The following is a 66,417-nucleotide window of genomic DNA, read 5'->3' as shown; positions in this document are numbered from 1 at the left end:
ATGATGTTCTCCGCAGGCACGTCCTCAACCTCAGAGTCCCATTTTGGCCACATTTCACTAATGTCCTTCTCAACAAAGTTCATCACGCGGGTCTGCAGTAAATAGAAGAAGAATCGAGTTAGATATTTGAAACAAAATACTAAATAGACGACTTAATTATAAGTCGTCAACTAAGTCGTCCAGCTGGACGACCTTCCAGACGACTTATTATAAGTCGTCTACTAAGTCGTCCAGCTGTCGTCCAGCTGGACAACCTTCCAGACGACTTATAATAAGTCGTCTACTAAGTCGTCCAGCTGGAAGACCTTCCAGACGACTTATAATAAGTCGTCTACTAAGTCGTCCAGCTGGAAGACCTTCCAGACGACTTATAATAAGTCGTCTACTAAGTCGTCCAGCTGGAAGACTTTCCAGACAACTTAATTAAGTGAAGATGGAAAGGTACCTGACTCAAGATAGCAGCTTTCATGAATCTGCGGCCTCTGCTGCCCTCGTAAGCCAGAATCGGTGGAGACGGACTGTTTGCTCTGGGTAGACCAATACTAGCACCCAATCCCGGAATAGCTGTGTACGCCCAGACCTGAAGAACTTGTATAAACCCATCCACGGTGTAACAGCCAGTAATATCTTTGTTCCACAAAGAGTCCATCAGCACCTTAAACGCGACTCTCCCCCATGGATAATTCTCAAACCGTTCTAAATCCATCACTAGCCTTGCCAGAGTAGCTCGTGTAGCGGTTGAGAACTTTCTCCCTTCAATGAATCCAGTGAAGATGGAAAGGTACGCGAGTCGCTTGCGATCTTCCCTGGACCAATCCCCGCATCTCTTCAGTGCTGCTATTATCTGATCAGTAGTTGGCCCAGCTTCCAGATGAACTCCCATCATCCCCCAGAAAGAAACCATCTCTGGGGTAACTTCACATTCTGGTGTCTCAAGGTCCTCGATGTACTCGCAGTTTAGACCAGTGATGTTTTCAACTCTAACAGTGAAAACCTCGCAGGTTCTGGACCAACAAGACACCACATCTCGTACTTCTTCTTAATGTCCAGCTTTAAACAGAGCAAGTAGTGAACCAGCCTTGAAGCCCAACCAAATCCCTGCTCCTTGAACTTGATGAAAACTCCCAATCTCGACTCCTTGAGCTCTTCAAATTCAGCATCAGTGAGAGCTTCCCTAAGAGCAGTATGCAACTTAGTGTTATCCGTATGATACGAAATGCTATTGTGGGGTTCTGGCTCTTTCCCTAATGTGTATAACCTACGGGGGAGTTCTGGAATATCCATCTTTTTGTCTGCAAAATAATCAAAGACAACAATAGAAGTCAGAACACAAGCTAAATCAATCACGCCTTAATTGTTACTCCAGACGACTTAAATATAAGTCGTCTAGAAAGTCGTCCAACTGGACGACTTAGTTGACGACTTATATTTAAGTCGTCTGGAAAGTCTTCCAAATGGACGTACTAAGTCGTCCAGGTTGAAGACTTTCCAGACGACTTACTTACAAGTCTTCCAGTAGAAAAATTTCAAGCGGACCTGATTAGTCGCAGAAGGAGTTGGAGTACTCGTCATTGTGGTTATAGATCTGAAAAATAAACGTGAAACGGTGAGAATGAGTAAATTGAAAGAGACAACGTTTTATGTTCATCTTTTCCACGAGTTTGATGACTTACCGGCGTTAGGGTTTACAGAGAAACGACGCTACGGTTTACAGAGAAGAAGCGGCGGCGCTAGGGTTTAGAAGAAGCGGCGGTGCTAGCTAGTGTTTAGAGGAAGCGGCGGTGAGAACGTTGGTGAGCACGGTGGCGAGGGCGACGGTTTGTTCGGAAATAGTGGAAGCGGGGGCGCTAGGGTTTAGAGGAATCGGCGGCGCTAGGGTTAGAAGAAGCTGCGGCGACAACGGTGAGAATGAAGTGAGATAGATAACCGACGTTGAGAACGATGGTTGTTCGGAAATAGTGGGAATTCGAATCGCCTTTGATATCGCCGGTGAGAGAGAACTGTTAGGGTTTCTGAATTTCGCGGAAAATGAAAAAAAAAAAAATCACCTTATATATTGGGTAAATAATCCGGTTAGCTTTAAAAGTACATTGGTAAACTTTAAGGTTTGGTCCGGTTTAGACGACTTATTCTGGCTGATAATGTACATCAGACGACCTAATATTTAGTCGTCTGGGAACAGAAGACTAAATATTAAGTCGTCCAATACCCTAAAATGAACCCCTAAACTAAAATGACTAAATTAACTTACTAACCACGTTATAAAATCAAATTATACTTCAATAGTGTTTACTATACACAGAAATGAACACACCTAGGTAATTTTAAAAATTTTCAAAAACGGTTTTAATGCTTTCCAAAATCTAACCCTAAGAACACATACAATACTACAACATATGTTGATGAAACATAAACTAAAGAATATCATGACTCACTACTTTCACTCATCTGGGCTGAAAACAATTGAAATTTGTTATATATTAATTTATATCTCTTAAGACATATGTTAATTACATAATTCCAATTTTTCACTTATCAAAATATTTTTTACAAAATTTTTAAATTATGTTTAAGAATAACTGTCCAGACGACTTAACTTAAAGTCGTCTGGACGACTTATTTTCAAGTCGTCTGTTTACAGACGACTTGCGAGGGGTAGAAACGTAAAAAAAAATCCGTTTTTTTGTTTGTTCACAAGGATATAGTTGTAATTTCAATAGCCTTTTAGGTTACTTTTGCTTTTGACCCAAGTTGGGGTACTCTTTTGGGTTTGACTCCAAGTTTTGAGTCACAATTGGTAATTCTCCCTAAAAAAATTAACAAATTATAAACATGATAAATTACATTTAAAATCGTGAAGTAAATACTCTTGGGATTCAAATTATGCAACAAGTGTAATTTATTATAAAAATAACTAATTGAAATATTTAAAAGATGGGCTATATGAGCTAATAATAGTGATCTTACAACATTAAAATACTTATTATATTGTCATAAATTGGTATGTACTAAATATGATATCAACTTGCCCAAGTAATATATATTCAATATAAGGTAAGGTATTAAAAACGAATTAACTAAAGCTAAATTATTTAAACCAAGTAATAAATATGGTACCAAACTGTGCAAATAATCTGCAATGAAAATAAGGTAAGTTATTAATAAAAAATCAACAAATTACAAACATGGTAAATTACATTTAAAATCGTGAAGTAAATATTCTTGGGATTCAAATTATGCAACAAGTCTAGTTTATTATTAAAAAAATTAACAAATTGAAAATATTTAAAAGATGAGCTATATGGGCTAATAATTGTTATCTTACAACATTAAGATACATATTATATTGTCATAAATTGGTCTATAGTAGATATGATATCAACTTGCTCAAATAATCCGTTTTCTATATAAGGTAAGTTATTAAAACCGAATTAGCTAAAGGTAAATTAGTTAAACAAAGCAATAAATATGATACCAAGTTGCGCAAATAATCCGCAATCAAAATAGGGTAAGTTATTAATAAAAAAATTAACAAATTACAAACATGGTAAAATACATTTAAAATCGTGAATAAATACTCTTGTGATTCAAATTATGAAACCAGTGTAATTTGTTATAAAAAATTAACTGATTGAAAATATTTTTAAAATGGGCTATATGGGCTAATAATAGTGATTTTACAACATTAATATACTTATATATTGTCATAAATTGGTCTGTAGTAAATATGATATCAACTTGTCCAAATAATCTGTATTCAATATAAGGTAAGTTATTAAAACCGAATCAACTAAAGGTAAATTATTTAAACAAATCAATAAATATGATACCAATGTGCAGAAGTGATGGAGAGCGGAAACTATAAAAACCTCTTTAGGGTTTGAGAATACTCTTCTCAGTGGTTTATAAAAACCTCTTCTGGAAAACTCCTGTTATTAAATCATCAAAAAACTCAATACAACCATATAATCTAAAAGACTATATATAAGAAAACAATAAAACCCTAAAATATTAAGATAATTATCAAATAATTTATTAAATAAATAATAAGATAAATAGACATATTCCAAATATTTATCTGCATCATTCTCTCCGGGTTGGAGAAGATTCGTCCTCGAATCTTGATCATAGTCTTCGAATCCATAACGTTTTCCAAGAAAAACTCTTCCTCGAATCTTCAATAGCATGTTTTGCATGATTTTTGCACGGATCTGATTATAACTTGAATCTTCACAAATCCATTTTTGCACAAAATGTACCCGCTGTGGATTATGCACGAAATCTTCGTCAACACGATTTCGCCCTATTTTTGCACGGTTCCGATTTCCAAAGGAGCCCTCTTTGAAGACAAAGTCAATAACTTGAACATCATCTTCATACGCGTCGTAGATCGAATCAACATAGATCTCTCGATAGATCTCATAGTTCTCTTCTCTCTCAACAAAAGGACTTTCGTCCCGGATAGGATATATGCTTATACTCACCATGACATCCAGAATCGTTCTTCGATTGAAAAATCAAAGTGCTGTCTCTGATACCAACTGATGTAGCGGAAGCTTCTAGGGATAGAACTAGATCTGTTTATAACACGAATACACGAATCTAGGGTTTGTGAATACTCTTCACAGTGCTTAATTAAAAGCTCTTAGGGGTTGTGAATACTCTTCACAGTGGTTTATAAAAACCTCTTTAGGGTTTGAGAATACTCTTCTCAGTGGTTTATAAAAACCTCTTCTGGAAAACTCCTGTTATTAAATCATCAAAAAACTCAATACAACCATAGAATCTAAAAGACTATATATAAGAAAACAATAAAACCCTAAAACATTAAGATAATTATCAAATAATTTATTAAATAAATAATAAGATAAATAGAAATATTCCAAATATTTATCTGCATCAAGAAGTAATCCGCAATGAAAATAAGGTAAGTTATTCATAAAAAAATTAACAAATTACAAACATAGTAAATTACATTTAAAATCGTGAAGTAATACTCTTGAAATTCAAATTATGCAACAAGTGTAATTTACAGCATGTTTGATTATCTTTCCTTCTAAACCATCACACAAGGACTGTTCAAATAATCCGAAATCAAAATAAGGTAAGTTATTAATTAACAAAATTAACAAATTAGAAACATGGTAAATTATATTTAAAATCATGAAGTAAATTACAGCAAGTTCAAATAAACCACAATATGGGCTAATAATAGTGATCTTACAACATTAAGATACTTATTATATTGTTATAAATTTGTCTGCAGTAAATATGATATCAACTTGCCCAAGTAATCTTTATTCAATATAAGGTAAGTTATTAAAACCGAATTAACTAAAGGTAAATTATTTAAACAAATCAATAAATATGATATCAAATTGCGCAAGTAATCCGCAATGAAAATAAGGTAAGTTATTAATAAAAAAATTAACAAATTATAAACATGGTAAATTACATTTAAAATGGTGAAGTGAATACTCTTGGAATTCAAATTATGCAACAAGTGTAATTTATTATAAAAAAAATTAACTAATTGAAAATATTTAAAAGATGGGCTATATAAGCTAATAATAGTGATCTTACAACATTAAAATACCTATTATATTGTCATAAACTGGGTTGCAGATTCGTATTCAATATTAGGTAAATTATTAAAACCGAATTAACTAAAGGTAAATTAGTTAAACAAAACAATAAATATGATACACCAAGTTGCGCAAGTAATATTACGCAATGAAAATAAGGTAAGTTATTAATAAAAAAAAATAACAAATTACAAATATGGTAAAATTACATTTAAAACCTTGAAGTAAATACTCTTGAGATTCAAATTATGCAACCTGTGTAATTTATTCTAAAAAAAATAACTAATTGAAAATATTTAAAAGAAGGGTTATATGGGCTAATAATATTGATCTTACAACATTAAGATACATATTATATTGTCATAAATTGGTCTGCATTAAATATGATATCAACTTGACCAAATAACCTGTATTCAATACTCCCTCTGTTTTTTAAAGATAGATGTTTTAGAAAAATAAATTGTTTCACAAAGATGTATTTTTTATGTTTCCTATACAAAAATTGTAATTTCAATAAAATTGATTGAATTTATTGAAAGACTATTGGTTAAAATGCATTGGAATTTGATAATTTCTAAAAATGATGTATAGTTAATGTGTTTTCTTAATATGTGTGAAAACACCAAAACATACATCTAAAAAAAACAGAGGGAGTATAAAGTAAGTTATTAAAACCGAATTAATTAAAGGTAAATTATTTAAACAAAGCAATAAATATGATATCAATGTGCGCAAGTAATCCGCAATGACAATATAATAGATATCTTAATGTTGTAAGATCACTATTATTAGGCCATATAGTCCATCTTTTAATTATTTTCCATTAGTTAATTTTTAATAATAAATTACACTGGTTGCATAATGTGAATCCAAGAGTATTTATTTCACGATTTCAAATGTAATTTACCATGTTTGTAATTTCTGTTCAATAAAATTTAGAAATTTATAAATCTTTCAAATTATGTTAACCCATCCACTTACTTACAAAATTAAATACATTTTTGCAGGTTTCTAATGGAAGTTGTTTTTTTATCGAGAATTGTACTTTATACTTTATATAATTTATGGATAATATTTTCAATTTTATTATATTTTCTTTTAATATGTCTACATAAATTTTACGAAAAAAATATGCATAAAATATTTTCACCTAAAATAAAGAATTACAACACATATACAATACAATTCTAATTAGTGATAATATAACATATGTTACTTCTAAAACTATACACTATTAATTTCAGATTTGGAAAATAAAATATCTTCTTTAACACACAAATTATTTTGGGATGTTGCAATTATACATACACACAATAACTACCTTTTGATACCGAAGTTACTTTGTTCCATCTCGTCTATGTAAAATATTGAGTACCAGCATTTTTCCGTGTCTGATGCTTTATCACAAAGACGGTGGTCTTATGATATAAAATCCGTTACTTCTAAAACTTTGTACTATTTAGTTCATAATTTGAATATGTTTATGTCCGCACAGGGTGTGGACCGGTCACCTGGTAATGGCTGAAACACAAAACAGTCTTCTTTTGTTCATCACAAAACAGTCTATGTCTATTTTAATAAAATCAATCTAAGTTTTCCTCAATCAAATTGACTTGATGGCCCATTACCACAAATATTAAGAGAGACTTACCTAAAACCCAATGATTGTAACAAAGATAAGAACAAACTTTTAATTATACACATGTAACACTATGTACACACTTCCACCGCTCAAAATGTTCAACACATGTCCTTTGAGCACTTCCCGGTGGTTTTCTCCGGCCTCCATCATCTTCTCCGGAGTTCTACCCAACTCCAACAGTCTCTCTTATTTTAAACTTCAAGAATCACCGGTGATTTAAGAAATTCAGTGCTAAAGACTTCATTTTAACATCTGGTTTGAAGTTTATTTTTTGAAAGAATCATCTGGTTTGAAGTTTAAACTTGTTGTTAATCCTCCTTTAACAACTCTTACTCGATCTTCTTACACCGCCACCACTACTAATAGGAATTTGATCCCGTCTCCAACAATCTCGTCCGAAGACTTTGATGCTCGCAGTAAACGTACAAAGCAAGCCGAAGAAGAAGGGAAATGATTTATATCGACCAAGGTCGAGAAAGCTAATCGGGATAACCAAAAAATAAAGAAATTATATAAACAAAACAAAAGGTCTGATCTTTAGAAATCACTTAGGATTTCACTCTGTTACGAAAAGAAAAAGCTTCGTTTTCTCTTTATGTGAATTACAGAGGCGAGAGAGAAAGCCGATGAAATTAAATTATTAAAATATCATTAATGAAGGAAGAGTGTAATCAAGCAACGTGTTCTTCATTCTGAAAACAGCTTGGCCGCCGGAGTTCTTCCCCACCGTGAATTTTTCCGATTTCACTTCTGCTCTTTCTTCCGCAAACAGAGATTTGGAACCTCACGAACACTTCTCTAAACTCCAATACCAATTCAAGCATAGCATCTCTTCAGTCGCCAACCTCTTTCAGCTTCAATCTTCAACAGCTATCCCAAGGAACACATCCACGTCTCCGGCTTAATCTTGACTCAGAGATCTTACACCGCCCACTAAGGATTGCGGTAAAGCAGATGTGACATTACCCAAACGAAGACAGAAGATTTAATTGAAGAGATGCCGGTCTGAGTGAAGCAACAGAGAGCTACGCCATGTTTTCCGATTATAGATCGGAACCTTTATTACATTGATTCTAAATCAGAGAATAGAAAATATAATATGAAGAATTTTTCAGATTTAGGTTGGAAACACAGCAAAATATTGTCAAGCGAAGAAACAAAATTGAAAGTTTATTTACAAACAGAAAAAGGAAAGGAGATTAACTCGATATACCCCACGCCCTCTCAAAAATATTCACATTATCCCTTTCATATTCTTACTAACCCTTTTATCCCTCATTTTTCCTTGCAATTACCTTACTCTCCTTTCATTTATTCTCCTTTATTCTCTAATTAAATACCAACCATATTTCAACTACCTACATGGCCCACAAAGAAACCTTAACCAATCAGATTTTTTGTGCCCCACATGTCTCCTTTTTCATCGTACTCTCTTCTCCTCCATTAGCGATTTTTGAAGCTCCAAAACCGGTAATTCAGGTTTGTTTTCGATGGTTTTTTTTGGTGAAATTTACATTTAAATAACGTGTATATGATGGGTAACGTTGACACTGTAAGATTTGATGAAAATTTGAGAATTTTAAAACGATTTTCTAAAACTATTTTTATGGATTTCGGGTATATTTTATATCCGTTTTTGAGCAAATTTTCGCTGAAATATCAACTGTATATCTTGTCTAGTGTAAAAACAAGAAGATCTGATGAAAATTTGTGAGATTAAAAACAATTTTGAAAACTAGGTCTATGGATTTTGGGTATATTTTATGTCTGTTTTGATATTTTTTTGTGTGTAATTTCATTAAGATGAATTACACATAATGGGTAATGTAACATCCTAACAATTTCGTCCTTAAAAGATGATTAGTTAGTTGAAGAATAGATTCTGGGTACTATTAAGATAACTAAGTTTACTAAGACAAAATAGTTTTACTTGTATTACTAGGATTACTATGTTGACAAGTTCGACTAGTATTACTGGTATTACTATGTATAGTACTGAAATGAATTAGTATTAGTAAATAAGATAATACGGTGTCAGAATCAATTTTAAGCTTCTTAATAATTATACTTCTATTTTATTTCAGGAAAAATGCAGAATCCGCATTGCACAATTATATGTTTTGATTATAGAGGATATTATATGAAGGATGGGGCTGAAATAAAATGGGTCTGGGGAGATGGTGATGGAGAAGATGAAATTCACACGATTGTGTTGAAGAAATCAGTGGAGGAGGTCACTTACTCTGGTTTGGTTGGTGGTATTTGCAGAAAGATAAAGGTAGATGAATCTAAGATGAAAGTGAAGATTGGTTACTTCCCGATGCTATTGTATTCGTACAAGCCATCATATATCCGGAATGATGAAGACGTTTTTGGTTATCTACTGCGTAAATCACGAGATGTGTAGAAATGTTCTACATGTGGAGTTCAGCAATAAAGAAGTGCAACTTTCAGAAGAGGATGATGAAACAGATGATGTCTATGTTGGTCTATCTGATAGAGAGGCTACTGATAGAGAGACTACTAATTTTGAGGCTGGTAATGAAGATGGTACTAAGAATGATAGAACTGGTAATGAAGGTGTTGGTGGTGTGCTCACTTTTGACGAAGACATTGAGATGCATGATGGTGTGTATCAGCCACGGGATGATGGTATGGATTTGGTTTTAGGTCAAGAATTTATAACCAAGGAGGCAGCAAAGGTTCATATTCAGACTGCTTCATATCATAAATGTTTTGAGTTTGATATAATTAAGTCAGATACTAAAAGATATGTGGTTAAATGCCGAGGAGCCAAAGAAGAAGACTGCAAGTGGTTTGTGCGAATTGCAAAGTTAAAGAATTCAGATCTTTGGACAGTTAGAAGCTTCATCAACCAGCATACATGTTCTGATGTTACTACAAGAACACTGCTTGATAGAGAAGCTACTGATAGAGAGACTACTGATAGATAGGCAACTGATATCGAGGCTGGTGATAAAGATGATACTGAGAATGATGCAACTGATAATGAAGGTACTGGTGGTGTGCTAACTCTTCAAGAAGGAATTGAGGTGCATGCTGCTGTGTATGAGCCACGGGATGATGTTATTGATTTGGAATTAGGTCAAGAATTTAGAACCAAGGAGAGGAAGCAAAAGTTCATATTCAGACGGCCGCACATCAGAATTGTTTTGAGTTTGATATCATTAAGTCGGATGCTAAGAGATTTGTGATTAAATGCCGAGGAGCCAAAGAAGGATGTAAGTGGTTTGTACGAGTTGCAAATTTGCATAATTCAGATCTTTGGACGGTTAGAAGTTACATCAAGCAGCATACATGTTCTGTTGTTACTACAAAAACACTGCGTAATAGAAGAAAAGGCACAGCACATATCTGTGCATCTGTTTTGGCTAAAGATTATCCTGGTATATTTGACACACTAGTTCCCAAAGTTCTGATCGATTTGATTCATCGCAAGGTTAGTGTGGAAGTATCATACACAACGGCATGGAGAGCAAAAAGAGAAGCTGCTAATGCAGTTTGAGGAAGTCCAGAAGAGAGTTTTACTTTATTGAACTTATCTACACATGCTAAATGAGAAAAATATTGGCACAAGAAGTAGTGTGGTAGTGGATGAGGAAAACAAATTCAAGTACCTGTTTTTTACCCTTGGAGCTAGCATAGAAGGGTTTTGGGCGATGCGGAAAGTCCTCATTGTGGATGGAACACACCTCAAGAATGATCATGGTGGAGTTCTCCTTGTCGCGACTGCTCAGGATCCCGATCATCACCACTACCCAATTGCGTTTGGTGTAGCAGACGGCGAGAATGATGAAAGCTGGACATGGTTTATGGAGCAGTTGAAATTAGCGATAACTGATGTCCCCGGATTGGTGTTTCTTTCAGATAGAAACAGAAGCTTGATCAAGGCAGTACATCTAGTATTCCCTGAGGCCGAACATGGGTATTGTATATGGCATTTGTCTCAGAATGTTAAAGGCCACGTCCAGAACAACAAAGATACTTGTGCGTTCAAGTTTAGAGAATGCGCATACGCTTATACAGTGGCTGAGTTCAAGTACCTTTATGATGATTTTCGCAGGAAGTATCCAAGCGCAGCGGTCTATCTTGACAAGAGTGTTGAAGAGAAGAAATGGGCTAGATGTTACTTTGAAGAAGATAGGTACAATGTCGACACCACCAATTCAGTAGAATCTTTTAATGGTGTTATTAAGAATGCGAGAATGTACATCAATGATACGAGCCAGCATAATTTCCTCACCCAAAGTTGGAACCAGCACACTATTAATATCCTGAAAATAAACAATAAATAACAGCAGTTAATTTTTTTGTTCTACTAGCTTCTACTATAAGTCTATAAATGCATACATGTACCTTTGTTTCTCCAAGCGCATCATATATATCTTCCAAAGGATAACCCGTCAGACTGGTTTTTATAAATCGGCTCTTGCACATCCTTGGACAGTCTTCACTAGGGTTCTCTGAAGTGATTCTGAACTTTTTCCCAAGAGCGGGAATACACTCGAAAGCAAGAACCTAGTATATCCAATGTCACAGTGTCAGATATTCAATTATATAGCAATAAAAAATTCACAAAACTACATGATTTACCTCTAAAGGGATTATGAAACCAGAAAGCCGCATGTCTCATTCACTTCACCCTTCAGATGGTTCATCACATGCTTAATCTCCTTTATTGCATCCTCAAATGTAAGACGGCCTCATGGAAATGATATGCAAGCTTCCAAATACTCCACTATCCTTAATATGAAGGAGTCTAAAGGTCTTGCATCGTTTGGCTTCCCTCTGATAACCCAACCAAGGAAATACAAGACTGTCATCTTCAATCTATCTGGACACGGCCCCATAGACAACATCTTCTGCTCCACATCACTGATGGTGATCTTATTTACGTCATGGAAGTAATAATCCACAAACTTATGACTCCCGAGCTTCTCATAGTTCCTCGGATACTCCCTGCAGTCTAAGCCAGAGATGAGGGCATGCTCCCTCATAGAATAGCGGATGGGTACACCATTAACCGCAAACCATGCAACATCATCTTCTGGAGTACAAATCGTGCGCAGGAGTAGCATCCACATCCCTTGGAGCTTCAAGTTTGGTTCATCTGGCATGTGGAAGAAATGTCGAAATTGAGGATGGCTTCTGAACCATTCAGCCTCAGGCCTAAGCTTCTCCTTGATCTTATTTACTGTCTTGGTCACAAAGCACTTTGTTTGTATCTTGCAAGTCTGAGCAAACTCACTGCTTTTGAAGAGAACTCAAGGGGTTGCATTGGTTGCATTTCCTGCAATTAAAATACATATATACATGTTACTAATAGAAGAAGTACTATTAATTACTAACAATGACAATGATTACAAAATACATTTACCTCAAACGATGGAGCAGACATGTCTTCACTTTCAGACCCAGATGAAACTGAGAGCGAGTGTATACTCGGTTCTCTCACTGGTGTACTCTTCTTCTTATTTTTCTTCTGCGCTACTCGCTCTTTTGCATTTGAGACCGGTGGTTTTCTGATTCTAAGAGATTGACAACGCGGACGCCTTTCATTGGAGACTTTCCTTTGATTTCCCTTCATAACTTCCCTGTACAAGACATTACAACAAACATCAATTAAGTTTCATCAACAACACAACACAACACAACAACACAACTCAATTAAGTTTCATCAACAACACGATTCATCTTCTTTTAAACTCAAACCACAAAACAACACAACACAACTCAAACCGCAAAACTCAAACCCGGAAACACACAAAAAACATCACTTTCCTTTTAGATCCCAACTTATCGAAACTCAATCACTCCCTTTAAACTCAAACCGCAAAACAACACAACAACACAATTCGTTTGCGGTATATCCAATTCAAACAGCAAACAACACAATACAACAACAACCTAGTAACACAATTCAAACAGAAAACAACACAAGACAGACCTTTAATTTCGACGAACAACGAACACAACTCAAAGCGCTTCTCGACTTGGAGCTCTCGACTTTGCTCCGGGTTTTAAATCACAAAGAGAGAGGGAATTGAGACGGAGTGAGACACGACAAATGAGAGGGAGAGTTTGATAGATTCTCCGTTTAGATAGAAACGGATTCGATCCAAGGTTCTCGTTTTAGGGTTTCGAGAGAGAGAGAGAGACGAGATACGGAGGGGACGAGGAGTTAGATCAAGAATGGGAGAAATGAGAGAAGTTAGATGGAGGAGAGAAGATTACTAGCAAAACGACATCGTTTAGGTTTAGGGTGGGTCGGGTTTTTGGGTTAGCTTAGGATGGGTCGGATCTTTAGGTTGGATTGAGTAAATATCAAAATTATTAGAGGGGTAGTTAGTAATTAGCCACTTTTTCATTAAAAATAATAATATTATAATAAGGGGAGATTGAAGCATTTTATTGAGGGGTATGGGGTATATCGAGTTAATCTCCAAAAGGAAAACAGATTCATCCTTCTCAGAGATGATAGTTTGATAAGAAAGATGAAATCGAGGAAATCTCTCTCTAGAAGAGGGGAGAGAGCCAAAAGAAATAAATGATTTAAAAGTATTACAACGTCTGTGCTTTATGTCTAGTGGCATGGGTTGGTAATTATTAGGAAAAACTTAGGACTAAGTACTATTTGTACTTCAATTTTAATAGATTAGATGAAAAAGAAATTTATTGTTAAAGTGGGGTATATTAGAATTTTGGAATAGGTTAGTAGGGTATAATAGAATATTGTACACTTTTTTTTGGTGCAACGAAATTCAAATTAAAAGCCCAAAGGCCTAATAAGTTGTTTTACATAAAAGAGAGATGAGCTTTCGCAAGCCTATCAGCTGGCCTGTTTGACAGACGGGGAATGAAAACGAAAAGCCAAAATGAAAACGGAGAAGATGGAGATTTAGCCAGAGAGAAGATGTCAGATAAGACTCCATGGAGCTCGGTCGTCGATTTCCTCTGGTTGATTGCTCCTATGAGCTCTTGTGAATCTGATCTTATGCAGATATTGGTGATGCTGAGTGAAGCCGCGTGGAGGAGTGCTCCTCTGATCGCTAGGGCTTCCGCCATGCAAGGTGAAGAAACATGTTGCAGGGAGATACCATTGTGGTATAATTCCGCCGATGGGTCGCCTGATGGGTTATCGAAGAATATCCAAGCTAGCCCCGCCGATCCATGCTTCCACGCCGCATCTGTGTTACAGAAAACCGTAGAGGAAGGTGGGGGTCTTGATCGTAGAAGTTGTGTCTGTGGTGGCAACTTTGTGGCAGCAACGTTAGTGGTGGAGGGGAGATCGATTTGTGCCTGTTCCCATTCTCTTTGGGCCCTTATGGCTGCAGAGAGGATATCGCTTGGAGGAGTGGATCGATTCTCGAAGATGCGTATGTTCCATGCAATCCAAAGGCTCCATGCGATCCAGGGAAAGGGGTTACCCTTTATTCCAACTGGGGGAGGTACAATCCAGGAGTATGACTCTCGTAGGCTGGGAAGGACCGATGATGATTGAAGCGTCAGTGGCGAGGAGCCCCAATTCGCTAACTCCCAAGTCTCCTGCGCAATAGAGTAGTGGAGGAATATATGATCTGTAGTCTCCAGAGAGCCACAGTGGGAGCACGTTGTGTTGTGTAAGAGACCTCTTATTTGGAGATTTGTCCCTGTTGGCAGCGCGCTTTTCAGCATCTTCCAGAGGAAGTATTTCAACTTTGGGAGGAGGGGCGGGTTCCAGATCAGTTTCTTCCTCTCAGTGTCGTTATTTGGGTGAGCGTGTGCAGCAATAAGGCCAATCTGTTGGTCTTTGGGATTGCAGAGTGAGTAATAGCCAGATTTCACAGTGTACACGCCAGATTTCTGAAGTGGCCAGATGTAGGAGTCCTGTGCATCGAGAATGCTTGGTTGAATCGATCGGATGAGGGGAGCAAGCTCTGGAAGTAAGTTGTTAATCTTAGTCATGTTCCATTCCTTCGTTTCTCTCGATAAGATGTCTGACACCATTAAATCTATGTCCATCAGGAAGACAGGGCCAATGGGTTTCACAAGAGCTTCCGGTTGAATCCAGGAGTCATTCCACAAGCTTATCGATTCCCCGTTTCCAATCGTCTTTCCCAGGTATTGCAATAGGAGATCTCTTCCTTTAAGAATGCCTCTCCACCCGTGGGAGATGCAGGAAGTTGCTGAGACTTTTAGAAATGATGTTTTGTGGCAATACTTACCCAAAATGATCCTTGAAAACATGCAGTTGGGAGCAGTCAACAATCTCCAAGCAATTTTGGCAAGAAGGGCATGGTTGAAAGCTTGGATCTCACGAAAACCCAGACCTCCCATGCTTTCGGCTTAGTGAGATCATCCCAGGAGACCCAGCATATCTTCCTCTCTCCTGGCGTGGAGTCCCACCAGAATCTGGCAAGAACCGACTGGATTCTATTGCATAGGCTTACTGGTAGGAGAAAACATGACATAGCAAAATTAGGGATTGCTGATAACACTGACTGTAGCATAACTGCTTTTCCTGCCGTTGATAGGAACTGTGTTGTCCAGCTGATTGCTCTCTGGTGCATACGGTCTACTATGGAGGAGAATAGGTCTTTTTTCTTCCGGCCAAAATGTTCTGGTAAGTCTAAATACTTGCCTAAACCCCCTTCCCTTTTCAATACCCAAGATGAGTTTGACTTGTGCTTTTATTTCAGGAGGTGTCTTGCTGGAGAAGGAGATAGAAGATTTGGGGACATTGATCTTTTTCTCCGACGCGTTCTCGTAGTCCTGTAGGATCTTAACCAGTGAAGAGCAGTTGTGTTCGTCGGAGTTGGTGAAGAACATGGTGTCATCAGCAAATAAAAGGTGATTTATCATTGGGCTATGTCTTGAAATTTGTATACCTGGCAGATTACCACTGATCTGAGCCTTTTTGCAGAACCCTGATAACACCTCCGCGCAAATGATGAAGATATAAGGAGAGAGGGGGTCACCCTGGCGTATTCCCCTCTCCGGGCAGACCTTACCGAGGACCTCATCATTCAGAAGAAAGGAATAGGAGACAGTCGTGACGCACTGCATCATCCAGTTAATCCAGGTTTGGCAAAATCCCATCTGCTCTAAAACCATGCGTATAAATCCCCACTCTAATCTATCATACGCTTTACTAATATCAGTTTTAACAGCCATTGGGCATTTTTTGACTGCACCAGAGATCTTGAGGAAGTGGAGCATCTCGTGCGTGATCAGCACGTTATCGGAGATAGAACAGGTTTGAGCCGTAGAGATAGGATTTTTGATATGATTTTGTAATAGACGTTGCATAGGGCTATAGGTCGGTAGTCAGCAACTATTTTAGGACTCGGTATCTTAGGAATGAGCTTGATGTGAGTCTCGTTGATTGAGAATAGGAGGGTACCTGAACTGAAAAAGATTTGGATTTCTGATACTATTGCGGGTCCCACCGCTTCCCAGTTCGTCTGGAAGAAACTTGCAGAGAAGCCGTCGGGTCCAGGAGCTTTATCAGGATGTATGGCGAAGAGGGCTTCCTGAATCTCTACATGTGAGGGTATGGTTGTCAGCTGCTCATTCATAGGCGCTGAGATACATGGGGATATAGCCGCTTTGACCACTTCCAATCCTGATGAACCAGAGGAGGTAAAGATCTCTTTGAAATATGATGATATAATATTCAAGATCTGATCATCTTCAAATACAGGAAGACCCAGATCGTTTTCCAAAACAGAGATTCGATTACGGGCTTTTCGGCCTTTGGATGAAACATGGAAGAAAGAGGTGTTCTTATCACCTAAGGAGAGCCACAAGAGACAGATGCGCTGCTTCCAGTACTCTTCTTCTGCCTTGTAGGCACATAAAAGTGTATTGTTGAGGCGTGAGATAGCTGCATTATCAGGTACTGGGTTAGAGAGGGCAGCGTCTAGCGAACGTTGTATTTCCGTTATTTCCTTTTTACTATTGACATAATGTTCTTTGCTCCATGCAGAGATAGCTTGACATACACTGCGGATTCGATCTGAGACAGAGGCAGAGGTGTTCAGTTGCCAGATTCTATCAACTAAGGCCGTTATCTCTGGATTGTCTCGTAGATGTCTATCATAGCGGAAGACTCTTGCTGGTTTCCTCTTCTTGCCATCCAAGGTGCAGAGAATTGGTCTATGGTCCGAGGCTTCGAAGCTTAAGTATTCACAGCAGGCCCGAGGAAAGAGATCGGAGCAGGAGCTGTTTGCGATAGCTCGATCAAGGCGGCAGTGCACAGGATGAGAGTGCCTCTGTCCCCGCCATGACAGGAAATTTCCAGAATGCTTCAAATCAAAGAGATCACAAGCAGAGAGGAAGGAGCGGAAAGGCACGAAGGTGCTTTCAGGTCTAGCTATCCCACCAGATTTTTCTGTGCTGCCTACAATCTCATTAAAGTCACCGACGAGAAATCAGGGCGAGTCTCTAGCAAGTGAGATGTCGGAAAGTTGATCCCAGACACCTTGACGATCAGGAATCTCGGGGGCTCCATATATGAATGTGCTGAAAATGGAGGAGTTCTTGAAGGAGGCTTTTGTCTCGATAAAGTTCTTCGTTGCATCTAGGATTTGGATATCAGTTTCTGCTTTCCAGAAGAGGGCTAGTCCTCCAGCTCCCGGTGACAGTGGAGAGAAGAGATAGTGATGATCAAATTTGAGAGCTGCAAGCTCCTTGAGGACATAGGCGTCTGGATTCTTCGTTTCAGAGAGGAAGATAATGTCAGGGGAGTGTTGTTTGGTGAGATCCTTGAGCCTAGGAATTGTCATGGGACTCCCAAGCCCACAGCAATTCCAGCTCAGAATTACTAAGGGAGATGATCGTTTAGGGGCCGAAAATCCGGCGAGGATCTCCTTGGAGTAGTCCCCCTATGTCTTGGTGGAAGCACTGCTCTTGGTGATCCTTGAGAGACATGACGCGGAAGGGGGAGAACTGGTGAAGCGTGTGGGAAGCCATGTCTAGCGTAAGGATGACCCGCTTGTGACAGGAGTCTACGTCTTGAAGAGGCTCCAGGTAGAGATCTGGAGTTTGGAGTTTTCTTTCTAGTGCTTCTGTGGTGTCCGCTTGGTCTTCTGAGGAAGGCTGGAGTGCGCAGGGCTTCTGGTGTTTCAGCAATAGCAGGCGAAGATTCTACTGGAAACAAAGGTGACGAGATAGCTGGTTCTACTACAGGAGAGGCCTCCACATTAGCTCTGATTGCCGCTGCTATGATGTTGTCTGCAGCTTCATCCACTGAGCCGTCATGTTCAATCTGGAGGACTCGTTGTCTTCTGGCTGCGCTTTCTACTAGGTCCCCACAGTTGATGTACTGATAAGATGCCTCGCGTAGTTCATTCAATACAGCTTCTCTCGAAGGAATTGTATTAGTTGGGGAAGGAAAATCACAAAGGTCTAGATTTCTCCCAAGAGGTGGACCTTGTATCATCGCTGGTGGAGTGGGGCTATTATGATGTCGAGAACTCGATGGAGATCTACCCTGAGCTCTCTGTTGAGGGCTTTTTGCTCCCCATTGTTGGTTGTGACGATGGTTTGTACCCTCACCACAACTCGTCTTTTGATGTCTGTCTCTAGAGTAGAGAGGAGAGAGGCCTGAGTGTTGCTGTATTGGAGGAGGGGCCCTTGATGTGGGAGCTTCTGCAGGAACGATTTTATTAGCCAGAGGTTGGCCTCTGCTGACTGGTGGCGGCAGTCTCTCTCCAAAAGGTCTCCCATGCCTATCAATTCTAGCTTTGAAGCTAGTATCTGGAGCCGGAGTTGGGACTTGTGAGCGTGGACGATTAATACTGCTGTCTCTACGGGCGGTGGATTCATAGTGTTCTGAAGCAGAGTAGGGTCTTTGAGCTACTGTAGGTCTAGGATCCGCCAGAGGGCATGCTCTTGAGAGATGAGTAAGCATGTTGCAGATTAAGCAGTGATACTTCAAGTCTTCATATTCCAAAGATATTAGAGTTTCCTCGCCTGAGGAGAACTCAATGACAGCTTCTTTGGTAAGTGGCTTCAGTCCATCAAGTAAAACCCTAATTTTCGCTGATGTTTTGGTAATTTTGTAGTCGTCTAACGTGCCTAGATCGTGACCTATGTTGTAGATCGTAGCGTGGTGCCAGAAGTGAAGAGGGATTCCATGAAGTCGGATCCAGAAGGGGATCTGAGAGGGGAACTGGGGGGAGATAATCGGCTCCCATCTTTGGAGTATGACCATCCAGTGGTTGTAGTGGAAAGGTCGTTGAGCTAAGACGCTAACGAGATCCTCTTTAAGTTCAAATCTGAACTGGAAGCATTGAAGGCCAAGATCTGAGCATGTGACTCTGCCTTGGAGAGTCCATTTGCGAGAGAGGACCGCCAAGAGGGCTCCGATGGGTTGCTCTCTAGGGTTTACTACTCTACCAATTATGGTAAGAGCATTTTCCCTGATAAGTGCAAAGGTGTCTATCTCGGGTGCTCTGATGCGTCTGACTTGCGTTGTATCTGAGGTTAAGATGTTTTTCCCTTTTTCTTCCACAGTGAACTTTCTTGGCGCCATGGTGTGAGAGGGGTGAGCGTGAATGTTTCAGTGAAGAGGTTGTCAAAAGGTTCAGAGGGCTAAGGAGCAAATCGGTCAACAGGAGCCGAAACGGAGCTGTGTAGAGGAGTAAATGTCGACTCTACCACCTGAGAACGTTGGTTTTACTGACCGGGGGGGGGGGGGGGGAACACCATAGGTGCAGAGCTCCTCCTCACGGTGCGAGATGTGAACCTTAGACGCCGGGAGAGGAGATCTCCATCGAGATGAGCGGAGAAGACGTCGATTGTGTCAGAGGATAGGGAGTTGTCTACTAGATATTATTAAAATGGGAAAGGATTTGAAAGCTAACGGTAAAGAGGACAGTGGTTACTAGACAAAAGAGGAAAGTCAGCTTTGGGAACCACTTAGTAACCGAAGGTTAAGGACCTATCTCGAAAGCAGTGTCTGAGAGAGAAAACGCAAGTAAACCAAAGACAATATTTATAATACCCCGTCTTCATAAAAAGAATTATTTTTAAATAAATAATTCAAATAATTTATTTTGAAAATTTATTACGAGTTCGTAATTTATTTCTCGTAAATAAATTTTTGTGAAGACAAAAATATATGGAGTTTTTATCACTAAATTTGGATTGATTAATCATATGATTAAAAGGGAGGAAGAGACAAAGAAATATTTTATATTTCTTATGGTTTGGTTACAATCAACGTGGCAAAAAAAAAAAGGAAGAGGAGTGAATCATCTTCAGTTTGGCTTAGTCATCACCACGTGCTCATGTTGGAGGGGAGGCAAATTAAGAATTGATAGCTACGTGGGGAATAAGGAGAGAAGGAGATGATTAGTTAAAATTGTGAGTGAAATGTCACAGGCAGATGCATTAGTGGAATCACATATTCACATGATGAAACGTGGTCATCAAAGAGAAATGGTGGGGCAGCTGTCACAAACCTATTCACCTGGTTCCACTATAAAAGGAAGGTCAGCTCCTCCATTTCCTCATCATCTCAACGTGACCAAGAGAGAAAAAGAGAAGAAAAGAAACAAGAGAAAAGAAAGAAAAGAGAAAACAAGAAATAAAAAAATAAGAGAAATAGTTTTAGAGAGTTGCCAAGCAAGATCGCATGATTATCGATACGGAACCAAGACGAAGTTTTGGAGTGGATAAAAAAGGTTTTGTCAGCTTCCGGAATTAAAGAATCAAGCCATTTTGGTTAATCACTGTGAGTCACGGTTAATTGTTTGTTAACAATTTTTAATACAGGTTCCTGACATCGAAGACGGTTCCTGAGCTATGAAAACCGGACCGGTCTAGATGTCAGTTTGTTGTTCTGGGGCTTGAGACGATGTATGTGCTAAGTAGATAGCAAGACTAGTCTAAGCACTCGGGTTATTATAATTGTGTGTTTATTGTATGTTGTTGGTATATACGTACCTCGTGTTGGTACTGTTGTGTTAGAACCTCGTAGTGGTTTTAGTAGTTGCAGATCATTGCTTTCTCAAATGATACCACTAAACCGGTCGTGGTCCGGAAAGTGGTGGGCTCGGTTTAACTTGGCTTGATCACCAAGGCCGAGTGTCACACGTAGATGTGACAGCCCCCGGCGAGTCCGATAGAGGACCGGGGCACGGTGATTCTGATTAAGGACCGTGACCGGGCGAATTCCCGAGCGCCTACGCCTTTGTGGTGTAATAGTGAAGGGATTGCCGGTGTCTCTTGTATGGAGAAAGAATGATTCTGTTGGGCCCTAAGATTATATATATGCATTTTGATTTATTGTTTACTGCTTTAATGCTTTGTTATTAATTGTTGAACTACCCGTCTTGCTTGTGTTTGGGGTTGGGTTTGGGATAACGGGTAGTTGTATATGCTAGATTGGGAACCCTGACTCACTGAGTGAAATTAGTTCGCTCATTCCTCACCATTCTTGCAGGTAACCAGTAGTAAAGACCTTAGCGCTCGCGGAACTGTAGGAGCTGGTGTAGATTAGACATCTTTTGCTAAAGATTCGTTTAAAGTTATATGAATGTATGTTTTACTTTCGGCTGCGTCCATGGACCATGTGTATAATATTTTGGGCTTGTGAACTCAGTATAATATATATAAGATATAAAGTATGTTTTATATTCGAAACGTGTTGAATTTGATATTAGGTTAGTCCGACCTAACACAACCCTATGACTCGGAACGGGTTGCAAAGCCTAAGACTGAAGATTAGAGGAAACGAGTTTTGAATGGATAATCTGGGTTGCTTAATCTTATTTTGTGACTTGGATAGTCTATTCTTAACCCGTTGTAACATTTCCGGACCGGGCAGTGGAAGGTCTTTTGGGCATGATTTATTTTTAATTATTGTCTGGCTGGCTGACTGATGTCTAAAAACGGTTCGCTGTGTAACAGAGGTGGTATCAGAGCATGGTTTAGATCATGCGGTCAATCACGTGTTTTCCGTGTTTTATCGAGTCAAATGTGTCGCAAAAGATGTGTTAGGAAACCAGCAGGGTTCCGCTTTAATAAGTTTTCTAAATATGAAACCCATTTTCGTGGATTGCAGATGGCAAGGAGGGAAATGAGTGAAGGGGGACAGGATTGGATGTTGGGTATAGGCAGAGTCTCAAGACGGAGGAGGAACACGAAGAACATTTGAAGCTAGTAATGGAACGGTTGAGAGAGCAGAAGCTATATGCAAAGTTCAGCAAATGTTCTTTTTGGAAGAGAGAGATTGGGTTCTTGGGGCACCGAGTGTAACACCCCCGAACCGTCCTAGACATAGGTCGAACCACCGGCCAACAATCAAACAAGAACATGACCGACAGAGCGACCAACGCCAAGGGTTGGAGATGAAAGGCCAACCGGCCAGCCAACAATCAAACAAGAACATGACTGACCGTCCAACCCAACACCATGGTCCGGAAGCGCTACGTGACGGGCTAGGGACGATCCGGTCACAGTCACAAAATTTACTCCACGACTTAGACCAGTTCATCCACTAACTCGTCCCGCTAACTCAAGACATAAGGCTTTGCAACCCGTATCAAGAGTTAACGTTTTCCGTTAGATCGAGGCCTAAGGCTTTTCAACCCGTACAACGACCTAACGTTGTGTTAGACCGGACTAGTCAAATATCAGAGTACTCATGAAGCGCATATAAAACAATTACTTTATTGATTCAAAGAAATATTCATACATTGAATAATTCGAGACCGGTCCCGGCCTAACGCCAAAATCTAGTCAACTAAACGCAAATCAAAAATACCGTTTAACAAAAGGCAAGCAAATCTACACCGGTGGTCCTAACGTCCAGCACCAAGCTATCCGATCGTCCTACTAAAGAAACCTGCAAAAAGGACAACAGAGATGGATGAGTAACCTAATGTTACTCAGTGAGCTGGCTACCTCTACCCCAACCTAGAACTAACCCAGACAACCCAAAATAACAATCAATATAGCCTTAGCAAGAAATCTAAACTAAGGCTACACAAACTGTTACTGAGTTAGACATGGCCTCCTGCCATTGCCTAACTTCGAGTAACAGGACCCTGCATGAAAAACAAGTCAACAACCAATCCCCTAGTTAACCATATATACGCCTGAGTTCAATACTCGTGTAGTGTTAGACATCTAGACTATACAAGTATCATCAATCGGTCGACCAACAATCAGACAAGAACATGATCGGCCAACCAATGATACCACATAGCTTTAATATCCACCATCCTTCACAAGCAATCCTTCAGACACATACATGCCAACATCAGGCCTACACTAAACAATATCCAATCAACAATCACAACTACTATCTAATAAACCAGTTACTAAGTTAGACTTGGCCTCCTGCCATGATCTAACTTCAAGTAACGGGAACCTGCAAGTAAATCAATCAACCACAATCACAATAATAATCATCACTCGAGACTAACATAAATAAGATAAGCAGCGGAATATAATCCACCATTAGCATAATAATAAATATATGCCTCATTATGGCTATACTTAATATCACAACCTTACTCCTCACTTTCTCAACCACAGAACACCTAACTCACAGCCACAAAGGCACGCGAGCTAGAACATCCAATGAAACTGACATGTAACCCCGATAAGGTGTCACACGACGAAGCATGCTTTCTAGCAACCTCTCCGTACAGAGCATGCTTTATGCAACCTCTCTGCCCAGCCGCGTAGGGACATACTCTAGCAACCTTCCTTGCCGCAAACTAACATGTAATACCCACAAAGGATACCACATGACGGAGCATGCTTTCTAGCAACCTCCCCGTACAGAGCATGCTTTATGCAACCTCTCTGCCAAGCCGCGTGGGGACATGCTTACGTAACTTTCCTTGCCGCGTAGCATTGCTGATCAGGCAAGCTATCAACACAACTCAACATCATACCAAAAGTACCAGGAGTCCAGCCTATATGGCTTAGGACCCCGAGTAGTAACATATAATAAACTAATTAACAATATCAATGTTAATCAAATCAACCGGTTAGTCACTCCCTTACCAAGAGCTGACTAACCTCAACAAGCATAAATAAACAAGCAAGCATCTAATCTATCAAGCAACTACTCAATCAAACCGTTACCCAGATAGTTAAGCCTCCTGCTATGAAACTATCTTTAAAGATAACGGGAACCTGCACTCAACCAGATAACCAAGCAAGAATAGAAAACATGATGCACCCTAGCCCTAGTCCTAGTCAGGTTATTAACTCAGTCTTAATTCCGTTCATCTCAGCTTAGCCCGTGCCAAGCTGAGTCCAATTCAATACTAAAATAACCCTAAGGACTCTACCATGCAATAGTGTGATCATTCTAATCTATAATCTATATGCATACTCGATCTAACCTAAGTTCCAAGTGGAACTCAAACAAAACCAACTCACAGAACTATCCTAAATTCCAAGTGGAATTCAAACAAGCCAACTCACAGAACTATCCTAAATTCCAAGTGGAATTCAAACAAGCCAACTCACAGAACTATCCTAAATTCCAAGTGGAATTCAAACAAGCCAACTCACAAAACTATCCTAAATTCCAAGTGGAATTCAAACAAGCCAACTCACAGAACTATCCTAAATTCCAAGTGGAATTCAAACAAGCCAACTCACAAAACTATCCTAAATTCCAAGTGGAATTCAAACAAGCCAACTCACAGTGTTCTTTGCCGATAAGCAGCTGGTTGATCGGAGAGGACTTAGCCAAAACCCAACCTTCACATCTTGAATGGACTGGACTGGACTGATCTTGACTTGGACAGAACCTCCCCTGATACTGGTATGGACAGAACTCAACTCGAGCAGAACCTCCCCTAGCTCCTGGACGATTTCTTCGGACTTTCGGCAGAGTATCGAGCTCCAAATCTTCGACTGAACTGAACCCATGGATCTGAACTGACCTTGGACAGCACCTCCACTTGATCACCAGAGAATATGACTTGCTTGGACGAATTGATTTGGACAGAACCTTCTCTAGCTGCTGGATAATACTTCAGAACTTCTCGGCAGAGTTTCGGACCTCGAAAATGCTCTAGAACTCTCAAAACAACTCGAAACCTCTTGCTTTCTTTTTCTACTTTCTCTCTCTCTCTCTCTCTCTCTAGGCACGTTTTGGAGTGATTTTTGGTGTGTGGAGAATGAATGAAAACGAAGGAGGGGGTTGGGTATATATAGGATACACCAACCAGTGAGATTGCACCACCCGAGCGCCTGTGTGTCGTCCCGCATGCTTCCGGTTGCATGCGCGGCGACACCTCGTGCTCCACATGTATTGCTGCATGACTCAGTCACATGCAGAGAGACACATCCCAGTCCAGATGGCGTTCATCATGGATGGAGTGCTTGCATCGCGACACACGAGCCTCTTGGTGTCGATCAGCATGCGCAGGTTGCAGATACGGCGACATGTCGTGCTTCTGGGTGTCAAGCTGCATGTTCTGGCTTCATGCACGGCGACACCTCGAGCTTGTGTAGACACTCAGCTGGTTAATGGATAGACATCACGTCCTGATCACTTAGATCAAGCCACCTCGAGCTTCTCGGTCCATTTGTGCGGTTTCGGTTCTTCTGGTAAATTTTCGACCCGCGATCGATCTTGAATATTTTTCCGCTCCCGTTCTGATGCTCTGAATACTTTTAATAATCTCCATAGGAATCCTGATCTTGAATAAAAATATTTCCCAAGCCTCCGGCTTCCCTTAGAAATTCCGCAATACCGAAATTAGGGTTTTCGGCCAACTTTGGGTTTTCCCGTCGTGCTTCGATCCCGTCGTGCTTGCTTCCCGTCCTGCTTACTTCCCGTCCTGCTTCCGACTTATAATGTCTCCAGAATAATATACGAAGATTTTCCGAGAAAACTTCGTGATGAAGAAACGTCGGTCTTCAAAAACGTCGAGCTTCTAAACCGTCAACCTTCCAAAAATGTGATGCTTCCAAAACGACCGTCTGATCAATCTAAGACACTTCTAAAAATGGTAGAGCAGCTTATCTGACTCATGTTTCACTCACGATCAATTCTTCGACCATCTCGTACTTTGAAACTTCTCGATCCATCGTTGTCGCCCGCAATTCGACCACCAAGTTGATGCTCGACCAATCTTCTATTTTCTCTGAACCATGTTGAGTTTGAAATGATCAAAACTCAACATTCCTCCTCATCCTTTGATTCCCAAAAGCTTGGCTCCAAACTCCAACTTTGTCGATCTCGACCATTTTACCCCTAAGGGCGGGTTATCACATTCTCCCCCCCTTAATAGAATTCGTCCTCGAATTCTTAGATGTGTAACTGCTCAGCTTCACAACATGCTCTCCCTTAATGAGAATTTCTCCTTGGATCACTTCGTCTTGCGACCTTGATCACTTGATGTGCTTCTCATCGGTTTGCCCTTGGAATCTCTTTTTCGGTTTCTTTGGTCTCCATACTTGTCTCTGTCTCTCTTCAATGGAATGATCACTGCGTCATCTTGCTTTGCCTCTGCCATGACACTGATTTCCCATGATACTATCCTTTCCTTCGGATAGATCATTCTTGCTCCTGATTACTCAATCCTTTTTTCGATCTTCCTTTACCCAGATACTGCTGAAGTCTTTTTCCAACGAAGTCTCGGTTCTCTCCATCTGTCCAGTCCAATACCACTGTCCAGTCTTCTGAACCATCTTAAATCTATCTCTTCGGCTTTGGGTTTTTGGCCTTGAACTCCTTTCACTTTAAGGTTTTCACCATTAAAGTGCCGATCAACGAACGCACTTACAAGCTGCAACTTAATAGAACACTCACACGCAAGTTAGTCAACAACTAACCCAACAAACACTAACCACAACCTAACCGCAATGCTAGCAAGCAACCTAGCAATTCTAGACTCCACTATCTAATCCTAATTCTTAAAACAATAAATTCTATCGCTGGACGTGACCGGATTCCCTAATGCCTTTTGTGACTCCTTTGACTCGATAAAATATTTGAAAACCGATTAAATCATGAGTTCCGGAAGCATGGACGTAACCATGCTCTGATACCACCACTGTAACACCCCCGAACCGTCCTAGACATAGGTCGAACCACCGGCCAACAATCAAACAAGAACATGACCGACGGAGCGACCAACGCCAAGGGTTGGAGATGAAAGGCCAACCGGCCAGCCAACAATGAAACAAGAACATGACTGACCGTCCAACCCAACACCATGGTCCGGAAGCGCTACGTGACGGGCTAGGGACGATCCGGTCACAGTCACAAAATTTACTCCACGACTTAGACCAGTTCATCCACTAACTCGTCCCGCTAACTCAAGACATAAGGCTTTGCAACCCGTATCAAGAGTTAACGTTTTCCGTTAGATCGAGGCCTAAGGCTTTTCAACCCGTACAACGACCTAACGTTGTGTTAGACCGGACTAGTCAAATATCAGAGTACTCATGAAGCGCATATAAAACAATTACTTTATTGATTCAAAGAAATATTCATACATTGAATAATTCGAGACCGGTCCCGGCCTAACGCCAAAATCTAGTCAACTAAACGCAAATCAAAAATACCGTTTAACAAAAGGCAAGCAAATCTACACCGGTGGTCCTAACGTCCAGCACCAAGCTATCCGATCGTCCTACTAAAGAAACATGCAAAAAGGACAACAGAGATGGATGAGTAACCTAATGTTACTCAGTGAGCTGGCTACCTCTACCCCAACCTAGAACTAACCCAGACAACCTAAAATAACAATCAATATAGCCTTAGCAAGAAATCTAAACTAAGGCTACACAAACTGTTACTGAGTTAGACATGGCCTCCTGCCATTGCCTAACTTCGAGTAACAGGACCCTGCATGAAAAACAAGTCAACAACCAATCCCCTAGTTAACCATATATACGCCTGAGTTCAATACTCGTGTAGTGTTAGACATCTAGACTATACAAGTATCATCAATCGGTCGACCAACAATCAGACAAGAACATGATCGGCCAACCAATGATACCACATAGCTTTAATATCCACCATCCTTCACAAGCAATCCTTCAGACACATACATGCCAACATCAGGCCTACACTAAACAATATCCAATCAACAATCACAACTACTATCTAATAAACCAGTTACTAAGTTAGACTTGGCCTCCTGCCATGATCTAACTTCAAGTAACGGGAACCTGCAAGTAAATCATCAACCACAATCACAATAATAATCATCACTCGAGACTAACATAAATAAGATATGTTGGGGTCAAAAACGGTTATCTCGAAATCAACGGCTAAGTCTATTTGTCATACGAAAGAATAAGGAAGAAACGGGAAGTGATCTAAGTTTGGATAGACCGAACGACAAGGAATCCGCCTTGAAACTTCAAAGAGCCCGTTCTCTCAAACCGTGAGGACCCAGAGAACGATCAAGATATCAAATCGAAGCCCTCGTCGAGACGCACGTGCTGGTCCTGGCCGCCGGCGGCTAGCCCCCGTGCTGGTCCTGGCCGCCGGCGACTAAGCCCCCGTGCTGGTCCTTGCCGCCGGGAAACTTCAAAGAGCCCGTTCTCTCAAAACCGTGAGGACCCAGAAAATGATCAACATATCAAATCGAAGCCCTCGTCGAGACGCACGTGCTGGTTGTAGCCGCCGGGCGGCTAGCCCCCGTGCTGGCCGTGGCCGCCGGCGGCTAGCGCCCGTGCTGGCCGTGGCCGCCGGGCGGCTAGCCCCGTGCTGGCCGTGGCCGCCGGCGGCTACCGCCCGTGCTGGCCGTGGCCGCCGGGCGGCTAGCCCCGTGCTGGCTCGGATCTTCGGATAACGATCTTCGGTACACGAATCCCAGTCCCCGGCAGTCTGAAGTTTGTACTTTGAGTTTTTCTCAAGTCCTCGCAGGACGAATCATCGAGATTCCGTGTACGAAACTCCAGTCCTTACTCCAATCAAAGACCGTCGGAAACACTTCGGAAACTCGTAAGGTATCAACCGGAAGGAAGATCTTAAATTCTTCGTACGAAACAGCGATGGTTATCTTAAGACACCACTCGTCTCAACTCTACGAATGAATGAAGAACTTCCGGAGAGATCGTAGAAAACCACGGAAGTCCTGGAAACGGCCCGAAAGGGACTAAACACGATCGGACAGTCCGTTTACGATTATCTGAGATAGATACGACGATTTACGTTTATCTTTGCATAGCGAGATAAATGCTAAATTGCCGGAAGGATAAATGTCAAATTTCCCGAAGATAAATGTCAAGTTTCCCGATGAAAGCCGACGAAAATGGAAAGAAGCCCGCCTTGCGGCCCAGGAGGAGAATAGACCGTCATAAGAAGGAGTATATAAAGGAGCTTTGGGAGAGGAAGAAAGGCAGAGCGAAAATCATTAAGAGAGAGCAAAAATCCTAGAGGGAAAACAGATCCGAGATTTTAGACTGAGGGAACTTAGAACTTAGGTGGTTAGACTAGCAAGGCATGACCTAGGACGTCTGGCCGCCTCTCGTTCTGCCTTCATCTTGTCCACAGACTTCTGTTCCTTCGGAAGAATCTAACAATTCTTTTACTCAGAGTTCCGCACATAGAAACCCTAGGCGTTATTCTCGACACGCCCGTTTCTATGACAAACGCTCGTACTAGACGAACTCCGTCAGGCAGTTCGATCTCTTGTTCAAATCTTTCTAACTGAACTACGTCCGACTTGATCCTCGAAAGGGGTACGTAGGCAGCCTTTCTCAAGGTCCAGTCCCAACTCTTAACAAAACCCTTGTTGTACTTAGAGTTCCGCACATAGAAACCCTAGGCATTATTCTCGACATGCCCGTTTCTATGACTAACGCTCGTACTAGACGAACTCCGCCAGGCAGTTTGATCTCTTGTTCAAACAACTCCAACTGAACTACGTCCGACTTGATCCCCGAAAGGGGTACGTAGGCAGCCTTCCTTAAGGTCCAGTCTCAAATCTTAATAAAACCTTTCCGCATTTATTTGATCACTTGTCGTTGGTTGTCGCAGAGAATCCGGACCTTCAGGGAAAGTTAGGTTTACTTAGCTTTCCTCCGATTAACTTAACTAAAATCGACAGTGCGAATTTCGGTTCCCACAGTTTGGCGCTAGAAGGAGGGGGGGTCGGATTCTCTTACTCAAAAACCTACGATTGGTAACAACAGCATGGCCACATCACCTGTCCGCAACATCGTGTCATTCGGGGACAGAGCAACGGCTGGTCAAGCCAAACCTCACAACGAACTCCTCGTTATCAGACTAACGATCCAGGACATCGACGTAGCAAGAATATTGGTCGACACCGGATGCTTGACAAATATTATATATAAGAACGCTCTCGAGAGGATGGGAATCGACCTAAGCGCTATCACGGACGATCCCAACCCAATAATCGGACTCTCAGGAAACATCACAATGACCCTCGGCTCAGTCGATCTCTCGGTCAGAGCCGGGAGCGTCACGAAGATGGTGGAGTTTTTGGTAGTCGACGGTCCAGCAGCATATAACGCGATCGTCGGGACTCCGTGGTTAAATTCCTTGCGAGCAATCCCCTCGACTTTCCATCTGTGCCTCAAATTTCCGACCCTCCTCAGAGTTGAAACAATACAAGGAGATCGTAAAGCGCCGCAAGTCTGCTTGGCCGCTGGGTTAAAACGAAAAAACTCTGAGTCCGAAACTAACCCAAAAAAGCAAGCAACTCACGAACCAGCATCGCAGGACCCTCCAGAAATCTTCTGGCAGTCGCAAAGAGCTGAGGTCCTGGAAGGAAAACGTGAGCCCACTTGCGAACCAGTAATTTCGGTCTGCCTCGACGAGACTAACCCAGAGCGGTGCGTGGAGATTGGAGCCAATCTCCGCAATCCAATCTCCGCAATCTATTGAAAGCAGAACTCACCGCATGTCTCAAGAAGAACCTTAAATGGCAAGTGTGCGTCGACTTTACTGATCTCAACAAAGCATGCCCGAAGGATTGTTTTCCGCTTCCGCACATCGACCGTCTGGTCGAGACAACCGCAGGAAACAAACTCCTATCGTCCATGGACACAACCCCCCTCGTTTGGGATTATCTAAGAAAGACTTCGGTAAAATTCATAAAAAGACTTGGTAATGGAGACGGATTCCTGCCTGCCGTATAAAACGGCTATGGTTAGCTTGAACACCAGTTGCCTTAACTATACGGGGAATTGAAACCTTTCGGAAAAACCAGCGTCACATCGACGGCTTTTTCTAAAGAAAAATCGTAAAAACGTCTAAGGCCCAAGACAGCCCAAAAGGGGCCCGAATCACGGCTAAACGACCCACATACGATTTTAGGAAGGATCGAGCCCAAAGCTGATATGACGGTCTGATTACCAAGTAGAGTTTCGACTGAAAATGCTTTTTAGAATTTCTCCTGGAAATCGCGGAGAAACCCCAAACTACTCATGAAACAGAAAGCACGACTGATCGGGTTACCAATCATCGTTTCTAATGATAAAATTCGATAACATTTTACGGAACACCTTTCGTAAAATAAATTCTCGAAAATATTTCACGAGACACTTTTGCATGATTAAACTCGACAACATTTTACAAAACAGTTTCCGTAAAATTAACTCGACAACATTTTGTGAAATAACTCTCGTAAAATAAAAGGTCAACAACGTTCTAAGAAACATTTTCTACACAAGGAAAAACCTACGGAAAACAAACAAGAACGCAAAAACACGCACAAGTCGAAGGAACCGAGCAGCCGACTCCGGTCGTGGGCGTGGCCGCCGGGCGGCTAGCCCCGTGCTGGCCGTGGCCGCCGGCGGCTAGCGCCCGTGCTGGCCATGGCCGCCGGGCGGCTAGCCCCGTGCTAGCCATGGCCGCCGGCGGCTAGCGCCCGTGCTGGCCGTGGCCGCCGGCGGCTAGCCCCGCACTGGCCGGCGGCTAGCGCCCGTGCTGGCCGTGGTCGCCGGGCGGCTAGCCCCGTGCTGGCTCGGGCCGTCGGACGGCTAGTCTTCGTGCGTAAGTTCTAGGCCCCCGGGTCGTCAGAAATCCGTGTTTTGCGACTTTCCGAGATCCCGCAAACAAAACTCCTTCTCTTGCTCCAAGATTTCGAAGAATCCATAAGACGTCAACGGACAGGAAGACTTCGTATAAAACGGTGATGGTTATCTTAAAACACCATTTCCCTCGGCAATGGATCGAAGATCTTCCGAAAGACTCGACATCCAAGTGTTGGCTAGCCCCCGTGCTGCCTCTAGGCGCCGGACGACTAGCGCACCCGTACTGCGCTGGTTATCGGGCGACACAACATTCGTCAAGCACGGCAAATCCTCGCAAAACTATTCCGACGATAGTCCAATCCAATACTTTGCACCTTTCGTAAAATAATCCTAGACAATACTTCACGAGACAGCTTCTGCGCGACTAAACTCGACAACATTTTACGAAACAGTTTCTGTAAAATTAACTCGACAACATTTTGTTGAAAAACTCTCGTAAAGTAAAAGCTCGGCAATATTTTACGAAATATCATTCGTAAAGAAAAACAATATCATAAGCTTCTTGACCTGACCAGTTCACTCATAGCTTGACGAAATATCAAGTCTCACTCAAGTGACGTCTTGCCAATCATTTTCGCTTGTCCGCCCACCTTAGCCTTCTTCGAGTTTCGCCTACTTCTCCTCCCTTTGCTTCAACGATTCTGCACTATTCCTTCGGGTACATGGTCGATTTAACCAGCAGTACGAGGAAACGAGGATATGAACTTAGGCGAAGACCTTTGACAATAAAACGTTAGAAGACAAAGAGGAACGGACATGAGGCAATCTCGAGTAATCAATGAGACTAAGGTATGTCCGACTTAGAAAATTTTATCATAGGAAAGGAATGGGAACGTCTTGTAAACCGCCGTAAAATTTAGGGAACTTAGGACCTAGGTGGAAAGTCTAGCTAGCTAAGTCTTAGGCATTTTCTTCCAGTTTCGTTCTATTGTTCCTTGACTGTTTAGGCATAACGCGCAAACCGATCTAATCTCTCGAAAAACCGAGAAACGATCGCCGCGCATCCTTGGCATACTCTTTCCGCTTCCGTGAGACTAATGGCACGACGGAGAGCTACAAAATTAACGAAATAACCTTCGGTAAAACTTCATGAGTAACCCGAAGCAACTTTCGCCAAAAAAACGAAACCTAAAGTGGAAAATCGTTTCGAAAAGCCATCACCCATAACTTGGAAAACTCCTCTATGATTGGCATGTCTATCTCGACGAACTCTATTCGGCCCTCGGCCAACTACGTCTTTCCATAAAGCCCGAACATGCACTCGACATCGCCATTAAGGACAATCGTCAACTAAACACGATCTTAACGGTAACACAAAGGGTCATGGACTGGTCTTTTACCAACGACTTCCTTGGCTAAACGGCTGAAGTCAGCCTCCATGCCGGTCTACAATACTTAGCGACCACCGCTCCAACCATGTAACGGCTAAAAAAAGACAATCCACGATTTGTCGTAAAACGACAAACGGATATTATGCAAGCAGTTTGTCGTATAACCCAAAATCGGAAATCATACGATAACGAAACTCGATCCTAACAACCAAATGGTTAAACGGAAAATCTTAAACTTATCATCAAATCGATTAAGTTCTATACGCCCCATAAAACGCGGCACGAAAAGAAACGCTCGTAGCAAAGCTCCCAGAGCTATACGAGTCATTCTTACAAAAACAAATCTCAGAAGGCCAACACTTCACGAAACATAGTGAAGTTAGACGCTTCCCCCCCCCCCCCCGGTAAAATTTACGCGACCCTTCGGTCCTAAATCCTCAACACAATTCGCCAACTACTAAACGGCTGCGACAACGGATCCAGTATCCATGAAACGATTATCACATCCAGACACATGTCTCTCATCGCTTACACCTAAAATCGCTCTCTAAAAAGTAGCATACGGACCAAGCGACAAAATCACAATCCGAAGTGACTACTCGGATTCTATCTTTAACACTTGACGAAAGTATAAATCAAATCATAAGCGAAAGCCCATAATCCTCTTATGGCATGAGAAAAATAAAATCACAGCACTGCGAGACGTCGCTTCGTGCTCGGATAAACATTTTTCGATAACAAATTCATACGCCTTCAAAACGGCATCATTTCGTTGTTGCTGATCACAACAAACGAACTCTAACGTCCTAAACAGACAAGCCACCTAAGGGTAGGCTCTTTTACATCCGACAAGGATCCCATAGCGCGCTATACAAAAAATCCAAATTTGGTTCAGCACTTCGTAAAGGAAGTAGCTCGATTCGTGCCCAGACAAATCATATAAGCCGATACCACTTCGCGGATTTTAAAACGGTACGAATCAGGTTAAAATCACAAACAGGCAAAACGAAAGCCGATTTGTCATCGCACAGCCTCAGTCTGAGAGTAAACCTAGGTCTTGCCCTAAACCCAGCCTTGCTGGTATCTTAACATCTCATAGGCAAAGCGTCAACGACGCGAGATCCCAAAACTTGTCTCTTCACTCAAGTCTGAACGTTTTCACGAATTTTCGCGTAAATCGTAAACCGCAGGAAAATCTCGCTTTGTACAAACTACGGATACGGTGATCGTCAGGGAGGCAGGAATGAGACGACAACTCACACCCTGCCCCTCTAACTTCGACAAACAGAAGTTCTAAACGCAAAATATTTTATAAATGCATACCGCGAGTTCAATACAACGCCCTAAAAAGGGCAGGGACTCAAAGCCACCAACGGCCAGTCCCGAAATCATACATAATGGCCAACCAACGGCCGAAATGTAATCAAAATAAAAATCTCTAAAGGGATTGATAAACCTAGACGCTCCCCGGAGCATCACCTTCATCCTCAAAACTCACCCAAAGTAGGAACGGTCTCACCGTCGCCTCCATTGGTCGCACCACCACTGCATGTCTCATATGCGCCGGCTTCGCGATCCTTGACTGCGTGGTCCTGGTCCTCCGAACCCTCCGAATGCAGGACAAGGGTGCACACGGATTTCAGACCAGCAAGAATCGAGTCGAAGTTGAGCAACGAACTCACGGTCTTCCCGACGTCACGTTCAAGATCGCCAATCAAAGGTGATGTGGATTTCCGCAATGAAATACTCTTAGCCAAAAATTTCGATTTTCAACTCATAATCTTCCGCCCGCAAGATCGCTCCCGCATCTTGCATGCTGGGGGGCTAACTGTTGGGGTCAAAAACGGTTATCTCGAAATCAACGGCTAAGTCTATTTGTCATACGAAAGAATAAGGAAGAAACGGGAAGTGATCTAAGTTTGGATAGGCCGAACGACAAGGAATCCGCCTTGAAACTTCAAAGAGCCCGTTCTCTCAAACCGTGAGGACCCAGAGAACGATCAAGATATCAAATCGAAGCCCTCGTCGAGACGCACGTGCTGGTCCTGGCCGCCGCCGGCTAGCCCCCGTGCTGGTCCTGGCCGCCGGGCGGCTAAGACCCGTGCTGGTCCTTGCCGCCGGGAAACTTCAAAGAGCCCGTTCTCTCAAACCGTGAGGACCCAGAAAACGATCAACATATCAAATCGAAGCCCTCGTCGAGACGCACGTGCAGGTCGTAGCCGCCGGGCGGCTAGCCCCCGTGCTGGCCGTGGCCGCCGGCGGCTAGCGCCCGTGCTGGCCGTGGCCGCCGGCGGCTAGCGCCCGTGCTGGCCGTGGCCGCCGGGCGGATAGCCCCGTGCTGGCCGTGGCCGCCGGCGGCTAGCGCCCGTGCTGGCCGTGGCCGCCGGGCGGCTAGCCCCGTGCTGGCCGTGGCCGCCGGCGGCTAGCGCCCGTGCTGGCTGTGGCCGCCGGGCGGCTAGCCCCGTGCTGGCCGTGGCCGCCGGCGGCTAGCGCCCGTGCTGGCCGTGGCCGCCGGGCGGCTAGCCCCGTGCTGGCCGTGGCCGCCGGCGGCTACCGCCCGTGCTGGCCATGGCCGCCGGGCGGCTAGCCCCGTGCTGGCTCGGGTCTTCGGATAACGATCTTCGGTACACGAATCCCAGTCCCCGGCAGTCTGAAGTTTGTACTTTGAGTTTTTCTCAAGTCCTCGCAGGACGAATCATCGAGATTCCGTGTACGAAACTCCAGTCCTTACTCCAATCAAAGACCGTCGGAAACACTTCGGAAACTCGTAAGGTATCAACCGGAAGGAAGATCTTAAATTCTTCGTACGAAACAGCGATGGTTATCTTAAGACACCACTCGTCTCAACTCTACGAATGAATGAAGAACTTCCGGAGAGATCGTAGAAAACCACGGAAGTCCTGGAAACGGCCCGAAAGGGACTAAACACGATCGGACAGTCCGTTTACGATTATCTGAGATAGATACGACGATTTACGTTTATCTTTGCATAGCGAGATAAATGCTAAATTGCCGGAAGGATAAATGTCAAATTTCCCGAAGATAAATGTCAAGTTTCCCGATGAAAGCCGACGAAAATGGAAAGAAGCCCGCCTTGCGGCCCAGGAGGAGAATAGACCGTCATAAGAAGGAGTATATAAAGGAGCTTTGGGAGAGGAAGAAAGGCAGAGCGAAAATCATTAAGAGAGAGCAAAAATCCTAGAGGGAAAGCAGATCCGAGATTTTAGACTGAGGGAACTTAGAACTTAGGTGGTTAGACTAGCAAGGCATGACCTAGGACGTCTGGCCGCCTCTCGTTCTGCCTTCATCTTGTCCACAGACTTCTGTTCCTTCGGAAGAATCTAACAATTCTTTTACTCAGAGTTCCGCACATAGAAACCCTAGGCGTTATTCTCGACACGCCCGTTTCTATGACAAACGCTCGTACTAGACGAACTCCGTCAGGCAGTTCGATCTCTTGTTCAAATCTTTCTAACTGAACTACGTCCGACTTGATCCTCGAAAGGGGTACGTAGGCAGCCTTTCTCAAGGTCCAGTCCCAACTCTTAACAAAACCCTTGTTGTACTTAGAGTTCCGCACATAGAAACCCTAGGCATTATTCTCGACATGCCCGTTTCTATGACTAACGCTCGTACTAGACGAACTCCGCCAGGCAGTTTGATCTCTTGTTCAAACAACTCCAACTAAACTACGTCCGACTTGATCCCCGAAAGGGGTACGTAGGCAGCCTTCCTTAAGGTCCAGTCTCAAATCTTAATAAAACCTTTCCGCATTTATTTGATCACTTGTCGTTGGTTGTCGCAGAGAATCCGGACCTTCAGGGAAAGTTAGGTTTACTTAGCTTTCCTCCGATTAACTTAACTAAAATCGACAGTGCGAATTTCGGTTCCCACAAGATAAGCAGCGGAATATAATCCACTATTAGCATAATAATAAATATATGCCTCACTATGGCTATACTTAATATCACAACCTTACTCCTCACTTTCTCAACCACAGAACACCTAACTCACAGCCACAAAGGCACGCGAGCTAGAACATCCAATGAAACTGACATGTAACCCCGATAAGGTGTCACACGACGAAGCATGCTTTCTAGCAACCTCTCCGTACAGAGCATGCTTTATGCAACCTCTCTGCCCAGCCGCGTAGGGACATACTCTAGCAACCTTCCTTGCCGCAAACTAACATGTAATACCCACAAAGGATACCACATGACGGAGCATGCTTTCTAGCAACCTCCCCGTACAGAGCATGCTTTATGCAACCTCTCTGCCAAGCCGCGTGGGGACATGCTTACGTAACTTTCCTTGCCGCGTAGCATTGCTGATCAGGCAAGCTATCAACACAACTCAACATCATACCAAAAGTACCAGGAGTCCAGCCTACATGGCTTAGGACCCCGAGTAGTAACATATAATAAACTAAATAACAATATCAATGTTAATCAAATCAACCGGTTAGTCACTCCCTTACCAAGAGCTGACTAACCTCAACAAGCATAAATAAACAAGCAAGCATCTAATCTATCAAGCAACTACTCAATCAAACCGTTACCCAGATAGTTAAGCCTCCTGCTATGAAACTATCTTTAAAGATAACGGGAACCTGCACTCAACCAGATAACCAAGCAAGAATAGAAAACATGATGCACCCTAGCCCTAGTCCTAGTCAGGTTATTAACTCAGTCTTAATTCCGTTCATCTCAGCTTAGCCCGTGCCAAGCTGAGTCCAATTCAATACTAAAATAACCCTAAGGACTCTACCATGCAATAGTGTGATCATTCTAATCTATAATCTATATGCATACTCGATCTAACCTAAGTTCCAAGTGGAACTCAAACAAAACCAACTCACAGAACTATCCTAAATTCCAAGTGGAATTCAAACAAGCCAACTCACAGAACTATCCTAAATTCCAAGTGGAATTCAACCAAGCCAACTCACAGAACTATCCTAAATTCCAAGTGGAATTCAAACAAGCCAACTCACAAAACTATCCTAAATTCCAAGTGGAATTCAAACAAGCCAACTCACAGAACTATCCTAAATTCCAAGTGGAATTCAAACAAGCCAACTCACAAAACTATCCTAAATTCCAAGTGGAATTCAAACAAGCCAACTCACAGTGTTCTTTGCCGATAAGCAGCTGGTTGATCGGAGAGGACTTAGCCAAAACCCAACCTTCACATCTTGAATGGACTGGACTGGACTGATCTTGACTTGGACAGAACCTCCCCTGATACTGGTATGGACAGAACTCAACTCGAGCAGAACCTCCCCTAGCTGCTGGACGATTTCTTCGGACTTTCGCAGAGTATCGAGCTCCAAATCTTCGACTGATTTGAACCCATGGATCTGAACTGACCTTGGACAGCACCTCCACTTGATCACCAGAGAATATGACTTGCTTGGACGAATTGATTTGGACAGAACCTTCTCTAGCTGCTGGATAATACTTCAGAACTTCTCGGCAGAGTTTCGGACCTCGAAAATGCTCTAGAACTCTCAAAACAACTCGAAACCTCTTGCTTTCTTTTTCTACTATCTCTCTCTCTCTCTAGGAACGTTTTGGAGTGATTTTTGGTGTGTGGAGAATGAATGAAAACGAAGGAGGGGGTTGGGTATATATAGGATACACCAACCAGTGAGATTGCACCACCCGAGCGCCTGTGTGTCGTCCCGCATGCTTCCGGTTGCATGCGCGGCGACACCTCGTGCTCCACATGTATTGCTGCATGACTCAGTCACATGCAGAGAGACACATCCCAGTCCAGATGGCGTTCATCATGGATGGAGTGCTTGCATCGCGACACACGAGCCTCTTGGTGTCGATCAGCATGCGCAGGTTGCAGATACGGCGACATGTCGTGCTTCTGGGTGTCAAGCTGAATATTCTGGCTTCATGCACGGCGACACCTCGAGCTTGTGTAGACACTCAGCTGGTTAATGGATAGACATCACGTCCTGATCACTTAGATCAAGCCACCTCGAGCTTCTCGGTCCATTTGTGCGGTTTCGGTCCTTCTGGTAAATTTTCGACCCGCGATCAATCTTGAATATTTTTCCGCTCCCGTTCTGATGCTCTGAATACTTTTAATAATCTCCATAGGAATCCTGATCTTGAATAAAAATATTTCCCAAGCCTCCGGCTTCCCTTAGAAATTCCGCAATACCGAAATTAGGGTTTTCGGCCAACTTTGGGTTTTCCCGTCGTGCTTCGATCCCGTCGTGCTTGCTTCCCATCCTGCTTACTTCCCGTCCTGCTTCCGACTTATAATGTCTCCAGAATAATATACGAAGATTTTCCGAGAAAACTTCGTGATGAAGAAACGTCGGTCTTCAAAAACGTCGAGCTTCTAAACCGTCAACCTTCCAAAAATGTGATGCTTCCAAAACGACCGTCTGATCAATCTAAGACACTTCTAAAAATGGTAGAGCAGCTTATCTGACTCATGTTTCACTCACGATCAATTCTTCGACCATCTCGTACTTTGAAACTTCTCGATCCATCGTTGTCGCCCGCAATTCGACCACCAAGTTGATGCTCGACCAATCTTCTATTTTCTCTGAACCATGTTGAGTTTGAAATGATCAAAACTCAACATTCCTCCTCATCCTTTGATTCCCAAAAGCTTGGCTCCAAACTCCAACTTTGTCGATCTCGACCATTTTACCCCTAAGGGCGGGTTATCACACCGAGTGTCTGGAGAAGGAGTATCTGTAGATTCAGAAAAGGTGAGATCCATTGAAGAATGGCCAAGGCAAACTACGGTAACCGAGGTAAGAAGTTTCCTTGGGTTGGCCGGGTACTATCGAAAGTTCGTCAAGGACTTTTCATCGATCGCGAAGCCTATGACGAAGTTGACTGGAAAAGGAGTTCCATTCATATGGGGAAATGAAACAGACGAAGCATTTCAAGGATTGAAGAAATCTTTGACCACAACACCGGTATTGGCATTACCTGAACAAGGTAAACCTTATACAATGTACGCAGATGCCTCTAGGGTTGGATTGGGTTGTGTGCTGATGCAGGAAGGCAAAGTCATTGCTTATGCATCAAGTCAACTCAGGAAGCACGAAGAGAACTACCCAACCCATGACTTAGAAATGGCGGCAGTGGTGTTTGCGTTAAGAATTTGGAGGTCCTACTTGTATGGTGAAGTCGTGGAAGTATTCACGGATCATAAAAGTCTCAAGTACTTATTCACATAACCTGATCTGAACCTCCGACAAAGGCGATTGATGGAGTTTGTAGCAGACTACGACCTGAAGATTCGATATCACCCCGGCAAAGCTAATGTAGTCGCAGATGCACTAAGTCGTAGGAAGTTGGCGTCCGATGTTGGACAAGAAGTGGAAGCGTTATCAAGTGAGCTCAAGCTGATGACATTATGGGCCGTCGAAGGAGAGCCAAGTGATCCATTGGGTATGAGTGCAGTAACCCAGGCGAGTTTACTTGCACGGATCAAACAGGAGCAACAACGCGATGAAAAGTTAAAAAGAATCATCGAGGAAGTCAAGAATCAAGAAGGTCAAAACCAAAGTGGCTATCATGTGGCGGCTGATGGTACACTTCTACTTAATGGCAAGATCTTAATACCTCTGGGAGAAGGGTTACGAGATGAGATTTTGAAATGGGCGCATCACTCGTTACTTAGTATCCACCCTGGGAGTACGAAGATGTACAGAGATATCTGAAGATATTATCATTGGCCAGGAATGAAGAAATCAGTGGCGCGATGGGTGGCTCAGTGCCAGACCTATCAACAAGTCAAGATTGAGCATCAAATTCCAGGAGAGTTGTTACAAAGCTTACCAATACCTCAGTGGAAATGGGATTCCATATCTATGGATTTCATTACTGGATTACCCACGGCTCAAGGAAGATCAAATAATGCAATATGGGTGATTGTCGACAGATTGACGAAAGTGGCGCACTTGTTACCTATGAAGGAGACCGATAAAGTAGAAGTATTGGCAGAGATGTATGTAGACCAGATTGTGAAGTTGCATGGTGTGCCAACAGATATAGTTTCCGATCGAGATCCTAGATTTACCTCAAATTTTTGGAAGGCGTTACAAGAGCATTTGGGGACCCAGTTGTTCATTAGCACCGCGTATCATCCTGAGACAGACGGCCAAACCGAGAGGACCATTCGCACCATAGAAGATATGATGCGAATGTGTATTTTAGATTGGGCGGAAAGCTGGGAGAAACATTTACCATTAATTGAATTCTCCTACAACAACATAAATCATTCTAGCATAGGTATGGCACCATATGAAGCGCTTTATGGTCGGCCATGCAAAACGCCTTTATGCTGGACCGAAGTTGGAGAGAGAAGAGAGTTCGGACCCGCAGTTGTAGAAGAGACGATGAAAAAGGTAGAGATCATTCAAGCCAATATGAAGAAAGCTCAGGATAGACAAAAGAAATACGCCGATCAATCAAGACGAGAAGTGGTATTTAGTATTGGTGATTGGGTTTATCTGAAAGTATCACCTTAGAAAGGAAAGGATCGATTTGGGAAGGTCGGGAAACTAGCGGTAAGATTCATCGGGCCTTACCAGATTACAGAACAAATCGGAGAAGTAGCTTACCGTCTAAACCTACCTGAAGAGATGCGGATACATCCGGTGTTTCACGTATCAATGCTGCGAAAGCATATCTATGATCCTAATGCTATTGAGACAGAGCAAATCGAAAACCTGCAAACAAACCTCACATATCCAGAGGGACCGATCCGAATAGGTGAACGTCGGATACGAAAGTTAAAGAACCGAGAGATTTCTCAAATCCAAGTTTTTTGGGGAAAACGAAACGTGTGGTCGTGACCTGGGAGGATGAGTCGAGATCCAAAGTGTCGCATCCAGAGTTCTTCCATAAAGATGTAGTGATGGAAGAAGGGGAATCATCGAAACCTTAGAGAATTCGAGGACGAATTCTTATAAGGGGAAGAGGATGTAATACCCCGTCTTCATGAAAAGAATTATTTTTAAATAAATAATTCAAATAATTTATTTTGGAAATTTATTATGAGTTCGTAATTTATTTCTCGTAAATAAATTTTTGTGAAGACAAAAATATATGGAGTTTTTGTCACTAAGTTTGGATTGATTAATCATATGATTAAAAGGGAGGAAGAGACAAAGAAATATTTTATATTTCTTATGGTTTGGTTACAATCAACGTGGCCAAAAAAAAAAAGGAAGAGGAGTGAATCATCTTCAGTTTGGCTTAGTCATCACCACGTGCTCATGTTGGAGGGGAGGCAAATTAAGAGTTGATAGCTACCTGGGGAATAAGGAGAGAAGGAGATGATTAGTTAAAATTGTGAGTGAAGTGTCACAGGCAGATGCATTAGTGGAATCACATATTCACGTGGCCATTATGGAGAGGAAGATTTAGCTTAGACATGATGAAACGTGGTCATCAAAAGAGAAATGGTGGGGCAGCTGTCACAAACCTATTCACCTGGTTCCACTATAAAAGGAAGGTCAGCTCTTCCATTTCCTCATCATCTCAACGTGACCAAAGGAGAAAAAGAGAAGAAAAGAAACAAGAGAAAAGAAAGAAAAGAGAAAACAAGAGATAAAAAAATAAGAGAAATACTTTTAGAGAGTTGTCAAGAGAAGCAAGATCGCATGATTATCGATACGGAACCAAGACGAAGTTTTGGAGTGGATAAAAAAGGTTTGGTCAGCTTCCGGAATTAAAGAGTCAAGCCACTTCGGTTAATGACTGTGAGTCACGGTTAATTGTTTGTTAACAATTTTTAATACAGGTTTCTGACATCGGAGACGGTTCCTGAGCGATGAAAGCCGGACTGGTCTAGATGTCAGTTTGTTGTTCTGGGGCTTGCGACGATGTCTGTGCTAAGTAGATAGCAAGACTAGTCTAAGCACTCGGGTTATTATAATTGTGTGTTTATTGTATGTTGTTGGTATATACGTACCTCGTGTTGGTACTGTTGTGTTAGAACCTCGTAGTGGTTCTAGTAGTTGCAGATCATTGCTTGCTCAAATGATACCACTAAGCCGGTCGTGGTCCGGAAAGTGGTGGGTTCGGTTTAACTTGGCTTGATCACCAAGGCCGAGTGTCACACGTAGATGTGACAGCCCCCGGCGTGTCCGATAGAGGACCGGGGCACGGCAATTCCCATTGAGGACCGTGACCGGGCGAATTCCCGAGCACCTACGACTTTGTGGTGTAATAGTGAAGGGATTGCCGGTGTCCCTTGTATGGAGAAAGAATGATTCTGTTGGACCCTAAGATTATATATATGCATTTGATTTATTGTTTACTGCTTTAATGCTTTGTTATTAATTGTTGAACTACCTGTCTTGCTTGTGTTTGGGGTTGGGTTTGGGATAACGGGTAGTTGTATATGCTAGATTGGGAACCCTGGCTCACTGAGTGAAATTAGTTTGCTCATTCCTCACCATTCTTGCAGGTAACCAGTAGTAAAGACCTTAGCGCTCGCGGAACTGTAGGAGCTGGTGTAGATTGGACATCTTTTGCTAAAGATTCGTTTAAAGTTATATCAATGTATGTTTTACTTTCGGCTGCGTCCATGGACCATGTGTATAATATTTTGGGCTTGTGAACTCAATATAATATATATAAGATATAAAGTATGTTTTATATTTGAAACGTGTTGAATTTGATATTAGGTTAGTCCAACCTAACACAACTCTATCACTCGGAACGGGTTGCAAAGCCTAAGACCGAAGATTAGAGGAAACGAGTTTTAAATGGATAATCTGGGTTGCTTAATCTTATTTTGTGACTTGGATAATCTATTCTTAACCCGTTGTAACATTTCTGGACCGAGCAGAGGAAGGTCTTTTGGGCATGATTTTTTTTTAATTATTGTCTGGCTGGCTGACCGATGTCTAAAAACGGTTCGGGGGTGTTACAATATTGTACACTATATGTCACATTTCTACTTTGTAATAACACTCTGAGTCACTTTACACTACATGGACACTTTTTCTAACTTTTACTTACTTTTCCTTGGGATTACTAACTAAAACAAGACCACTTAAAAAAAAGAGATACACAACCACAAATTAGTTGGTGGACCCTATTTTTTTTTGGTGATCAAGAAAAAGCTCCAGAACATTAATGGCCATCACCTCTCTTTCCTTCTTCTTCATCATTAAAAAAATAAAGAACCTGGAAACATTTTTTTTGTTTTCGAAGTCTCCAGCTATATTTTCAGATCACCAAAAAGAAAGGTGATCATAGTGTAATTTTCAGATCGTGGGGACATCAATGGCCAATTCTGATCTTTTCCCACAACTGGTCCTCTGAATTAAAATTGTTTTCACTTTGGACCATAAACTTTCAATTGTACAGAAAGATCTATTTCTTTCTCCCAAATTTCAGTTGTACATTCTATACCCTGTCAAATGCAAAACATCTAAATGTATCCTAAAATGACTCATATAAACTTAAAAATGGTAAAAACTACTAAAATAGCAAGACATCAATACACACATGAAACTTAATTAAGGTTTGGTGATTATGAAGAAAAATGAGAATAATTCAGTGAAGAAGGCTAAATTAACTAAATGAAATGGGAAAACTAAATTAAAATCATAAGATATCTATATGCATTAAATATATTATACGACCATAAGATATTAAAATTGAATGAATTTAGTGTATAAAAATTAAATAAATTAAGATAGTAGAAATTAAATTAAAATTATAAGATATCTAAATGTACAATCTAAATTAACTAAAACAAGATAATCAAAAATTATCCAAAATATCAATTATCATTAATTTGTGCAATGTATAACCCTGTGTACATATACATATGGACAGAGAAAAACATGTGTACACCTTGATGCTACTTTACGGTACTAATTGTAAATTACTAATGTATCTAAAAACTTAATCAGGTATATAATGTAAATATACAAGATATCAGTGTATCATTTTTCATTTTTGAAAGTTTAGTTAAAAATAAACATTTTATTGCGAAAATTATCTCTTGGAACGCATGAAGTGCTTTTTAATTTTTTTATAAAATAAACAATTTTATTTCTATGAACAAATTTGGGCTTCTGGTTAAGTTGCAAAATAAAATTTATGTTTCTGGCCAAAAACCTAAGAGATGGTTTTGATTAAAATTTTTACAAGTTGACTGGTGTACATAAGCATCATTGTACATGTGGATAGTGAAATTTTGTGTACATATGACTAAATATATATATATATATATCATTATAACAACGTACACAAGAAATGATTCATACTCCATTGATATGTTATGATTTTACTGGTATTTAAAATTTCATTCAGTACATGTGAATCATTGCTCAAGTTGACATATGTACATGTGTATCGTTGTACATGTTTATCATGTACACGTAGATAGTGAAATTGTTTGTACATGTCAGAATGTATAAATGCCTACATACATATGTACCTTATTTATTTCGGAATGTACAAATGCCTACATACATATATTATTACAACAATGTACCGTATTTATTTGCAAATCATAAACATTTGGGGCAGAAACAAAATTAAAACAAATGGTAGGGACTAATGCTGCAAAATCGAAAAATTCTCTTGGACTAGATTCCATTTTAACAGTCTCGAGGAAAATTCATGATTTGGTCAAAATCCATTAACAAATCATGGATTTGGGAATTTTATAGCACTTGGGTGATTGAGTTTGGCTGTTGGTGTGAATCAAAACTCAAAAGGAAGAGACATGACGAGTTGTTGCGCAGGGGCGAGGAGGAAAAAAGACATTGTGACAAAACATGTACGATAGCTGAGCACGGATTACAAGACAAAAGTTGCAATTTTTTTCTAAAAAAGAAGTTTTCCGGACATTATTCTGGATTGCCCTAGTAACTATCATGTTCATTCTATTTTATCCCACCAATTAAAAACATTATAATTTTTATTATATTTTAATGAAAAACGGCGTAAAAATCGATATTGCCCTTAATGAAACCAAGTATTTACAAGATCCAACCTAACTATTTGACCCGACCCACTATAACCCGGATGACCCGGGCGTTGCTATCCTTTCCCCCTTTGTCTGTCGTTCTCAACTTCTTCTTTCCCTAGAAATCTAATCTCCACTCCTCTCCTCCTCTGAAAACCCTAGAACCGACGAAGATGATGAAGTCCACCGCATTCATCGCTTCTTCTCCGGTCTTCCCTTAATCCCTCTTGTCCTTCCTTTCTCTGATTTCTTAATTTCCCCAACCCAAATCCATCTTCTCTTTTCGCTCCTCTGTGTAAAAAGGTATATTTTTCTCCAATTTTTGATTGATTTTGTTGTGGGTTTGAAAGGATTGTGGTTGAGAATATCCGGTTGAAAATCGTTCTTGCTGATATTATTACAGGACTGAAAGTTGTCGATTTCACTCGACCGCATACTGAAATCAACTTGGCAGCACTTGCTGTTGACAAAATCGGGTCAGGTTGTAGAGACGAGATTATAGACCCGGTTCTTGACCTGAATCTTGACGAATGGACTCTCTCGTCTATACACAGCGTGGCTGATCTCGCGTTCCGATGCTTAGCCTTTCACAGTGACATGAGACCTACGATGACTGAAGTAGCAGACGAGCTTGAGCAGATACGGCTCATTGGTTGGATCCCAAACATGAGCTTGGATTCACCAATCAGTTCTCTCAGGTCATCTGATCAAGGAAGCGAAAGATCAGCATCAGTTAAAAAAACATTAGCAGGAAGCAAAAGACTTGTTACCTCCCAAGCAACCTGATATCCTTGCTTATGTCGAAGAGATGAATGATAAGTTGATAACTCTCCAGTCTATTTACTGTGAGTGACTTTCTTTTTCTGTTTGCATGAAGTAACGACTTGTTAAGCATATGTTGCAACCCCTGTATTATTTTAGCCTTAATGACATTCATTCACTCATAAGTCATGGCCTTTTGTCTGCTAAGATGTGGTAAATATTCTGTTTTAAGTTCTTGACTTCTTGTGAATTACTTGTGAATGTGTCACTGACTCGTGAATGGTTGTGTTTGGCCTGTGTAACACAAACTGTGTTCTCTCAGTTTTTTTTCTGTGACTAGCTTGTTGCTGTCTCATTTGAATGTGTGACTGCAGTTTGGAGTGTCTGACTAAGTTGCTATGTGGTCTCTTAGTTCTTTTTAAACAGCATTCAGAAACATCATTTTTATTTATTTTGTTAAGCTAAAGGAATTAGTCAGGCGTATTGATGGTAAGCTAAGTTGCTATGTGGTCTCTTAGTTTTCTGTTATGCTATTGTTGTTTGTTAGTGACTCACTAACATAACAGTTTTTATAGCGAATGTATAAGTGTGTTCTTTGACTTTGTTGAGTGATTATTTTGTTTGTTGCAGACTTTGGAGTTAGTGAGAATAGATGTTGAAGCCTTGGAGGAGAGCTAACATGTTGGAGATTTGGAATCTTGGAAGAGTACAACTTTGGGTTTTTAGTTTTATGGTAAACATTATAAAATTATGGATAAAAATATGTAAACTTTGAATTTTTAATTTTCATGTTGAACATTTACAAGTATAAAAAAAAATATGTAAGCATTGGGTTTTTAATTTCATGCTTAATTAAAGACAAGACAATCCATGTCCTAAGAAAAAAATTTGTACTACTAGATTTATTAGGTATTACTAAGACAAAAACATTGTCAACACTTAATGAAAAAAAAAAAAAAACTTAAGACACATGTCTAAATCGTGTAACACATTGTAAATATATATATATATATATATATATATATATATATATATTGCACATGTCTAAAACGTGTAAAAGATAATATTAAACAAACATGTTTGAATATTAAAGTAATATTTATCTTACTCTTAGTAGTACTCAAAGTAGTAGTAATATTTCACTCTTCATAGTAATATTTTTTGCAAATTATAACATTTTTTAGTAATACAATGTCATTAAACTAAACTAATTAGTAATACCAATATATTTAGACAGTTTTACGTTGTATATAACACATTGGCATAAAAAAATTTCAGAAAATATGTGTTTTCTGAAATTCATCTCATGATGGCCTTCCCATCAAGACATCAACTAGGAAGTATAAGGGTGTTTTCTATTGAAATGAGAAATTTTCTAACAACTTGAGATTTTAAGAGTATTTTATGTCTATTTTGACAAATAAACACATGCATGGACATATAATCACATAATAAACGAGATACATTTTTAAAAAATAAATAATAAGAAGAAAATTAAGGTTCTTAGAAACATGCATAACAAATAGTAATACGGAGTAGTTTTCTGGTAGTTCAGGGTAGTACATAGTAGTTCCTAGTAGTCCATATTACACATAGTAGTTCTAGCAGTACTAGTTGTTCACGCTTGTTTGAATACAATACCAATGGAAAGTAACTAATTATCACCATCCCATCTCCATTTGCCTTAATCTTTCTACATATACACTCGACCAATTCAGAATATGTAACCTCTTCCACATATGTTTTCATCACTAGAGTGTGGATTTGATCTTCTCCCAAGATCCACTTAATATCAGCCCCATCGTTGATGTAACTTCTTCCATTGTCAAAACATATGATTGTAATAGGAGAAGCATAGAATTCCCTGAAAAAAATAAAATTATGATTAGTTAACCATTTATAGAATCTAAGTTGTCCAAGATCTTTGATACATTGTCGATACAGTAATACACGCATCACTTTAGTAATACTAGTAGTTCCAGTAGTTCTTTATAAATTTTGTTTTTGTCGATTTAACCCTTTTAATTGACCAAGAGGGTGTTATACAACCCACAATATTGTCTACCACTATTGTAATGCATTTTTATGGTTTAAAACAATGCAAAATAAGAAGAAATATTCAAAATCGCCCTTAAACATCCCTTTTGATAACAATATACCTAAAACTTCAATTTTTACGTAAAACTTTAGTTTCTCATCGCTTTAAGTCTTTTTAATCAACAAATAACGTGTTACACAACCCACATTATTGTCTAACACCATTTTCATGTTTTTTTCTTTCAAAACCGTGTTAAAAATAGAGAATAATACAGAATCTTCTTCAAACATTATTTTCATTTTTCTTTGAAAACTCTCAAGATTTTTACAGCAATACGTTTATATTTTTCGTTACTCATAACACATAGAATATAAGTAGTACTCCCTCTGTTTCATAATAAGTGTCACTCTGAGCTCATTTTCTTGTTACATAAAGAGTGTCACTTTACAATTCCAGTGTAAATTATACTAACTTTCAGCTGAAAATTAATTGCAAACTGCATTGATTTTATAAATAATTTTATTTATCTAAAATACTATTGGTCAAAGAGATATAATTAATTACAACTTACATATATTTCAACAATTTTCTTAATCTGTGTGAAAAATGTCACAACGACACTCTTTAAGAAACGGAGGGAGTATATTATTATGAAAATTTCGTGAAAAAATGTATGAATTTACTTAAAAAAAGTTTCAAAATCGCCAATTTTATTAAGAAGGGGAGAAGATGTTCGATGGTGGCTGAGAAAAAAGGAGCAAGATGGGAGAAAGAAGACAAGAGTGACAGCTGTGGAAAAGAGAGATGTTGATTGTTGTGGGGTTCGTCTGTTAGGTTTGCCCATTAAATTAGGATTTTATGAGGAAAGTGGGGTCCTTTTTTAAAAAAAAAATAGAAGATATTGTGGGTGAGACGTGGAGACCGCGAGTTGTAGGATAATAATATAATATTAAGAGTAAGAAGGAGAAGAGAAATATGAGAAAAAAATAGGGTAGTTAGAATTTTGATAGGGTATTGAGAATAGTTTTTTTTTCAACTAAGTCAAAGGAGAATACTTTCCAAATTTTCCACCGAGAAAGAAAAAGAGAAAAAGATTTGTTTCAATTTATTATTATTTGAAAATCTAACGTTGAAAAAAAAACCAAACAAGATGTTTCTGGTTTTATCTTGGTTAAAGAAAAGTACCTCAGCAGTCATAAATGACTTACATTGTAATAAAAACTTAAAAAGTGACATAGAATGTAAATCTCTCATTTTCCTAAAAAACTTAAAAAGTGACATAGAATGTAAATCTCTCATTTTCCTACTACTTTCTCTTTACGTATACGTCCTCTAAATACCGTTTCTCTTCATGATACCACTCAAGTTGCCATCCTCGACTCATGCCTTTCATCTCATGCAGTACTCTCCTTTCTACTCTCCACTGTTGATTTACAACTCCTGATTCTTTGGATCGTTCACTTCCATATGTTCTCACCATATTTTCGCAATCACATCACTTTCCCTTTAACTTTTTGCTTTCCATGATTTTCTTCTCCCCATTCTCAACCCTTCCTCATGATTCTAAAATTTTATTTGTCCATATCACCATCTCAATTTTCATGAGTATCTAATGGTGACCCATTCACTGATCCGTCCTTCGATCTATAAACTGCTTCCTTACAACCTTTTTTCTTACATCTTCTGTCTACCCCAAAACAAAAAAAAAATCATAAATGCTCCACCAAGGAAAACGAAAGATGAAGGTACAAAGACAGAGAACGAGTTAAAAACAAATAAAGATTTACATTGTCATGGACAATGACATTTCAAGAGTACGAGGTCGTTAGCATGGTGAGGATTGGTAGCTAACCTATATTGGAAGAATTGGAGAAGTATCAAAGTCGCTATCAAGGACTCCGTTTGACTGATCTTCTGATTTTATGGAAGAGTCTTTCTTGCTTCGTTCTAGAGATGTTGCTTCGAATATTCCAAACCCTAACACTAAGCAACAGACAATGAAACCAGGAAGAGAAAAGTCCATCTCGTAAGCAATCTCCATGACGATTATGCATGCTCCTGCTACCATTAAATGTCTTGGGGAAGAAAACACCATATGCAATCTGTAAGAGAAAAACATGTAATACATAAAAGCAGCTGTTGTGTGTGTAAATGAAATGTAAAGATGAAAGAAGTGGTAAAGGTTAAAGGAAACCTCTGTTCTGCGATATTGTCAACGTAGAATATTAGAATGATCCCGAAAGCAATGGTGCTAAGGAAAGCCCACACAGAAAATGGCAGCTCGACTGTTTTCCCTGAAGACGTCCCCTGAAGTTAAAATTAGATATTAGTGACCCGAGCTGGCCTTCTCATTGCAAAATAGTAGCATCACTTACTATGACAAGGTCCCACATCGCCAAAGGAAACAAGAAACATGTTGCAGAAGTAATGGTTATCGCATGAAGTCGTTTCTTCCGCTGGTTCTGTAAAAGCGGATAATTGGTTGGTCGAAAAGGAAGCAAATATGAAAGGAGATAGGACTGGCGTAACAGAAAAAATCTGAGAGTATTACCTTAAGAGAAACACGCCGCGCAATAACTCGCCTTAATGCAGATAAGATTCCAGCAAAAACGGGCATCATCATTCCGAGCAGCCCTAGTGCTTGTGCTAACAATACTTCTTCCTCTTTGATTTCCGTACTATCTTTTGAGGGTAGTTTGTTGTTAAGTTAAACAAACCAACGTGTAAACGACCCATATACAGCTAAAAATGAAACAAGATGAAGAGAGAGAAACAAAGCTACATAGTTATAAGAGAGGAGGAACTTGCATAAAAGGATATAAAACGGAGAGAGAGATGATGTCGCCCATCCTTGAGACAAGAAAAACAGAGCTACCAGCATTGCAATAAGGCCACCTACCTGACACGATTTGTGAAATATGAGAATTTGTTTGTCCTACTCGTTTACATAGCACACTGCACAGGGATTAGCCAGAGGAAACATCATAAAATGCTACAAAGTTCAAACTATTCCACAAGTTAAAGCTCTATAATTTGTCTGCGAGAAAACTGAGCTGATGCATGCCAAATGAATAAACAACATAACACAATAAACAACGTAATAATGCTAGCTAACTGGTTACCTTGACTACAAATGTTTACCTTTTGCCAGACATGGCCTCTTCGTACGTATAGTACTCCAGAAAGTACTCCAAAAACAGCACCAGAGTACTCTGACAAGATAGCTCTGCCAATAATATACAAAGAGAATTACCAAGGAGAACCCAAGTTTTCAATGAAGACAACTTTATCAAATGAACAAAAATGAAGCTCTAATGGCGTACTGCAGAAAGAATTGTAAGACCACAGTTCAAAACCAAATTACTATACTGGGACCATCTAACTCAGGGGTAAAATATCAAATTTCCGGTTCTAAAGAAGCCAAAATAGAGGATAATTTTATGGTAGTATAACTCTTGAATACCTAAGCGGTCCACAAGGCTTAAGACCTTGTCCCCACAAGATGAAGTAGAGAGCTGTGATGACCCCATTGATAAGAGAAGGTACAATCTGAAAGAAACAAAGTTTCCCGAGAGTAACAGTTTAGTCCAAACTCTTATTATTTTATATGTGCCGGTAATAACAAAGTAAACCAACCTGTTGATTGGAAAGTGCCCTTCCTTTCCATGGATGATGAAGTATCAAGAAGATGATGGATGACGGCATGAGACAGCAGAAGAGGAAGAGAACAACAGGCGCTCCAGTCTGATTCAAGTAGCGGTACATAGAATAAACTGACCATATCCTACAAAAGTTCCCAATGACATGGATGATCTGGAAAGGGGTACACCTGAGGAACACAAAACATGACTTTCAAATTATAAGAACTAAGTTTAAAGATCAACAAGCATGACTTCAGACGATTTAGTGAGTTTCTTGTTTATTAGTAATGTGAAACATTAGACTAATATTTTGAAAATATTGTTCGATTCAACGAAGAACTCGAGCTCATAATCGGAAAAAACGATGTAACTGAAGAAGAATCTCGCGTATCCTCCTAAGGTTTGAGGCCGAGCGATCGATCTATCGACGAGTGTTCAATCAAGAGACACATAATTTTCTATGGGGCCTACATGAAGCCTATTTTAAGTGGCCACTATCTCGAAGATACTTTACCGTTCATATTTAAATATATGGGTTTGGTTAAATATTTCGTTTTTTGTTGGCTTCAAATATCCAGAAACGATGAGGGGTAAAACCGTAAAATTTCAGACAAAAAAAAGTTTGGTGAAGAGGTAGTTCTTTCTCTCTGTCTGAGAAAGCTCGAGCTTCACGCACGATAATGGCTTCTTCTTCTCTTGTCTCGTTCCCATGCCTCTCCTCTCTCAAAATGACATTCAAGCCAATGGCAGCTCTCAGCAAATCCTCCACAACATATGAGCTGAAGAAGGGTCAGAACCGTCTTTACCATAAGCTTCAGTCTGGTCTAAAAATGGAGGTCATCGAGCAGAGAAAACAGGAAGACGAAAAAAGAAGAAGCGAGAAAGAGAACCCACCATTGGTTTTTGTACATGGAAGCTACCACGCAGCTTGGTGCTGGGCTGAGCATTGGTTACCTTTCTTCTCTTCTTCTGGGTTTGATTCTTATGCCATCAGCTTATTAGGTCAGGTAGAAACTCCTTTCTCATTTAAAAATCTCAATTATAATGTTTAGTTAAGACAAAGTGATCTTTGAGTTCTTCAGGGTGAAAGTGATGAACCTTTGGGGACAGTTGCTGGAACACTTGAGGTACGTGAAACTTTGATTATTCATTACAAATATGAATAGTCTTTCAGCAAGTCTTTTTTACTTGTTTGTGGAGTAGACGCACGCAAGTGATATTGCGAACTTCATCGAATCAAACCTTAGCTCTTCGCCTCCTGTTCTTATCGGTCATTCTTTTGGAGGGCTCATTGTTCAATATTACTTGGCGAATATCTCAAATAAAAAGTCGTTAGGTAAGGGCTAATTCATAGAAATGCTTGTTGTTTTCTTGGAGCAGCTGTAAAAAAAAGGTGTCTACGCGGTAACTCGTTTCAATTACAGGAGCTACATATGCATATCCAGACCTTTCAGGGGCTGTACTAGTTTGTTCGGTGCCACCTTCGGGTAATAGGTATCTATTGGCTCTGAGAACTTATTCTTTGTTTAGTTCATATATGTAAGAGACTATTTTTCTTATTCAGCGGGTTAGTGTTACGCTATCTCTTTTCTAAACCCGTAGCAGCCTTTAAGGTAAACTCTTTCTCCGCTCTTTGATCTTGTAAAGGTTAATCTGCCGTGTTCTATTTTGGTACAAAAAAGTTGGTTCTTGGTTGTGTTTTTGAGCAGGTAACTCTCAGTTTAGCCGCTAAGCGTTTTCAGACATCTATTCCTCTTTGTCGGGAAACCTTCTTTTCTTCAGCCATGGATGATCACCTTGTGCAGCGGTAATATACGTATATGAACTAGCTCATAAGTACCCTTGAATGTTAAGCGAAACCTCAATCATCTTCTTGAGTTCTTTGTCCTCTTTTTTACGATTTCAGTTACCAGGATCTGATGAAAGAGAGTTCAAGGATGCCATTGTTTGATCTCAAAAAGCTAAACGCATCACTTCCGGTACCAAAACCAAAGAAAAATTCGACAAAAGTTTTGGTTTTAGGTGCCAAAGATGATTTCATAGTGGTACGAGCTACAAAACACCCCCTCTTTGCTACCTGAACCAGAATGTTTTACAATTTTGGTATTTGTATTAAACCACGATGGGTTATGGATTTGCAGGACGACGAAGGACTAAAGGAAACCGGGAGGTTCTATGATGTTGAACCGGTTTGTATTGAAGGTGTTGCTCATGATATGATGCTAGATTGTTCATGGGAGAAAAGTGCTGAGGTTCTTTTGTATTGGCTATCTAAGCCAAGAAATGTATCTGCTTAACCGAACTGAACCAAGATTTTCAGTTTGTGCGTTTGATCAGCATCTCTTAGTTTCTTATTAATTTATAGTTTTACAGAAACCTAACATAGCTCTAAAATTGGGTTTCTCATGATTATTATAATATTATATCAATATTTAGAAATAACTTAATTATGTTTCATTTTTTTAATTTTGGACAATTGAGAGAGAGACATGGTTTATGGATGTCTTCAATTTTTATATTGGATCTTGTTGTTGTTGTACAATTTTTATATTGGATTTTGTTGTTGTTGTTGATGTGTTTTAAATCTAAACTAGATCATGACCCGTCCGGTCGGGCGGATTTTCATTCTTTTACAAGTGTGTGTTATGTTTTTTTATTGTAACGCAAATTTGCTACAAAAATTGTATTTTAATATTTGTACATTATCAGGTTAATTTTTAAAAAAGAATTATTACATAATTGCTCAGTAAATTTTATTATATTCTGACGTCTAATATATTTTGTGTGTAATGGCTCAAAACATTTTCTGATATATAATTATTATAGGGAAAATTGCCAATAGAGAACAAAAAACAAGGGTGTTGTCCCTTTAGTATAAATATATTTTTGTCCAATTTTTCTCATTTTTACCCTTTGTATTTCTGAAAACTAATGAAATAAATACTTTTGTGAATAAAAAAAATATTAAAAATATAAACAATTAATAAAACACTCAGATACACAAGCTCGTTTTTTTTCTTTTCAAAAATTTGATAAATAAAAATTTGAAAATACGTTCTACTAAAAGTAGAATGTGTCTTCTACGCAAAATGGTATAGTAGAAAACAATTTCTAAAATAAAATGTTCATCTACTTCTTTTAGAACACACATTCTACTATTTACTAAATTTCTAAATAAGTAGAATGTGCATTCTACTAATCGTAAAGCTATCTACTTTTCGTCTGAATGCATCTTCTACTTTTATTAAGTATTCTAAATTTCGGAGAATATGTTTTCTAAAATGTATTCTTACGTCTACTAAAAGTAGAAAGCGTGTTCAGAATTTTTGTCAATCTTCTAAACTTTTAGAAAACGCCTTCTACAGATAAGAGTACCTGATTTTTGCGAAAATTAATGAAAGTTTCAGTTAAGGAAATATTCTAAAAATCTCCTAGAAAATTTCTAACTTCCTAAAATGTGTTATTTTTGATTTTACTTATCAAAAATTGAAAAAGGCGCCTAAATTAATGAAATTTAAGTTAAGAAAATATTTTAAAAATCTCCTAAAAATATTCTAACTTCCTAAAACGTGTAATGATCGATTTTACTTGTGAAAAAATATTTTGCATTTTTTCTTTATAAATCTATGATATATCGATAGTTTGTCTTGTGATTTTCTCAAACTCTTATTCTTTTTTTTTAAGTATAATAAAACTAAAAAACTTACAAACAATTTAAGATTTTTATAAGAAAAGACTTTGTAAACGTTTTTATAAAGTTTATTTAAAGTTTTTTACTAAAAATTTTTGTAAATAAACATATTTTACTTTTATTAAAAAAAATTAAAAAGTTTTATTTTTATTAAAAGTATGATAAAATTAAAAAGTTTACAAACGTTTTAAATTTTTTGAAAAATAAAACTTTGTAAAATATTTTGTATAAAGTTTTTTTTAAAGTTTTTATTAAAATAAAAAAAAAGTTTTTATTAAAACTTTTAAAAAAGTTTTATTTTTATTTTTTTATTTTATTTATTTATTTTTTAATAAAGTTTACAAATTTTATTTTATTAAAGTTTTATCATAAAAGTTTTAAGCTTTTTATAAAAATAAAAAAAAATTAAAACGTTTTTTTATTAAAAAATTGTAAATTATTTTTATTTTATAAAGTTTACGAAATTATTTTTACTAAAAACTATTTAAAAACTTTTATTTATATTTTCACTTTTTAAAATGTTTTTTTGTTTAAAAAAAATCTATTAGTTTAATGTGTTTAATTATATTAATTAAGGGTTATTTTGGGATTATGAAAAAAATAATACTAAAAGGACAACTAAATAATGATTTTTTATTATAGGGACAATCATGCTGAATTTTTGTTTTGTTTTGGCAATTTTCCCATTATATTTTAGTTTGGTTTGTTTTCAGGAAAAAGTTATAAATATAATACTATACAATATATATATATCTTAATTGTTTTTAATGATTTGACACTATTAAGTAATCGAAAAGTGCTTGGTTTCGTCTTTCTTTTTCTTTTTGAACTGATCGTGTATGTGTAAAGATGATTTAGAAGATCAATATTTATAGTTCAATTTTAGGGAAAGGAAACGAATGTACCACCCAAATATTCACTAAAATTAAGTAATCTATAATAAATGTCAAATCATAGTATATGTTCACCGGGATATTTGGTATAATTGTATCGACTTGGAAAAGGGATATTTCTGTAAAAGTTTTGATTTAAAAGTAAAATTTGAGATATCTATATAAGTTAGTTATTGTATTAAATTGCATCGAATATAGTACACATATATTCTCTAAGGCAATTTCCTAATCTATAATATGAAATCACGAAATGTGGTAACCGAGATATTAGGCATATTTGATACGATTTGGAGGAAGGGTTTTTAATAAAAGATGTTATTGTTAAGTAAAAATTGATGTTTTGTAAAGAAATATACTGGAAGTATAGATACAAATATCAATTATTAACAGAAATATATGAACTTCCAAATCGAAATATTGTGCTTGATTAGTTTGAAATTAAAATAATTGAGTAACTAAGTTAAACTGTGGTATGATGTATGGACCGATGTTCAGAAGTAAATTTTATCAACAATTTCTATGTTTAAGATTATTGACTGCTATCTTTCTTTTCTCTATTGTGTTTGATCAGTTTGAAATGACAAAAAATGAGCAACTGAGATGAACTGTGGTATGATGTATGAACCGATGTTCAAAAATAAATTATTTTAAGATAATAGTTTTATAGCATCTGTTCTGATATCTATATGTACATCGCTGAAACATTAAAATTGGGGCATGTATAATGTATTCTTGTTCGTTTGGCATAGTCGAGTGTGGTTGGTTATTATTTTGTGTTTATGTTTCTAAAATTCAGTCCGATCTTAATAGTATTATAAGACATAGTCGATGATTATATTCTGAAACTGTATAGTTTGTATTAACATAGATATCGATATAGGTTCAGTTATGGTATGTTTAATAATAATATGGTACGTCTAATTCATAAGGGATGAGACATTTAATTAAAATATTAGATCCATCTTAAAAATCCACCTAGAAGAAGTTTCGATGTTTCTAATTTAATAAGATAGATGTCGCGTGTGGTATCAAAATGTGATGAATGTTACAACTATTTATGGTCTTAGGTCCATTAATCTGTGTGTTCTATAAAATATATATTGTATTTGAAATAACTTTAACTTTGTATTCTATAAGCTTAATATCACCACCAATAATCTCGATCTAAGCACAGTTTAATGAAATATTTGTCTTGTCTTCTAAAATTATTGTAGGTTTTGGAAAAGGTATAGTTTCCAAATTTAAAAGAAAAATTACAGAACTTTTAAGAAATGTTTAAAGCCCCAATCATGCCTCTCCACCAATAATGGAATCTCTCTTTGCATGGATGGAACTAAGTTGGTTAGGGCATCTCCAACCCAAGATCTCATTTTAAAGGGAGCAAAACTTCAAAATGAGGATTTGAGGGTTGATTACTCCAACCATAAAACCTCAAAAAAATCTTTAAAAGTTTATTTATTTGCATTATAGTCCTTAACATTAACAAAAGTTACTAAATAATGATAAAATTCACAAACAAATATAAAACATACATTACTATATTATACAACACACAATACTACAATATTATATAATAAAAGATGATAAAATTACATATATAATAAAACAACACACATACACACAAATTTTAGAAGATTACATATAAAATACCAAATTACTTAAGCATTATTTTCTTAATGCTCCCATATGTGCTCAATTAACGCATTCCAAACTGATAATGAGCCTCCGGCGCTGGTCTTGCATCTTTAATTGGTGCATTGATGTCTCGCTCATCCTCGATTATCATGGTATGCATTATGATACACGCCGTCATTATATCGTGCATGTCTTCTTTCTTCCAGTAACATGAAGATCCTACTATGATAGCAAACTTAGATTGTAGAACTCCAAATGCACGTTCGACATCTTTCCGACATGCTTCTTGTCTTGCTGCAAACAACTTTTTTTTTGGACCTTGGGGGTCTCTTATAGTTTGAAAAATAGTTGACCATTTTGAATAAATACCATCGGCTAAGTAATAACTCATATTATATTCATTTCCCTGAATAATGTAACTGGCAGGAGGAGCGGTACCTTGAGCAAGCTTTGAAAATAAATTTGATGACTTCAAAACGTTAATGTCGTTGTTGCTTCCTGGCATGCCAAAGTAGGCATACCATATCCATAGATCATAATCTGCAACTGCTTCGAGAACGATTGTGGGTGTGCCGCTGCGACCTGCGAATTGTCCGGCCCAAGTATTTGGACAGTTTTTCCACTTCCAATGCATACAATCAAGACTACCCAACATTCCAGGGAATCCTCGTTGTTGGCTAATGTGGAGAAGCCTAGCAACGTCCTCTGCTGTTGGTGACCTTAGATACTACTCCGTGAAAATTTCGACAAATTCTCGAAAAAAGCGCTTCATGCATTTGATTGCCATAGACTCTCCTATTTTGATGTATTCGTCTGTGGCATCAGCAGGCATTCCATACGCCAAAATACGAATGGCAGCTGTTACTTTTTGCAAGGTTGATACCTAATCTTCCTAAACCGTCACACCGTTGAATGAAATAGTTGTCATGTTGTTTGACAGCATCGACAATGTGAAGAAAAGCCTTTTCGACATTCGAAATCAGCGATGGAACTCTCTCTCACCGTACAAAGAATTTTTCGAGAAGTAATCAGTGAACAAATTTTGTTGGGCCTTTTCTCTATCTCGGTGTACAACCGCGTGACCAGGAATAGAGCCTCAGAAATTTACTTGATTATTTTCTTGAGTGATTTGGTGAAAAACAAATTAAGAGCAATATTTTCTTCTTTATCCATTGCTTCGATGTCATCTCTCAAAAAATCATCAAACTCAGATGAGTCTGAAGAAGAAGAAGAGTTTTGAGAAAAAGATGGACCTCCAATATTAAAATTCATTTTTGAGAAAAAAAAGAATAAGTTGTGAGTGTTTGGCTAACATCTATACGTGTATTTTTATAGATAAAATGTTACTATTAAAAAAGATAAGGAAATCTATGAATTTCATCTACACCATTCATCACATCTCACTTACACGGTTAGATTGAAATTCTGTCATCATCCTTTCCAAGATATCTAACATTTTAGATAAGGAAAAATCTGTGAATCTCATCTACACCATTCATCACATCTCTTTTGTTATCCACCATTAGATTAAAGCCTTATCATTAATGTATCCAAGATATCCAACATTGTAGATAAGGAAATCTGTAAAACATATTTGTGTCCATGTATTTGCATTCTTATCCATCATTTCTTGTGTATAAATAATAGACTTACCTTAAAGAAAAATTCACACTTCAAACAATTCTTTCTTTTTCTAAGAAAATATGGAAAAAAATAGAGGCTCATCATTCAGTCACCAAGAAGATGAGCTGTTATGTCGAGTGTATTTAGAAATTTCACAAGATCCAATAGCTAGTAATAACCATTCTATCAAAAAATTATGGGGTCAAATAGAAGAAATCTACAATGAAAAAAAAATTGAGAGTTGGGAGAGTAGGTGCAGTAGATCTTAACAAGGTAGGATGAGTGTTATCATCTATGCTGTTAGGAATTTGACGAGTTGTGTGCACCAAGTGGAGAATATGCATCCAAGTGGAGCGTCTGAACAAGATATAGTAAGTTAAAATTCAACAAGTGTGTTATTTTATATATATATGATATTTGAATATTAACTAAACATTATTTTATGTGAAAAATCAATGCAGATGGACAGAGCAAAGCACTTATTGATTCAAGATCCAAAACTTAAAAAAGGTTTTAAATTTGAACATGTGTGGGATTTGATGAAAGATATTCCAAAGTTTACCGACAATGTCCACATGAATATTCCGGAAACTCCCACTGCTGGAAGCGATACGGTCAGATCTCCAACATCACAGTCTCCTGGATTGTCTTCATTTTCAATCAACTTAAGCAGTGAAGATGGTGGATCAAATTCATCACAATGCCCCATCGGATCGAAAAAAGCAAAACTGAAGAGAAAAATGGCCGAAGGTAATAATTCATCTACTGACTCAGTGATTTCATCAAACGAACAAATCATTGATCTTTAAAAGAAAGTGCATCAACTAGGAATAAAAATTACGAGTTGCAACAATTACGTCTCCAAAATCAGGCTAAAAATAGCCTTAAAAGAACGAGAACGAGATGATAAGATATTATTAACAAATTTAGACTCTGTCGATGTTGATACACGTGAGTATATGCGATTGGAAAAAGCGAGAATCATGCAAAAAAGAACTCAAGAGCAGCAACAACCATCATTTGATCCAAATATTTATCAACCATATTTCGATTATCTTGGAGGTTCAGGATCTGGATAAACGAATAATTTCGATTACAGCCACTTGTAAGATATGTAATATATGAATGTTTATGTAATTTGCTTTAGTTTGTGCTAAGTTTGTTTAATGTATTTTATTTTGTGTTAATTTTATTAATGTAATTTTCTATTATGTGAATTTTTATTAATGTAATTTTCTATAATGTGAACTTTATTTTACTGTTATGTAACATTAGTCTAATTTTATTTATTTTGGTGTACTTCAGTTATTCTAAATTAAGTTTAGTATATGTATTTGTTAAAAGAAATAACCATAAGGACCAAAAGAAAAATAAAGGATAGTTTTGAGGTTGTGAATAGTGAAACCTCAAATTTGAGGTTTCACTATTCACAACCTCAAAATTTGAGGTAGCCCTGCGATTTCGGTTTTCCAAAACCGAACCGTCGGTTTTCGGTTTCTCGGAAATTTAGAGATCAATTCCGAAAATAACCGAATTTTAATTCGGTTCGGTTCGTAAATCGGGTATTTTAAGTTTTAGTTTTCAAACCGAAAATATCCGAAATTCGATTTTAAACCGAAAATCAAAAATTTTCGGGTTTTTTGGATATATTCGGTTTGGAAATTGAAAACCGAAACTACCCGATTTCCGAACCGAACCGAACCAAATTAAAATTCGTTTATTTCGGATATATTGGGTTTTTCGGTTTTCACAATGCATTTAAAACAACAAAATAAACAGTTTTCATACATCATTTCTCAATCATTATAAATCATTCTGAATCTACAACTCTTTGCAATGAACACACATTGAAAGAGGCATAGATTCATTGAGATATATAGTTCAAAAAAGATTGAGAACTTCCAAAAAATATAATGAGGACCGAAAGGAAAAAACCAAACACCAACATCTGCTCAGTCTCTCAAACTTGAACCTGCAACTTATACATAGCAAAAAAAATTATTTCAGAGAGACTTCAAGACACAAAAGACATCAAAACTGCAAAGCAAGATAATTTACCTCTAATTGTTCAAATCGTTTTCTAACTCTGGTATTGGTAGAGTCTCTATATTATGAGAAAGACAGTTAAATGCACAATTAAAACATGAGAAATATGTATGGAAGAGTGAGATAAGTTCGATTACCTAGTGAGTCATGGAATTCAAGTTCTTCAAACATTTGCGTCAAGCTTGCAAACTTTTCTGCACTGATGCTATTCTGAATCCACTGTTGTGTATACACAAGTTCTTCAATCATGTAAGGTGTTAGGCAACTTCGAAATGGATCCAAAATCCGACCGCTTGTACTGAAAGCCGACTCTGAAGCAACAGAAGAGACTTGAATTGCAAGCACATCCTTGGCAAGTTCTGATAATATAGGAAACTTCACAGAACTGCGCTTCCACCATGATAGAACATTCCATTCAAATCCCATATTGTTAGAGCTTCTTGGCACAGGCCTTTCCATCAAATACATGTCAAGCTCACTACTAGCCTCTTCATTCGCAGCTTCTGAAACTATCTCAGAATACAAAGAATCCCTCCCTTCATACTCCTCCTTGTCATCAGACATCTCAAACACGCATGCAACTGTTTCCCCATTCTCACTCATGTTTCCACCACTATCACCTTGAGATGGTGGACCAATCTTCACCACATACTCATCGTACAACTGCTTCATCAGTGTCTTTATGCAGGTTCTGAGATGAGCACTTTCCACACTGTCCTTTCCATAAAGCTTATCAAAACAAATAGATGCAAACTGCATCTTGTTTCTAGGATCAAAGACACTGGCAACACTGACAAGCGAATTCATGTTGAGCAGCCCATCCCAATACTTCTCAAACTTGGTCCTCATCTCTGTTGCTTGAATCCTTAGAAGTTCATCTCTGCTATTGCTCAAAGCTATCAAGTTCCTCTCAATGATCACGATCTCATTGTAGCAGCTAGTGGAGGTTACTGTCTTAGATGCTGAGAATGCCAAAGTGCTTCCAAAAAACAGCTTAAGAAACTTGACTAACCTATGCACTTCATCCCATCCCTGAGAACTTGGAGGCCCAACCCTTTTCTGTCCATTCTCTTCTGTCTCCTTGAAGTACTCATTGTACAAAATTTCTTATGCCAATAACCTCTCAAATGCAACTCAAAATTTCAATGCAGCCGACAACATCAGATATGTAGAGTTGCAGCGTGTAATACAATCGAGAGACAAGCTTCCTCTACTAACCTTTCTAGTAAGTACTCGAAGCTGAAAGGACTGAAGCCGCAGACTAGATGATCTCACATACTTCACCAAATTCCTAATCACCATTACACTCTCTTTCACCTCAGCTAAACTGTCCCTGACAATCAAGTTCAGTACATGCGCACATCAACGCATGTGTAACAAGGCACCATCCTTAATTAGCACATTAGGCCCTAGCTCTCTACAAGATTCAGTAAATAGACACAGTGCCTTGTCATTCCCTTTAGCATTGTCCACTGTCACTCTGAACACCTTCTCAATGCCCCAATCCGCTAGACACTGACTGAGATGCTCAGCAATGGTCTCTCCTTTGTGATCTGTCACAGGCTTAAAACTGATGAATCTCTTCTGCATATCCCATTTTCTATCAATCCAGTGCGCTGTGACCACCATGTAGCTGTAGGATGTTGTAGGAGCGGCCCAAATGTCAGTGGTTAAAGAGACTATCTTCTTCTCAGAGCAAAACAACTACTTCAGACTCACTTTCTCCTTCATAAACATGCCAAATATATATTCTGTTGCTGTCCTCCTGCAGTGAACTGTATACATGGGCAATACATTGTGACAGAACCTCCTAAAACCCTCTGACTCCATAAAAGAAAATGGCAGCTCATTCAAGACAACCATCTCATTCACAGATCTCCTAAACAACCCAGCATCATACTTAACCGCAGTAACTACACCAGTGCTACTAGTTCTTAAATGCGGCTGACTACCACTTTCCTCAAAAGCTTTGAACAACTTACAGCGCGCAATATGATTTATCATTGCACTAGTCCCACTCTTTTTGGTGTCGCACCCGATATCCTGACCATAGTAGCGACAATTGCACAGGCTCAGGTCCTCTTCTTTTTGAATGAAGTGTTGCCACACCAATGCCCTATGAGCTTGTTTTTTCTTTGGTAACGGAGGAAGGTCATCACTGCTCGATCTGGCAGTGGCTGATCTTTTCTTTCCTTGTGATTCAATTCCATCTCCAAGTAGCGCATCATTGTCTTCACAACCTGACATCTGAAAAATAAAATGTAATAGATACAAGTTAATAATAGAGAAACTAAGACAGTAATCAACTCATTGTAAGACAGTAGTAAGGTGAACAAATATATCACAAGAACTTTAATCTTGTTAAGAGATAATACGAAAGATGATCCATTCTCTTACCGTCTTTGACAAACCGACTTGACATAATATTATATGTATTTCTTCTCATAAATATCTGAGCTTGACCGACTTATCTTTTTTCATAAATTGGTGTCTATGCACCTAAATGGACATCTAATTTGAAATCTACCCTCATCTCTTTCATCCAAAATTTCATTCCCATTTTGCCCCTCTGCCATAAATCCAGATATCTTACAAGTGTGTCAGATTATTTTCACTCTCTCTCTCTTCCTATATCCTACTCTCTTAGATCTAGCTTTCCTCCCAACATAGAATCAATTTTAATATCTTTTTTTTTCTCTCTCTCTCTCTGTATTTTAGGTCCCTCTCTCTCTTTTTTCCTTTTTAAATCAAACTCTCTCTCTCTTCTTTTGTTCTACTTTTCTTTTATTTTTTTTCCTATGTTCTAATTTATTGTAAATCCTCACATACTCCATTAATCACTAAATTTTTTATTTTTCATACTTATACACTGTTTAAAATTTTGAATTACAATCCACCTTCAATTTTCAATCACAACTATGATAGTGTCATAAAAAAAATCGTGGTGTTGTGAAAAGAGAATAGCAAAGAAAAAAACTTTGATGGCAGAGAAAATAGGGCGAACCCAAAAGAATTTTCATATTTGGTTTAGTGATTCACCTTATTGAGCGAAGTCATGAACAATGATCCAGATGGTGGTTTCATGAGGGTTTCGTGAAGTTTCGTTTTATCTAGATAACATATATGTTGAATAACAAATACTTATCATTAACTGATACATTTTTTTTATTAGCAGATAATTTTTTTAATAAATAGTTTGTCAGCTTATACATTGTTGCATACATGGTTTATTAGCGGATAAATTGGGTGATATATGATTTGCGAATTGATACATTGTTTAGATAGATGACTTATATATCTGATAAATAATGTGTGAAATGTTACATTCTTTGTTAGCTGATACATAATCTAGTATATTATTTGACAAATTCGTTATTATCTAATTAATAATTTATTACTTGATAAATGATTTATTATCAGATACATGTTTTGTTAACTGATACATAGTTTGTTACCAAACAACTGATAAATGGTTTGTATGGTGTTACAAAAATCTTGTTGTTGATTGGCACATGGTTTGTGTAGTTGATAAATGGTTTAT

The 66,417-nt window shown here is 39.2% G+C and overlaps 4 protein-coding genes across 7 annotated transcripts; 2 read left to right on the top strand and 2 right to left on the bottom strand.

The window, feature by feature from the left end:
* Positions 1-16,457: 16,457 nt before the first annotated feature.
* Positions 16,458-18,014, bottom strand: LOC108850504 (uncharacterized). The gene is made up of 2 exons (XM_018624028.1): positions 17,711-18,014; positions 16,458-17,629 (listed from the first exon to the last, which is right to left on the bottom strand). Exons 1-2 carry the CDS (start codon positions 18,012-18,014, stop codon positions 16,458-16,460), a joined length of 1,476 nt encoding a protein of 491 aa, XP_018479530.1.
* A 32,473-nt stretch (positions 18,015-50,487) lies between these two features.
* On the bottom strand, positions 50,488-53,436 carry LOC108851739 (uncharacterized). 4 transcript variants are annotated; one of them, XM_056990699.1, is made up of 10 exons: positions 53,360-53,419; positions 52,984-53,176; positions 52,811-52,896; positions 52,489-52,573; positions 52,168-52,246; positions 51,899-52,038; positions 51,723-51,809; positions 51,542-51,654; positions 51,200-51,449; positions 50,488-51,034 (listed from the first exon to the last, which is right to left on the bottom strand). In XM_056990699.1, the coding sequence occupies exons 2-9, from the start codon at positions 53,110-53,112 to the stop codon at positions 51,200-51,202; spliced, it is 969 nt and encodes a 322-aa protein (XP_056846679.1). In that variant the 5' UTR covers positions 53,113-53,176; positions 53,360-53,419; the 3' UTR covers positions 50,488-51,034. The 4 variants fall into 4 exon arrangements, with proteins under 4 accessions (XP_056846679.1, XP_056846680.1, XP_018480707.1 ...); XM_056990700.1 differs by having other exon boundaries at positions 50,488-51,030; positions 52,984-53,436; XM_018625205.2 differs by having other exon boundaries at positions 52,984-53,435.
* A 142-nt stretch (positions 53,437-53,578) lies between these two features.
* LOC108829698 (uncharacterized) lies at positions 53,579-55,327 on the top strand. Its single transcript, XM_018603303.2, has 8 exons — positions 53,579-53,995; positions 54,071-54,115; positions 54,192-54,324; positions 54,413-54,482; positions 54,553-54,601; positions 54,698-54,795; positions 54,895-55,033; positions 55,130-55,327. The coding sequence occupies exons 1-8, from the start codon at positions 53,669-53,671 to the stop codon at positions 55,283-55,285; spliced, it is 1,017 nt and encodes a 338-aa protein (XP_018458805.2). The 5' UTR covers positions 53,579-53,668; the 3' UTR covers positions 55,286-55,327.
* A 5,569-nt stretch (positions 55,328-60,896) lies between these two features.
* On the top strand, positions 60,897-62,068 carry LOC108851407 (uncharacterized). The gene is made up of 2 exons (XM_056990401.1): positions 60,897-61,201; positions 61,292-62,068. The coding sequence occupies exon 1, from the start codon at positions 60,911-60,913 to the stop codon at positions 61,097-61,099; it is 189 nt and encodes a 62-aa protein (XP_056846381.1). The 5' UTR covers positions 60,897-60,910; the 3' UTR covers positions 61,100-61,201; positions 61,292-62,068.
* The last annotated feature ends 4,349 nt before the right edge of the window (positions 62,069-66,417 follow it).

This window comes from Raphanus sativus, chromosome 7, assembly GCF_000801105.2.
Source record: "Raphanus sativus cultivar WK10039 chromosome 7, ASM80110v3, whole genome shotgun sequence".
NCBI lineage: Eukaryota > Viridiplantae > Streptophyta > Magnoliopsida > Brassicales > Brassicaceae > Raphanus > Raphanus sativus.
This window is presented reverse-complemented; position numbering and strand designations above follow the sequence as displayed.

What these genes read in the sequence shown, in the direction of transcription:
- LOC108850504 (XM_018624028.1), bottom strand. Translation starts at nt 18,014, where the DNA reads ATGACAATTCCTAGGCTCAAGGATCTCACCAAACAACACTCCCCTGAC. An exon ending in CGAGATTCCTGATCGTCAAG is followed by an intron (nt 17,630 to 17,710) that starts GTGTCTGGGATC and finishes ATGAGATTGTAG; the next exon opens with GCAGCACAGAAAAATCTGGT.
- LOC108851407 (XM_056990401.1), top strand. Translation starts at nt 60,911, where the DNA reads ATGGAAAAAAATAGAGGCTCATCATTCAGTCACCAAGAAGATGAGCTG.
- LOC108829698 (XM_018603303.2), top strand. Translation starts at nt 53,669, where the DNA reads ATGGCTTCTTCTTCTCTTGTCTCGTTCCCATGCCTCTCCTCTCTCAAA. An exon ending in CAGTTGCTGGAACACTTGAG is followed by an intron (nt 54,116 to 54,191) that starts GTACGTGAAACT and finishes TTTGTGGAGTAG; the next exon opens with ACGCACGCAAGTGATATTGC. An exon ending in GATGATCACCTTGTGCAGCG is followed by an intron (nt 54,796 to 54,894) that starts GTAATATACGTA and finishes TTACGATTTCAG; the next exon opens with TTACCAGGATCTGATGAAAG.
- LOC108851739 (XM_056990700.1), bottom strand. Translation starts at nt 53,112, where the DNA reads ATGTACCGCTACTTGAATCAGACTGGAGCGCCTGTTGTTCTCTTCCTC. An exon ending in AAGCCTTGTGGACCGCTTAG is followed by an intron (nt 52,574 to 52,810) that starts GTATTCAAGAGT and finishes TATTATTGGCAG; the next exon opens with AGCTATCTTGTCAGAGTACT. An exon ending in CGATGTGGGACCTTGTCATA is followed by an intron (nt 51,655 to 51,722) that starts GTAAGTGATGCT and finishes TTTTAACTTCAG; the next exon opens with GGGACGTCTTCAGGGAAAAC.